This window comes from Triturus cristatus, chromosome 3_2, assembly GCF_964204655.1.
Source record: "Triturus cristatus chromosome 3_2, aTriCri1.1, whole genome shotgun sequence".
Taxonomy (NCBI): Eukaryota; Metazoa; Chordata; class Amphibia; order Caudata; family Salamandridae; genus Triturus; species Triturus cristatus.
Genome location: NC_140584.1, coordinates 274,084,380 through 274,156,468, shown reverse-complemented (window position 1 = coordinate 274,156,468; position 72,089 = coordinate 274,084,380).

Below are 72,089 nucleotides of genomic sequence, written 5' to 3'. Positions count from 1 at the left end.
CTCGGCCCACGTCACCATACGCAGCCCCGCAGGAAAAGCTCCATTGGCAATTGGAATTGCTCACCTGCTGAGCTGAACTGGTTTGCTCCCCTTTTCCCTGGAGCACACGCTGATCAAAATGGCTAAGTTATGGCGGGGGTAGTGGCACGAAAACAGCGGTCCAGGCCAAGCTGAATAAATTAGCATGGGACATGGCCCCTTGGACAAGCACGAAAGCGGGAGCGGCTGTAATGCAGAAGCAGCAGTCCGGAGAGGAGGCGAGAGAACCTACACTGCAAGACATTCTCACGACCATCATGACTGTCCGTACATCGTTGGAGTCACAAATCGACTCTGTGTCCACTGAAGTATACCTTATTCGGGCAGATATGCGTTCCATGAACACGCGACTGAAGGAAGTGGAAGTCAAAGCAAGCTCCTTGGTCGAAGACACCTCTGAGATGCAGCGCAGGATGAATGACCTTCAGGCCCACACGAATAAGCTAGATACGCAGCTGGATGATTATGAAGGGCGCTCTATTTGTAATAATGCCCGCATACTGGGGGTTCCGGAGAGGGCAGAAGGGCCGGCAGCAGACTTGTTCGCAGAGGAATTGGTCACCACTTACGTCAATGCAAGCGGACTCTCCAACTTCTTCTCCGTGGAAGGAGCGCACCAGGTGCCGGGCAGCAGGCCGAAGCCAGGAGCCCCTCCATGGCCCTTACTGGCTAGGATTTTTAATTTCAGAGACAGGGACATCACCCTTCAAACAGCTCGATCTGCTCCTTCACTGACCTTCCAGAACAGTCAAATTACCTTTTCCGGACTTCACCCGTAAAGTACAGCGACAGCGCCGCAGCTTCCTTGACATTAAAAAGGCACTTCGCAAGAAGGATCTGAAATACACCGTGCTCTTCACAGCCAAGCTGAGGGTGGAATCGAACGGGAAGGCTTGGTTCTTCGTGACCCCGAGGCGGCCTGGGACTGGTTGGACGGATGGCACACTGTAGGCCGAAAGGGCAACCGTGCCCGGGGAGTGAGGGGTGAGAGGGGCATGGACAAATCCGACGGAGGCACCCTGGCTGCCGAAAAGGAAGCGGCGGCGGGAGGGTCTGAATAACTGGTCTGTATGCTATTCTATTTGTGGGTTGGGAATCTATCTGCTAGCCCCTGGACTGAGTTGCGGTCCGGGCCCTCTCAGTGGCCGAACCACTACTGATCTTTGTTTCCCCAGACTCCCTCAAGATGGACACACTGTGTTTTGGATACTGAATGATGGCCTAATGCTTATTTATGACTAAATTGTATGTTTACCAGTTGCTCAAGTCTCTGGGACGGGTGCCCGGTTGGTCACACGCACCCATAAGTTTAAGGGGTGGGCGATAGGTACTCTGCAAGTTCAAGGGGCGGGAGGTTCAGACACTGCCATGCAAGGAGTAAGGGAGGGGGGCTCAGTTTAATGTTTTTGGGGCTTCTGCGAGGGCTGGGGGGTAGTTTTAATTGATATTGTTGTGTTTTTGTTTCATAGGTATGACATATATGATTTTCTCCATGATAGAGCAGTTACTGGTTACATGCTTTTGGTGTCCCTGTTAGTGAAGGGGAAATGGTCTACTGGCATGTCTCCTCTTGGGGGTGCTCGCAGATGACTCCCCCCACGACAGAGGGAACACACAATAAGGCATGATGGGCATGACGACTAGACACGGGCTCAAGCTGCTTTTGTGGAATGTCAATGGGCTGGAAGTTAAGATCAAGCGGGACATAGTGCTTCAATTTTTAAAAAGACACTCCCCAGATGTAGTCCTCCTACAAGAGACCCACTTGCTTGGTAATGCATGCAAGGCCTTGTCGAGATGGGGTTTCTAGCTAGTGGCGAACTCGGCCTTCGGCTCTGGCTCCTGGGGAGTGGGAATACTGGTCCGGGAATCATTCCCCATGACAATTGACTCGGTCCGCACTGATGTTCTAGGCAGATTCGTTGCTGCCTCTGGGACCTGGGAGAAGCACATACTCAATCCTCTTTCTGTTTACATACCGCCAGGACTGCACACCCAGTCCTTCACAGACCTTGGGGATCTCCTCTTAGACTTGCCAGATGGCAGAGTATTGATTGGGGGCGATTTCAACTCTATTGTCTCTGATTCTATCGACTAATGGCCCCAGAGGGCCTTGCCGCCCTCTCGCATGCGAATCCACAGCTTTCTGGGTGCAATGGGCCTGGTGGACGTCTGGAGGGGACTGCACCCGACCGAGCAGCAATGCACCTACTACTTGGGACCACCTTACAGTATGTCCCGTATGGACTATGTGCTGACGCTAGCACATCAACTCAACACCAACAAAGAAATACAGCACCTGGCCAGGGGAATCTCCGACCATTCACCCATCCTGTGTCGCCTGAAAGTGGGAGAGCCCAAGGTTGGCCGCACTGCCCTGATAAACTCCTGGTACCTCACGACTCCCCAAATAAGAGACAAGATCTTGAGTGAGTCAGACCTTTATTTTAAGGAGAACGAAGAGTCGGTAGACTCGATGATAATGCTTTGGGAGGCCTACAAGGTTGTTGTACAGGGGGTGGCTCTGGCCCAGATCGTGGGACAGCGTAGAGAGAAAGGTGCAGACATGATTCGCTTAGAGGGGGAAATTTTAGACTTAGAGAACGCACTTTGAATACAGGACTCGGCGGAGGTGCGACAGAAACTACGAATTAGGGTCAAGGAATTTACCGACCTGGCTACTGAGGCTGCCATGACGCACTATAGGGACACGCTCAGCAGAATCTACGATGTTGGCGATAAGGCTGGCAAATTACTGGCTTGGCTAGATCGCAGGGACAAGGTTCATCGCGTCGTGGTTGAGATAGAAACTGACTCCCATTCCCGCCTTACTGCACCCCAGGATATAGCGGATGCATTCGACGAATACTATCAGACACTTTATACATCTCACATGCCGCATACGGAGAAAGAGGCTTCCTCGCTTTTACGTGAAATTTCAATGCCGTCACTCACTGAAGAGGAGCATTCCAATCTCGACCTAGATATCACAGTTGCGGAGGTCAAAAAGGCCATCCAAGAATTACGCGGGGGGGAAAGCATCGCGCCCTAATGGCTTGCCCATCAAGCTATTCAAGCTCACAGAGGGCAAAACAGCACCCTACCTCACTGAAATGTTTCGCGAAAGCAAGAAGGGGGGTACCTGCCCGAGGACCAGAGACTCGCCAATCAGTTGGGTTCGGCTTCTCTATCAACAACCACTCGCCCAAGTAGTGGTCAACAACAGGAATTCTCCGGATTCACTCTCGGCAGGGGCACCAGACCGAGCTGCCCCTTGTCTCCGCTTCTCTTTGCCTTGGCCCTTGAGCCTCAGGTAACGTGGGTCCGCCAGGACCCTGTCATAAGGGGCTTTAAATGGACGTCTGGATGGGAGGACCGCATCTTGCATGCGGATGATAATTTGCTCTATCTGGCCTCCTTGGCTGCATCCCTCAACGTGGTCCTGGACATATTTCAGGTGTTTGGTAGGTTTGCAGGTTATTTCATAAATTGCCTCAATCAGTGCTTTATATCCTCTATGGCAAGTGGCCTTCACTCCCTCGGCCTCTCAATTGACGGAAGCCACTGATGGCTTCAAATACCTCTGGATCTGGGTCTCTAAAGATCTATCCAGATTCTACGACTGTAATCTTCTGCCGCCTCTAGTGCATCTCAAATCGGATGTCCTACACTGGAAATCACTTCAGTTGTCCCTTCTGGGGCGCGCTGCCCTATTCAAAATGATTTCCCTTCCCAGATTCTTGTATGTGCTACAAAATACTCCGTTCCCTGACATAAGGAAGTATTACTGGAAATCCCAACTTGCAGCCATCAACCAATGTATGTACAGGCCGCAGGGCGACCCGGCCTTTCAGAACGACAGATGGCTCCTCCCGGGTGGCAGCTTTGAGGGAGCTCTATATGTGCGGTCGTTGAAGCCTGCTCTGACTGGTCTGACTGGGCATGCTGCACATGTGTGGAAAGTGGCTACGAAAAGCTTGGGATGGGAGGAGAAACACACAGGCCATACCACTAAAGCACAGTGAGCAATTGGGCAAACTGATTCGCTCGAGGGGCTTCAATCGTTGGGACCTCATAGGTATATCCAAGGTGGGGGACTTGTGGAAGTCGGGTGAGGTGGTCTCTTTTTCCCGGCTGCAGCAAGAATACGAGCTGGCCCAGTCCAAATACTTCAGATATCTCCAAATTAGACACACCTTGCTTGCGGTTCTTCCTAAGGGTAGTACACTCCCCGAATCCTCCCATATCACTTATTTACAAAAAGCTGAATAACAACATGACAGATCCCCTGACACGCTTGAGGGCTAGATGGGACCATGATGTGATGGGATTGGATGACAAGAAGTGACTGGCGGCGGTGGCATTCCCTTGGGAGGTGGCCATCTCCTCCAGGCTCCGCCTGGTGCAGTTAAAGCTTCTCCATAGATCCTACCTGTCTGGGCCCCTGATGGTTAGTATGGGATATAGTTCAGATAGTGACTGTGTGCGGCAATGTGGGCAGAAGGGGACTTTTATTCATACAATCTGGGAGTGCGCATTAATCCAGAGATACTGGGAGGCGGTAGTGCGCCTGATGGAGGAAGTGTTGGGGCAACAGATTAATTACAATATTAAAATGGCCCTCCTGAATGTATGGGGCCCTACTGACAAACTCCAGGGAGTGAACATGGGTTACCTTGGGGCTGATGGTGGCCAAAAGAAACATTGCAAGATTGTGGAGAGCTCAGAACCCACTGAATACAGCAGATTGGGGCAAATATATGGACTGGTGTATGGTCACCGAAAAGTACATATACGAAGCCAGGGGGTGCCCGAATAAATGGACGCAAATATGGGGGCAATGGAATGTCCACAGGGGGGAGATATGTGAACCTCCAAGATCGAGAGAGGATATTATCAGTGGGACCTAACTATGTACAATTGGAAAATGTAATTTTAACTCGATACAACCATGCTTCAATGTTCCACTTGCAATGTAACACCTATTGCCAATCTGGGTGTAACTTGATTACCCATGTGTCATGCCTTGTTTTCAATAAAAAAGAGTTAATACATTTTTTTTAAAAAAGACTACCTTTCCTCCAATTAGGGATCTGTGACCTCCAGCAGGATAATTTGGGCTGCAGCTAAAGCCACTATCAGGGGCCAGTTAATGAGGGGTGCAGCTCTTGCTAATAAACAAAATGCTGCACGACAAAAAGAACTAGAGCATGATATTCAATCTTATACTTGTCTATACACAACAAATCCAGCTTTGCAGAATCACAAGTTACTTGAACAAGGCCGTATGGCATTAAATAGTCCTTTCACATCTAAAGCCGAATATGCTCTGCAGAAAATGAAAGGAAGACATTATGAACAAGGGGAAAAGGCAGGGAGACTGTTAGCTGCACAATTACGTCAAAGAGAAGCAGCTATGGCCATCCCTGCCATTAAAACAGCACAGGGTAATATGCTCACACTGCCCCAAGACATAGTGGATGAATTTGCCTCCTTTTACCAATCTCTTTACACTCCAGGTGCTCAAGTAGATTTGAATAAGATTTCCACTTTTCTTGCAAGAGTAGAACTCTCCTGTCTTTCTGATGAGGGTAGGGCTCTCCTTGAAGGTGAAATCAGTATAGAAGAGATATCCCGTGCAATAGCTAATCTACCTTACCACAAGGCTCCTGGGGAAGATGAATTTCCAGCTGAATTTTATCGCTGGACAGGGCATAATGTTACTGACACTTTGCATGACACATCCCAAGAAGCGGATAGAGTATCCTCATTAGGACCTCTTTCTAACAAAGCGCTTATTGCTGTACTGCCTAAACCTGGTAAAGATCCCTTGTTATGTAGTAGTTATCGCCCCATTTCGTTATTAAATTGTGACATCTGACAATTGGCAGTATTCTAGCGTCCCGTCTTCATAAGGTACTACCCTCTTTGATACATCAAACCCAAGTGGGATTTGTTCCAGGGCGATCTTCTCGGAATCATCTTCATATACCAGCCCATACTTTATCGTCTGCTAAGTCTCTCCCAAGCAATGCACTAGCATTTTCGTTAGACACAGAAAAAACGTTTGATCGAATTGAACGGGAATACCTTTTTAAGGTGATGGACCGTTTTGGATTAGGAGATCAATTTATTCATAAAGTGCATTTATTATATGATAACCCATTTGCTCAAGTAAATTGTGGTGGTTTTCTGTCTGAATCATTACCGATTCGCAGGGGTACACGTCAAGATTGCCCTCTTTCCCCACTCTGTTTTTTGGTCTCGCTGAGCCAGCACATGCGCTGCTCTGCGAGAAATTTAGTGAGTGGCCTTTGAAAGTGCTACCAGAGACTTTTGCTGGCTTCAAGCTTGAGTTCACTTGTGCGTGCACGCGCGCAGCCGCCATGTGGGTTTCTGTCAAGGCTCATTAAGCCTTGCGTGCCTCTCTCCACCTTGCTTTATTTACTTTTATCGCGCGTGTGTGCACACAACTCCCGGTCGCGGCCGAACTTCTTGCTCGCGATCACTTTCGCGCGCACTATTTGCTTGTTCTGGTTATATTTGCTTTGGTGTGGTATGACTATTTTTCCTTCTGTCACGTTTTTGCAATTATCAATTTAGTGATTATGCCTTGCTCAATTGGCCACTTTGAACCTTTTCTACTTTAATCGACGGTTCGCAGATATGACAATTGTAAATTTTGCCTGCCTCTAATATTATTGCATAAAAATATGTCAATACATCTATTTATAACGTTTACTAAGAAAAAGTGATGGATCCCTCTCCCCATTTGCATTTCATTTGAAAAAAAACGGTAGTAGGTTTTTATTGCTGTTGCTTTAATGAAGGTTTACATTACAATTTCTAGGTCGGTATTATATTTTCAAATCAATGAACAAAAAAAGTGGTCATTAATTAAATATCTAATGATTTCTTGAACTTTGGTAAACTGTTGATATTGCGTTGCTGTTTATAAACGAAAAAATCACAAGTTCCCTGAACTTTTGACACGATTAACCAAAATGAAATCACATTCTTATCTTTTCTTTTTCCAGAGACATGAAACGTCGAAATTCCCCAGAATTTCTCTTACAGTATGTTTTTTTAATTAAATCCTACGTTCCAGCAACCCTTAACTGCAACTCCCTTACAAATCAACAAGGGTTTTAGAGAGTAAATCTTGAGTCTGATAATTTGTGAAGCAGTGATTCATACATTCTTAAACGGAGCTTTAATATTAGTTCCATGCCGATTTGTGCTTCCCGCACTCAGCAGCTATCACCTTCACGGGGGAGGATTTTCATATTTCAAAGGCCATGAACTCTACACTGTCAGAGCTGAAGAAGCTGATCACATTAGCAGCAGTTTCACTGCACGGATTATGTTGTTTGCCTCTCAGCATGACGAATACTGTGCTAATTTCCATCAGTACATGGAGAAGGCCAAACACCTGCTGTGGGTTGGATGTCGGATACCTCTGGCCGGCCGCGGTACACGTTGTTTTGCCAGATCTGAGGGACACCCTTCTGGGAGACGTGAGAATGCCATCAGGGAGTGATTGAAGACGTGGGCCAGCGACGGGACGCTCAGGAGCGGCCAATGAGCGCCGGCCAGAGTCGGACAACCAGGCACCTGCAGTGGGGATGACACGCTTGAAAAGAGCGGCGAGGCTGATAAATGGCGCGGGGATTACAAGGATGTTTATCAGATACTTTCGTATTTGATCTTTCACTTAATAACAAATCAAATGAAACGTAGCTTTCCATGGGAGTCACTGATGGGACACTGTCCTTTCATCTGAGCTGGTTCTTTTTCACTTCACTTTTTAGGTCTCGCCTACGCAGCGCGCATGCACGCATAGGCAAAAGACCTTTAGCAATCGCTTCGGCTTTTCAGCCAAAAACATGCACGCATTCCATTGCCTTCAATGGCAACGCATGCACGTGTGGCGATTCCCTTGCGGGAGCAAGCTTGACACATATGTTTGTAAATTAACTTACAAACACGTGGTGCCCCTGGCTCGCTCCCGCAAGGGAAACACTTTGTGTGCTGTCGGGCGCACTCCCCTCAACCCTCCCCCTTCTAGCGCGAGGCTCATGCGCTTGTTTTTTTTTATCTGAGTTAACCTGTGTTTTTATTTAACCAGCAGCATTTACTTTTATATTTTTAAATAGTCTAATGTCACAAATGCGTTTAGCCACAGCAACTGCATGCAGTTAAAGCCAGTATTGTGGGTTTTGGGCATTTCTTGTGAATTGGAAGGTAAATGTGTCTTAGAACTTCCTAATTCAGGGGGTACAAAAACTGACGAGCGACCCGGGACATGTCAGTCAAAATGTTTCACAAGAAACAGGCGGTAACTGGCTTGATTGGCACACTAAAAGTGCACCTTCACCACTGAGAAAATTAAGCGTGCTGCATGTAGTTCATAAAATGTAAAAAACGAGGTGGTGGTGGCTTGGTGTTATGATTAGATAGTAGATACTAGTGAGAGACAGAGTGGGACTGGCCAAGGGCAATCTGGTGGTGCGAGGAGAGCTGGTCTGACAGGTCGGTGTGGCCCAGTTTTTTGTCTGTCTGTTTGTGGGCTTGTTTTATGGTCTAGTGGGCCAGGTTTCACTGTTGATTCTCCGAATCTTACAACAAACATTGCCTGCATGATGCCGTCACCCATGCCTTGTGAAGTACAAAGCACATTCTTTTTGGTTTACATTTCTTTATTGGCACCTCCAGTTGTACATAACATTAAGTGGAGAGACATATACATCCCATCCTGCATGCATTAAGAATTTCCTGGAAGCAGAATCTGCCATTGTATGAAGGGTGACGGGCACAGAGGGGAAATAGGACTGACAGTAAGCACCCTGTTCCATAGGAGTAGCCAATGTGTACATCATAAACAAAAGGCTAAACAATGATTGTTGAACCCTTCTGGCAGGCGCTGGCAGCTCAGTGGAGTGGCAGGAGTACACTGCCAACACTTACACAACGTGTCTTTACAAGTTCAAAACTGCCCTATTGTCAGATTTTCACGTGGGACGCTTTTATTTTGCTATCAGATTAGATATTAGGGGCACTTTATTTTAATACCCTGGCCTTTTTTTGCCTGATCCCGTCGGTCCCTGGTGAAAGATGTGGTGTTATGTCCAGAGCTGCCAACGTTGCAACTAGATAAACGAGTTCGAGTCTTGGCGTGGGTTCGACGCCCTATGATTCTGGGCAAATCATTTTAATCTTCCCGTGAGGCCTACAAAAAAAATATGTCCTTGTGTACTCATGTAACTGGTGCTGATGGAAAGCACTCCAATATCTTCGGGTAGAGTTTGTGCTAAATAAAAGTCCAACAACAAAAAAACAACTTTTTCCCACAGCTCACTTGCAAAACAGGGGCGATTGGTAAGTTGGGTCTCGGGCAATGGGCCTGTATCGGAGATGCAGCCTGCCCTAGGCTGCCTTTTTGGCCAGGGTGGTGGCCAATTTCGGCTGTCTCAGTGGGGGGTTGAGCGGCCTTTCCCGTGCAGATGGGCTTCTATTAGGGGGAGGGCTCACTGAGCTCGCCCATAAATGTATGCAGATTGAGCAGGGGGCCTGAGCAGAGTTGGACCCACTTCCAATCAGGTGTGGTTCACCATTGTGAACTAATCCGTGCACAAACAGTCCTGGCAACATATCCATTTTTAAAAAAGAATTTCTGAGAAACCATGTCTATTTTAGAAAACATCCCTCCCTCTTTCTTTTTTATAACATTGAAGAAGTGTTTTGTGAAATAGCGGAATCCACAAATGTGGCCCACTTAAAAAAAATATGTTAAGGGTGCCAGGCCCTATTTTTGATCAGAATCCAACCCTGCATGCAAAAGACCCCCACTTTTGAAAATGCTGCTGGCTGAGGCACCCACAGGGGGCCACTAGAGAGGTCAGCACTCTAGTGTTGCCTGGGCACCCCACACCCCCCACCCCCTTCAGGGGCAGGGACTCTGGTTGGAGTCTCCCCCCTCTCTAGCCTGGTTGCAGCAGACAAGGGGCGTCACTTCCTGGGCTCCCAGGACGTCTTGGGACGTGTGCCTCCTGGACTCCTGCCGAGGCTGTTGCATGGTGAGTCAACCCCCAACCCCACTATTGGGCTGTCCCCCAAGCTGGGTTGTTTAGCCCTGCCATCGCCGAGGCTCTTGTGCGCCTGAGGGCGAGATGGGGGTTGTGGTTGCTCCCGACACGCCCAGGCCATCATCCTGGGCACAGGCCACTCGTACGGGTCATGTGCCCCCAGGAGGCATGGGGCGAGTCAAGGCCAGGTGTCGGGCCAGGCTCCTGGGTCACCGGGGGCTTGAGAGCAGCGTAGGAGGCAAGAGCGGCTTAGGAGGCAGAAACACTTAGGGGGGGTTGGAGCGCTGTGGGCGCCGTTCAACACCCCTTCTCCGGTAGCTTGGCGTCGTTTTGTTGACTGCTTCCACGTGGCTCCCCAAGAGCTGTCGGTGGTTGCGGGAGTGTTGATCCACCCCCTCCCTACCTCTGGGGCACCTCACCTTCCTGTGGACCGAGTTCTGCCCGCATGGGCCTCCCTGTCTCGGGGGCCCATACCGGTGTACATCCTGTGGGTGGCCCTACACCATTTGCAGCCAGTCAATTGGCTCGACACGCTCCGGTCGTGCACCTGCCCCAGGCCACCCCCCCATCCTCTTGGGCAGGAGCGCTCACTGGCTGCAGAGTGGGGGGTGAGCAGCAGTACAATCGACATGCTCCGTCCTCTGTTGCAAACCGAAGGGGGCGGTTAGTGGGGCAGTGTAGTGGTCCTACGGCGCAGCCGCGGGTCTGTCTCCTGGACCGGCCATTATTTCTCCAGGGGCTTGGTAGACAGGGTTCTGTCCACGCAAGCGGGGGGAGGGCGGCGAGCACGTGGCTCCCCCTCCCCAGTGCGATGCTCCCATGCCCACTGGCACCTACCTTCACGGCTGCGGGTCGAGCTGGTTCCGTGGGTAGTAGCCAGAGGAAGTTATGGCCTCCCTCCTACCATCGGAGGGGAATTGAGGGTGCAATTAAGGGGCCTGATCACCACACCAGCTGTTGTCTTCGTGCCCGTCTGAGTCCACCGCGTGCGTGCGGGGGGCCCAAAGCGTAGTGCAGCCCTTTCCTGCTTGCCTCGGCTTGCAGGGCACTGGGCCGGGGACAGCGGGGGCATCCGGCCACGGGGGGAGAGCGCTGCGGCAGGCTCCCCTTTCCTCAAAGCCATGCTGCTGCATTGAAGGACGTAGGAAGCGGGCCACGGCTTAGTGGCATGCAAGTGGTAGTGGAACACCACCACACGCAACAGTCACCAGGAAGGGGGGGCTGCGAGTGCTCCTCTGCTTGCAGATTGGATGGGCAGAGTACCGCGTCCAGGGAAAGTAATTCACGGAGGGTGACCGATCAGTGCTAATCTTAATTGGCTGGTCCTAATGGGGGTGCCGCTATGCTGGGTGCTCATTCCACTGGGTTACTGTGTTTCTCTTCACAGGGAAAGTGAAACCGATGCTGTTGGGAGCACAGAGTTTTAAAGTTAATTGTTCCAATTTAAAACAAAGTAAAATGAGCTTCAGGTTACGGATTTCGGGGCGCAAAGCTCCTGCCCTGCACCCCGGGATGACCACGTGCTTCACGGTTCCGGGAGTGGTTGGATCCGTGCTTTGTCCCTTGGGGAGGTCTTGTGTGTTTCCCTTCACAATTGGCAGTGAAGCCTCCGCTGTTCGGAGGGTTACACGTTCGGGTGCACTAGGCTCCTGCACTGCACCCCGGGATGTCCACGTTTCACGGTTTTGGGATTGTTTGGATGCGTGTTTTTGTCCCTGATGGAGGCTTCGTGTGTTTCTCTTCACAGTTGAATGTGAAGCCACCGCTTCGGTCTTATCTCTTCACGTTCCCGGGTCCGAGGTGGTGCTCATTGCCTGGTGAGTTTGGGCCTCTAGGGCCGGTTGTCTGGTCTCTGAAGGGGGGAGCCACCTGGGGGGGCAACGGGCATGGCCTTGAGTGTTTTGCGCGCAGTTGCGGGCTGGTTGCGCTGCTGTGGACGCACAGCTGTTGCCACCTTGTTTGTCTCTGCTATTCAGCAGTCTTGTGGCACACCCGGCAGTCATTTAAGGCCACAGGGGATGCAGGCGCCTTCGGAAGGAGCCGTGGGAATTTGATCCCTGGATGGGGCGTTTGTTGCTCAAGGGGCAGCTGCTGCGCACGGAGCACTTGCAGCTCGCCACAGTAGAGTAGCGAGGGCTTTGCGGAGCAGTGATGAGTCCGAGTTGCGCGTTTGCGGCCTTCCTCAGCACTGGCTGCTAGGAGCTAGCCTTCAAGTTGGTCTCAGCCAGGTTTTGTCTCAACAGGCGCCTTGCTGGGGGGACCAGACAGCATTGGGCGCACGCTCTGCTGATCGTGTCTGGTGTCGTCAGAATCACACTCACAGGGCTGTGGTGTGAACAAAGGTTTTGGCACAAGCGCAGATACATGCATAGTTATCTCATTCTACTAACGAACATTTACATAGCGAACAGTCCTGCCGCACCCGTGATCTTGGGCAGGACGCAGTGTTTACAAGATGGTCGGGTCGTTAGGCGGCAGCATGTTGGGGGCTGCAGCTTGGACCGAACGCTGCCTCCGGTGTCGCGCAGGGCTTGTTTAATGCATCAGTGGGGTTTGGCTGCTGCATGCACCGAGGGTAGGCATCCGCTGGTCGAGGAGTTGAGAGGCGAGAGCCCCGGCCCAAGTGCAGTGCATGTCCCCCCTGCCCCTGGTGAGCTCATTTCTGACCACCGGCCGGCCTCTGGGACTTGTGCTGCGTGGTGATGGAGGGGATGGCGAGCTCTGCGGGGCTCCCTCTCCATGGCTGGATGCTGTGAGGCAGACCGGGGACTCGTCCCACATGTGTACAGACAAGTACCGTCCTTGTCTGTGCTTACAAAAATGTTTTGTACAACACCAGTTGCGTCCTCCTAGGCAAGGTGGTGTTATTGTTATCCCACGTCCTTGAAGAAATAAATGTTGACAGATGTATTTACTGCAGCCACTGTGGTGTTATTGTTACCCCACGAAATGGAGAAATAAATGTTGACAGATGTCTACACGGCAGCATCTGTCTCCTTTATACAGTGTAATGACATGCCCAAGCCCTTGCTGGAGTAGTTGCCTGCTCCGGAAAATGAGGCTGGGCAACGGGTCGAGGGACCTCTCAACCCAGGGCTCCCGTTGCCGTACCAGGATAGCCTCGTGCAGGCTGCGGCTGCTCCTCTGGGCGATAAGGGTCAGCTAGAGTGCTGGCTCTGCTAGGCAGGAGCCTCCTCCTGTGCACTGTGCCAGTGAGACCTCAATGTAATGCTCGTTATTATAAATACCAAAGGCATGCTCCTTCCTTTGGAGGCAGTACCATAGAAGCCCGTCTTTACCCGGGCCGTGAACATAGTCATTTACTATTGTTTTCTACAAATTAAGCACTCAATGTGTGAAATCTGCGAGTTCCTTGGGCACAACTGGGCCGCCGTCACGTCAGGATATCTGGGCGTGTCGCGTGTCTTTTCCTGCTCGGGCCTCAATTTACGTGGGCAGACATGGGCAATGCACCAGGTTGTATTTTGTGCGTATTTAAAGTGGGGTGTTTCAATTACCGTTTGCCTCAAATGCAATTTTAACGTGTGCAGTGTGTGAGAAGATATTAGATATCTTGCAGAGAAATTTGATGTTGGTTTCATGCAACATCCATGAAAAGTATCGTTTAGATCAAAACAGGACCTCTAAATGAGAGTGGGTGAGGTGTCACAGATATTATTTGCAGTAATATTAGGGAGCTGCTGCTGTGTTTCAAGGTTGAAAACACAAGTCACTTCCCCTGAATATTGAGGCAAACACAATTCGAACTTGGAGTGCTTGTGCAGTACCAGCAACCTGGCAAAAGAGGGTAATTGGATAGCAGCGCAAGATAATTACTCCTTAAGGTACACATAGGCCAGCATTCTTTGGCAGTGCGAAACACCTATCTTGCTCGCTTTGTCCTTGGCTCCAAGTAGTGGCAGATTAGGTGCCTACTAAGTTCCGATTGGAAATAACAGTACACTGCAGTTTGCACAAATGGTTTAATAGTAGGCATAGTGGAAGGAGCACTCAGTGCATTGTGCGGTGGATAATTTTATACGGCACAACCTACCATACAGTGGGGCTTCTCAGCAGTGTGGTAAGCGAGAGTTCAGCACGATTTTCCTGGGCCTGAAGGGTGGTGCAGGCAACTAATTTGACACAGCCAAAACAACAAGTTTTCATTAGCGCCGCATGTACAGTGGCATTGGGGCTTCAGGAGAGTAACTAGCCCTCTGCATCCTGAGTAGGTACTGTGCGACCCAACTTGATGGAAAGTGGATTTTACTGTGCATTAGCGAACATGAAGACAAATATACATCGCGGGGCTCTGCCCACACTAAAGTGGGTCAAGATCACACAAAGTAGGTGATGAGAGATTGCAGTGTCAGTCACACATGTCTATTTATACTGGGAAAGGAAGTAAGGTGGGCTTGATAACTCTGACTTCTACCTGCAGTGGCACATCGTGTCAGGAGTGATTGTAAAAGGTTTTGCACTTCAGCCAGGAAAGGTTAACACCTATCCACACCAAGCCGATTGTAAGGTCATCATGGGCCGCAGATACACAGCCCAGTATTCAGCCCCTGTGGTGGTCAGTTTCATGAAATAATAAATTCAACTGAACACGAGGCGTGGCCGTGGTTTACACCTGCAGAAGTTTGGGAGTGGAAGTCTCCACCTGGGGGGGGGGGGGCGGGGGGGGGTTGTCTGAATTTGATGACTAGTTCACAGCAACTGCACGCGGGAGAGGTCAATTACCTGTGCATAGTCCACCAAGATATACAGTGCCATATTAAGCGGAATTCGCACAGTAAGGTGGGCGCAAACCCAGTTGTTACACATTAAATGTTAAATGTTTTATAATAAATGCTTTGGGGCACCTACAGCAGTGAGGAATGCTTCCTGAGTGCCTAGGACTTGAGGGTTAGTCAGGGCCAACTTGTCGGTTGAGCGACTTGTGCAGACAAAGGCTTATTACACTTTTTGCACAGTCACACCAGTTTGGAATTGATGCATTGCCTTATGATCCCTGGGCATATAGGAAGGCCAGACAAGCAGCCAGGGGGTTAAAGAACAGAGGCACTCTGCTCTTAGCAAATTATATGCAGGCTGCATCACCTCCCCTAGGAAGCAAGCTTTGCTTGGGTGCTAGGTGGGACCCATACAGGACATCAAGTAATAATTGAGCAGTGCTACCTGCCGGAGAAGATAATTTTATTGGGGAGCAATTGTGCGCTGCAGCTGGACGATCCTTGCTTGAGATAGATAATAGCTTTAGGTCACTGATAGTACTCACATACTGGTCCAGTGGCTACCGAGCCATCATAGCCCAGGTTGGTGGGTCAACCCTGTTAAATCCTAGGGTGGACTAAGAGGGTTTGGGACTGGTGCTTAGGAAACCCTGACGGAGCATGGGAGATGCCGGCTGTAGGCCCAGCACTCCACCAGTCTGCCCCACCCGTGGTATTAAGAGTTTTTGTTGCAGTTAGGCTCAACTGCCCCGCCAGCTATATTAGCCACGCTGGTTGGGGACGCTGTCAGCCAACGTAGTGTCAGACTGATTTGCATATGGCCATGCCTGAACTGGGGTGGTGGAGTTAGCTGAAGACTGATGGTGGATTAAATCCAGATCAGTTGACTGGGGGTGAGTGTTTGATTTGCTCAAACGCTCCGTCCAACATCCCCTTTGGTATCGCTCAGTCCCATTTAGAGGTACGCCCGGGTGGAAGTGGTGTGCTCCTTCTGGTTCCCATGACCTAGGCGGTGTGTGGCATCTCCCACATCAAATGTTAGGCACCATACTACAGACAGTGCACCCTGTGTCTAATCAGACAGATTCTCTAAGTGGGTATGCCTAGGGGGGCTTCCCCAGAGGGAGCAGAGCGAGCGAAATACCCATAAGGAATGAGAGATGGAGGGCAAGTGCTGGAGGGCAGCCTTGCTCATTGTCTCATACGCATAGTTATGGACATTCATGTGTGCCTTGATTTAGCAAGTGAAGGGACTGTGCCAAGGTTAAGTATAACCTTCTCGCCCTAATAGCCTAAGTAGGCAAGCGGGGGTATGAGGGGTAGTCTAACAAGTGAGCTTCTGTCCCAGAGATGGGAGACACGTGTTCAGACGTACAAGGTGCTTGAAGGACGGCAGCTAGTGTGATCATAAATAGGTGGGGCATTGTGAGCCAGGGTGTCTGAAACTGTCATGGGGTGAATACTTCACAGGCCACAAGGGCTTTTTGTTTCATCAGACACTAGCTGATCCAAGCTAACATCACGGGCCTACTGCTTAAATCAGACTGATTCTCTAGCTTGTATGCCTAGGGGGTTCCACCGCAGTAGGAACTGAACGGACAAAATTTCCATAAGGAATAAGGGATACATGGCGAGGGCAGTAGGGCCCCTTGCCCATTGTCACACACTTCTAGCTATGAACTCTCCTGCGCGTCATGATTTAGCAAGCATAGGGACAATTCAAAGGTTAAGTATAATCCTCTTCGCCATAATAGCCAAAGTAGGCAGGTGGGTGGGGGAGTGGTCACCTAGCAAGTGGGCTGCTATCCCATAGATGGGGTACGCAGGTGTTCAGGCACACACGGTGCTAGAAGGACGGAAGCTAGGTGAGATCAGCAAATAGATGGGGCAATGTGAGCCTTGGTGTCTGCATTCGCCCTGCCCAGAGTTGGCTCGGACTGAGGCATGTGATGCAGTGGAACTTTCCCGCATGGGGGTGAATAGTTCTTGGCACAACTTCTCAGGCCAAAAGGGCCTTTTGTTTCATCAGACACTAGCTGACCCAGGCTAGCGTCAAGGGCTTTGGGATATAGATAGGGTCACCTATAACCAGTAGGGATGGTTCTCTTTCATCTATTTGCAGGAGGCTCTAGGCAGGAGAGGTTGCGGGTAAGACTATAGCTATTTTGGTGGGGAGCGCTGGTGGCGACGGTGGCAGTCTCCAGAGCTGTGGCGAAGTTACAGGGCGATCTGGAAGCAGGCTGGTACCAAGGGTACCTCTGCGTGGCACCATAGGGGGTGCCAGAGCCAAAGCAGAGGAGCCTCATAGGAGGGTCCTTGAAACTGTGTCGGCGCCCCGCTAGTCCTTTGGGCGGTTGTGGGCCTGAACAACCGGGGGGTTTGCTATGCGACGCTCCACCCTGAAAGGGGCGTAAGTAAGAAGGTACCAACAGTCACGTGATCTGGGAAGAGGATCACTAGTAAGGGCAGCACAGGCGGGGTTCGCCCCAGTGCTGCCTGGCTCATCAGGTGGGCAGGTGGCCCAGTTGGTTGCCTGCCCTTGGATCGCCCGTAAGATAACCCACCTATTACATAACGGTGTATGTAGTAAAACCTGCAGCAACTTTACCCAAACAAAACATTGTGTTGTGTGTTTATTAATGGGAAATGTATATTATGTTGGAGGGGTGGAAAAGGATGCCAATGACGATACTATGCTGCTGGCTGAGGCACCCACAGTTAGCCACTAGAGAGGTCAGCACTCTAGTCTCGCCTGGGCACCCCCCACCACCTTCAGGGGCAGGGACTCTGGTTGGAGTCCCCCCCCCTCTCTAGCCTGGTTGCAGGCAGCGCACTTCCAGGACTTGGGGGAGGGTATATATCCCTCCCCCACAATTTTGGTGACCTCTTTTGATCGTTGCACACGCCGTTTCCCTCCCTCCCTACCGCTTACTCGGCATGGTGGTGGCAGGAGGGGGGCAGAGAATATTGTAATGTTTTCCTTTATTCATTCGAGTTACAGGGCGATCTGGAAGCAGGCCGGTACTAAGGGCACCTCTGCGTGGCACCATAGGGCCTGTCATTTAATATTACACACAACGATGGCCAATGTATACGTGCGTTCCTAAAGTTAATATGTCTTTATTGCGTGCGAGTCAAAGTGCGAATTAAGGAATGTGGTCTCTAGTGCAGAACAGTTCAAAGGTCAGAGCCTGCCCACGAGGTCACTGAAAACACAGTGGTAGGGGTCTGTATGGCACTTTCACAAAGTCTTGGCTTATTAGCAAGCAGCAAGTTGCATGCTAGGGTGTGTGAGCCAATTCAGAGAACGTTAAGAAGGGAATATCAAGCTCCAGATTGTAACATGCAGGTTGCTCATACGTCAGGATGGTGCCGGTGTCGCGCATTACATGGTTTCACTTGACACTCATGCTTAAAGGACACCTGGGTTTACAAGGAATAATGTATCCCCACTAACAATATACCAGATTCGCAGGTCATGGTGCATATCTGTAGTTTTGTAAAGAGGGCAGACAACTCTAAAGTGGCTTCCCCCTTCCGATTATTTATGCCTGGCGGTATTTTGTGCTTTATTAATTTTGCATACCTGTATAATCCAAAATTTGAAAGCTTTCCATGTGATTACACGAGTGTGGGAGGTAATTTCAGCCATTTTTCTTTTTAGGCAACAACACTGTCCTACATGTCTCAACTCACCCTTGCAGTAAATTCATCCTGCAAACAAGTTAAATGCCATCCAAAGGCTTTAACGGGTTCACAGATACTGAAAACCTCTTACCCGACAAAATAGTTCCAATTGCCAGTGATTTCAATATATTTACCCTCCAAAACCCAAACCACTTTCTTACACTCTCCCTGGAGGGAGAAAAGACTTAGAGGTGTATGAATCTGCATGCTCGGAGTATTGAAAGATTTAAAAAGTGAAGCTAGAAGCTCCAGAATGCAAAGGGATGAAGATAAAAAGCCAGGACTGTGGGCTGCTGACACGTTGCATGGGATCACTTGCAGTCATAACGTGTGCTAGGTGTGCATCAGACTTGTGGCAGTCAGTAAAGAGGTCTTAGACCAGGATAAACTTTCTAGCACAGAATACTGTGTATGTGTAATATGTTTCCAGTGTGTGGGCTGCCTTCTGATTTAGAACTCCTGCCAAAGTATGAACATACTGTATCAATTACTGACACAGGAAGTGAAGGTGGTTATATGTGCTGAAGTCTGGGAGTTTTGAGCTGCAGTGCTTAAACACAGAAAGGAAACAAAGCAATGAATATGTCAACTACATTACCCCGAAAGGTACAAAAAAACATAGCATTCTTGATGGCTGATTATTAGCGCAGGCTATTAACAATATTTTATATCATGATTAGCACTGCATCTTTTTACCGCCGTTTGGCTCCGTGATGTCTGAAGTCTTCAGCCAGTGCTGCCTTCTTTCTTGACAGTACATTGCAAGCTGTGACTTTCAAGCTCACCCTGGCAATGTCAGAAGCAAAACAGCTAATCATAGAAAGCAGTGTGGGGTAAGCAAAAAGTGAAGGAGTGGCTTAACTTTTGCACAAACGATATGGATCACTTGGTAGCTATGCATGGGGGTCTTCTTTGGGTGGCTCCACCAAAGTTACATAGACTTTGGAAGGACAAGCACGTAGAAATAGATCATCCAATGTTCTACTTCCCAGAATGTTGTGGACACTGCAGAATCAGCCTCTCCAGTATAACAAAGGACATTTCATGACGATGAAATCATAGGGTCAACCTTGGGTATCCAATAAAAATTGCCTGTAGTCTTCATGTCCCTGGCTCCAAAAAACCTGCACAATCACAGAGTTTTGAAGTGTAATCGTGATATAAAAATAAGCTATCTTTTCTATAAAAAGTTCAGGTCGGTTTTATCAAACAGCCTAATGTACCATAGCTCACAGAGTCAAGACATATGCTGCCAAAGGCCAACGTAACTTGGAGATCATGGTTTGAATCTCTGCAGGATCTGTTTTTCATTCTACAAAGGTTTATAACAGGAATGCTACTGGGTTGGTATAATATTAACCCCTGCAACCTTCTGTTCTATTATGCTGTGAGAACATGGCTTGTAGCAATTTCTAAGCAGGGACAGGACTATTTTTTGTTTTGCAGTTTTATACAACAGGAACTTGACTCAAAGTAATTGGAGACCTACACATGAGCACCAGTTACATTACGCAAAATCACATTCTCGCCTTTGGGACCTTATAAATGTTTAGTTATGCAGCACAATATCCTTGGTGCAACAACATCAACTGCTGCATGGCTAAACACTTATAAGGTCCCAAAGGCGAGACCTATTGGCTATGCCAATGCTTGTTCTCTTAGCCATGGAACCCTTAGCGGCCACAATTCATGAATCAGATGACATTACAGTTGTACAACTCCCAATAGGAAATTCTAAACCTTATCTACACGCAGATGATATTCTCCTTACTCTTACCAATCTTCCCCGTTCCATACCGCGCCTTCTCCAAATTATTAATGATTTTTTCAGGTTATAAAATCAATTGGGATAAGAGTGAAGCATTGCCCATTTCAGATGGTTAGGCAAATGCAGCTATTCATGGATTTCCCTTTCATTGGCAATCTTCACACCTTAAATATTTAGGAGTATTAGTGAACAAAGGTTTGGAAGGTATGGTTTATGGATAACCTAAACCCTTTGAGCTCTCATATGCAGCGTGATTTTGAAAAAAGGAAAATACTAGGGTTGTCTCTTTGGGGTAGGGTCCAGGCTGTTAACATGGTTACTCTTCCATGTTTCATGTATATTCTGGGTATGCTCCCTCTTCAGATCCCCTTATCCACGCTTAGGCTAATAGACTCTAAGATTAACATTTTCATATGGGGCTCAGCTAAACCTCGCCTTGCTGTGGCAAAACTAAACGCCCATCAATCGTATGGAGGAATTAGTGTCCCGTCGATAGAACATTATGCCCTTGCATTGCTTCTGTCACAAGTATCTTATTTTATATCAGGAATCACTGATGTTCCACAATGGGTTCACATAGAAAGACACCTTTTATCCACAGATTCAGGCCTTTTGCTTCTATACGGGAGCGGGACTAGTCGTCTTGATCCCAGAAATCCGATTTTATCAGCTATGCATAAATCTTGGCAACTAGCGCATCGGTTACTTGGTTCAAACCCTCGGATCCATAACAAGGCACCCTAATGGAAAAATACAGGTATACATATTAATGGCCGTACATTCTCCAGGCCTTTATGGGAAGAAGCAGGTATTCACTCTCTAGATCCACTTCTTCACAATGGCCACTTTATATAATTTACACAATTAAAAGAGGAATTTAACATACCCACACAGCAGTCTTCAAAATATCTTCAACTTCAACAGTTTTTGAAAAAACAATTAGGATCACCACCCTGGATATTACAACACTTACCAATATTATTATATCTAAACGCATGGGGAAAACATAAAGGAGTGACATCTGGTCTTTGCAAAACTATCACACTACATCTCTTTTCACAACCCCTTTCTCAAAACTTTCAATTTAAATGGCAGAACAGCTTATTAACTTCATACTCAGATGATGAATTGGAACAGATATTGGAAACTCTATACAAAGGAACTCGCGAAGCATGACTTAAATTCTGTTCATTTAAAAATTCTTCATGATTGGCATTGGTCACCTGCAAAATTACACAAAGCTGGTCACCTTTCACATACTAATTGTTGGAGATGCTCCGATCCTGGCTGTGATACAACTCATGTAATATGCAATTGCCCAAACATACAATCTTTCTGAAATTATGTAGGCATGGTTTTGCACTCCAATATGCCTTTATCCCTTCCACTTACACCTGCCTACATCCTCCTACATGATCTGCGAAACTCCCCAAAACTGTCAAAACCTCAACCTCGTCTTTTTCATACCGCATTGGCTACAGCTAAAATATGTATACTACACCATTGGAAATCATCATCCCCACCTACACAGAATGGTTAGTCGCCATGATACAAAAAGCCTCACATGAACGAGTGATCTATAATTTACTTGATCAAACTGACATATTTCTTCAGATCACCCTTCCTAAAATCGAATGATGATGATAGTAACAATATTTCTACCACTACCACTACAACAAATTAGAGGAAACAACTGTGTATCCCTATACCTTTTCTCTCTCTTTTATCCTTCCTTGTCTATAAGTATCCTGGACCATTCTCCACATCACCACATCTTCCACATCTTTCACGCTTTCACATTATCCTATTATACTTTACATTATTCTCATTTTCTTCTCATGTACACTATTCTAACTTGTTCCATTATATCTAATGTATTTATTTAATAATGCTTATGTAACGATTTTATAATTAGTTCATCTTTTTATGATAATACGCTTTGTCAAGATTATTAAGATGATCCAATGTATTACTCCTTGATTGTTATTATATCTATTTGATTATTAATATAAAATGTATGAATTTCCTTTTTAATATTTGTATTTCTTTCAAATATGTCTACTCTTATTTCCCTTATATCTCACTTCCCCCTCCCTCTCTATTTGTTTTCTTTCTTTTTCATCATACCTTTCCATTATCTCAATATTTAAAATTTTAGTCAGTTATGCAATTTTACCTATATTAAACATATGTTTATTTGTATATTTCTCTTATATTTATTTCTATTTCTTTATTACCAAATGTCATATATTTATTGCTGTTATTTATCCTTATAGTATCATTCATATATTTATCCAAAATCTGCTGATATTTATTACTGTTCTTCTGATGTATTTCTTTTTCTTCTTTTACAAAACGTAATAAACAATTTCAACACATACACTTGGAAATAAAGTTGAAATATATAAAGATTGGTTTTGCTGTTTGCACAGGTGGAGACCAACAGAAAATATTCTATTGCTGCTATTTCTCTACCCACTTGGTCTTTGTCTAAATAGTATGGAGACTAATACATCTAATCGTAGATGTAGGTACATAATAGGTGCAATAGTAATAACTATGGTGTTGTGCCAAATAATTCTGTTTGTAGGATTATATTCAGATTCCACTAGCGCTGAAGAAGAGAAGCATACCCCTGAGCAGAAATCATCACATGAAGTAAATGGAGGTTTATAGTCATTAAGAGAGCAGCGTTTACTCGTAGAGTTATCTAGAGGAGATTACACATTAAACGCTTATACCAGGTTGCTTTATGATATGTTGATGCAAGGGAAGCCAGAGATTGCTATGTTTGCATGCAGTTTCCTGCTTCAGTAGCTGAAGGCATTACTTATCATCACATACCCCTGGCATATGGTGTCCCTTGTAGCTTACTGCTGAGTCTTTCCAATGTACAGGGTATTTTCCAATACTACTATTCTAACTATGATTTAGTTCTTTCAGAAGTTCCTTTATTCAAACACTTGAATAGGCATTCATATGCTCAGATTATGAGATTGCTAGTAGATAATTTGCTCCGATTAAAACGTTAGATACTGCTTATGTGCATAGACACAATTTAATGTGGGTTCTTACAGACATTGAAAAAAAGTTCTTAAACCAAGTAGAGGATAGGCATAGAGAAGTGAAGAGAAATGCAACTACAGAGACATTTTCCTGTTTGGCCACAAGAAGAAAAGGATCAACAGGCAGCAGGGAACACTGGAGCATTGAGATTAGATTGGCAACACCAAGGAAAGGTGTGGATATAGAATGATAAAACTGAAAATGATTCTATCATTATAGGGAAGGGTGAATGTGATCATACCTTTGAGATCAGAGGATCTTGGATATTATTTTTAAATTATGGTGATCCTGTGATTCCTGTAGTCTACTTTACTTGTGGCAATAATGCTTATTTCAAGCAGCCTAACAAATGGCATGGCACATTATCAAGGAGAAGTATTTCCAAAGATCTATCACGTAGAAAATTTTGATCATCAAGTTTGGGAAGAAAAATGTAGGTCCAAATGAGGCTCTAGTGCTGGAGAAATTGTGTGATATACTTTTGGTCCTATAATTCCAAATGCAGGGATGAAACTGAATGACATTACGATTAGAAAGTTATCTACTGTAGTTGACAGGCTATCCACTGATACTGCTGGAGCTCTATTGCTTCTAAATACAGAAATGGTTGCTGTTAGGGCTATGATTTTGCAGAATCGGCTTGCTTTAGATATTCTGCTCACAAAAGAAGGCGGAGTCTGCCGGATGTTGAAAGTTCAACAATGGTATACTTATATCCCAGATAAAAGTAGGAATTTATAGTAATATATAAAGAATATTACTGACATACAAATGGAATTGAGTGTATTGGCAACTGTAGGTGTTTGGGATTCAGTGGAAACTGAATTTAGTGCTATAGGCAGACAGTTTGCTAACTTGGGAAGTAGTATATTTGGTTCCATCTTGAAGCCTCTGTTGATCATTGGTTTTTGTGAAGTGGTTGTGATACTGAAAGTGGAGGTGTACAGTGGATATAAGGCAAAGAAAGGAATCGCCCGGAAATGAAGTTATAGAGATGGAGAAGAAGTAGAGTGATTTTTACAATTAATTGAAATGTTTGGAGGAATTCAGACAGAAGGCAATTCCCACAACAAGGATTTAGATTGGCTCACCTGATAAGAACAAAGGATAAGATTAATAGATTATGTGATGGCTTGATACGCCATCAGAAGAGGGATTGGAGCAGCGTAATTTTGATTCCACCCTAAGATACTGTAGGAGTTCATCATAATCATATGTAATCAGCACTCAAATATGTGAGATTAATGTTTCTAAGAAAAGGGGGATTTTGCTTATTTACAGTACCCCACGTGAAAATTGATGAGATTTATAATTGTGTGCATAGAAACGTGAAATAAAAGTATTTGTAACATTTACATAATAATATTTTTAGAACTTCTCATTTAGACATGTCTCATTGTGAAGATAATATAACAGAATGTGTTTGTGTATGCTAATGTTTAAACATTTATACATGTAACAAGGAATTATATTCATGTTGGTGTATTTAAAACAACATTTTCGTAATCCTTTGCAATTTATTCATGCATTAAGAAGTTGCATTTGCTATATATCTAGAAATGTGCACATATTTGTAACCCTGTGCATTACTAAATTGACATGATTTTTGGGCCTTGAGAGTTGTTTCAGTACAAGCTCACATTTAGAGTCTAACATGTAATTCATATGTAACATTCAAAGTAGAGTGTATTTATTTGCTTGCAATTTTGGTTCCACTGCAGGTGCTGACAAAGCCTTATTAAGTAGAAAAGAAGGGTTTTTGTGTGGTTAGATAGCAAGGAATGAGAAGATGGATCCTGGCAAGGAGAAACACAGTATCGCAAAGAAGCTAATTCTCATGGAGGAGGAGAAGAATAGCCAAGGAAGAATGAAGCAGCAATTTATCGATGTAGGAAAGGCGGTGCCAGTAACCAATTTGTGCTGGAACTGTGGAAGTAACTGGAGGAGCACGTGGTTCACCTTGAGTGAAACTAATGTATTATGCTGTAAAGTAGTGAAGGACAGAGAGACATCTTAAGACTTCATGAGGTACAGACCTCTGTTTCGGCTTTGAGTGGCTTCATGCTACTTGGCCCTTGGTTGGGGTTTCTTCTACTGAAGACTATGACAGCTGATTCAATGCTTCTTAGGTTAGGGTTGTCCCCTTTTAAGTCACTGTAGGGAGAGATAGCTCGCTCATACTTAACTTTGAGAATCATTTAATGCAATTTAAATTTAATGCTTAATTCTTTTTCCTAATTACTTGAATTGTCATTATAGAAATAATTATTTGCTTTTTATGATATAGGGTAAATCTCTTTAGGAGATTTAGACTCATTTTGTTCATTCTGTATTTCTATATGATAATGCTGAGGTTGATTTATATCGACCTGTGTCTAAATTTGTAATTAAATCTTACTAATATCAGATTGAGTTGTTAAGTGGAATATTGTGTGCCCCAATTGGTTGCACTGTACTGCTGTGACTGTTTCATCCCTCTCACTTTTCAAGCTGCCAAAAGACCATCTGGTTGAGTAGCGATGTTTAAATGGGCCCTACCTTTCTCAGCTGTGAGTTTTTGAACCACCATTGGGACATCTTTTACATATCCTAGTAAGTGATTAATGACATTTCTGGCCCCAAGACTCAGGCATATCAAATATTGCATGAAGCTTCTCAGTCCAGAAGCCAGTCACTCGAGAAAAAAGCCATGCCAGATTTTGGAATTCAGCCTGCTGGGCTCTGCATTGGGCACAGTTCAAATTGTCTCTAAGTTCTAGTTCATGTAGTGGTTCAGGAATGTCATCTATTCTGTGTAGGACTCTTATATGTATCAGCCTATGTTTGTGACTGGGTAGGAGGACACCTTTTGTGTTGCAGTCCCTTCTTCCCATTCAAAACAAATGCTAGCACTTCCTTGACACCTTTGCACAGCTCGCGTTCACAGTGTGCAGGGCTGCTTGAAGGGCATCTAGTACAGGCTGCTCACGGGCCATCCAACTCAGGTCACTCAATAGATGTCTAGTGGGGAGACTTGAACTGCAAGCATCTCATTCCACTCTAGGGATGTTCTGCGCGGGCCACTCGAAGGACAACCAGCAGGGGCAGCTGCAGGTACACGTAGCTTGACACGTTTGAGGAGCATCAATTTTGTGGCACTCAAGGGACATCTAGTGCAGACGGCTCAAGGCACATCCACAAGGGTTTTTTCAAGAGCCATCCATCGTGTGCCACTCAAGGGATATCTAGTTCAGGTCGATCAAGGTTTCTTAGCTATGCGTGGAGAGGAATGTATTGCTGGCCCTCTCTTTCATGCTACAAGTTAGGGAACGCTGTGACTCATGTATCCACAGTAATTTGCGGCTGCAACTGGCTTCTATGTTAAACTCATATTTCTCTTTTTGAGCTTGTTTTAAATTGTTCTTTCTTGACAACCACTTGCGTCGTCCCCAGCCCCCCCGGATTTTTAGAGAAACCGTAAAATCTTCCATGTCCCTGTGGACCGGTCTGATTGACCTCTCCCATCCTATAGGCACCCTCAGTACAGAGACGTTTTGAGGCATGGGCAAGTGGTTCTGGCCCAGGGCCCCAACCTTTCAGGTGGCCCCCTGACAGAGACAGCTCTGTTTCTGCATAGAGACTTGCCCTGATGGCCTATGCCGTTTTCCTTTAATTTATTTGTAATGTGGGTGATGTGTGAGGGTCTATTAAAGACATTTTGTAGGTAAAGGTTTTGTTTATTTTCATGCAACATCCATAAAAAAAAATTCTTTTAGATCACAATAGGACTTCACATATGGAGGGTGTCACAGACATTGGTGCCGATCACGATCCGGTAAAAAATGTCCCCGTACGACTCGTATCTGGTCTTTTTACCGTACGAATCGTACAAGTGCCGTACGAACTGGCAATCACGATTCGCATGGTAAAAAGTCCATACGAACCGCACTGGGAATATTTCCCCACACGTCCTCGGGTCGGAAAATGTGTCCGACACGTCCTCGTACGATTCACCGTACAAACGTGAAAGGTGAACTCCGACCGGGGAATCACGATCCATCCCGGGCGTCCGAATGTACAACCGTATGGTGAAAAGACCGTCCGCACCGAACTCCCATAACAACCATGGAGACGTCCAAACAGGTGCCCGGTACGTGCCGTACCCCCCCCAGCCCCCGTAGGTACGTGCCGACCCCCCCTGTGTGTACACCCGTGTACGGTGCGTACCCCCCGTGTACGTTCGAGTCGGACCCCCCCGTGTACGCTCGAGTCGAACCCCCCCGTGTACGCTCGAGTCGAACCCCCCCGTGTACGCTCGAGTCGAACCCCCCCGTGTACGCTCGAGTCGCTGGGGGTACGCACCGTACATACACGGGTGGGGGTACGACTCGAGCGTACACGGGGGGGTCCGACTCGAGCGTACACGGGGGGTTCGACTCGAGCGTACACAGGGGGGTACGCACCGTACATACACGGGTGGGGGTACGACTCGAGCGTACACGGGGGGGTTCGACTCGAGCGTACACGGGGGGTTCGACTCGAGCGTACACGGGGGGGTACGCACCGTACATACACGGGTGGGGGTACGACTCGAGCGTACACGGGGGGGTCCGACTCGAGCGTACACAGGGGGGTTCGACTCGAGCGTACACGGGGGGGTACGCACCGTACATACACGGGTGGGGGTACGACTCGAGCGTACACGGGGGGGTTCGACTCGAGCGTACACGGGGGGGTTCGACTCGAGCGTACACGGGGGGGTACGCACCGTACATACACGGGTGGGGGTACGACTCGAGCGTACACGGGGGGGTCCGACTCGAGCGTACACGGGGGGGTTCGACTCGAGCGTACACGGGGGGGTACGCACCGTACATACACGGGTGGGGGTACGACTCGAGCGTACACGGGGGGGTTCGACTCGAGCGTACACGGGGGGTACGCACCGTACACGGGTGTACACACAGGGGGGGTCGGCGCGTACCTACGGGGGCTGGGGGGGGTCGGCGCGTACCTACGGGGGCTGGGGGGGGGTCGGCGCGTACCTACGGGGGCTGGGGGGGGTCGGCGCGTACCTACGGGGGCTGGGGGGGGGTCGGCGCGTACCTACGGGGGCTGGGGGGGGGTCGGCGCGTACCGGGCCACCTACTCTGGTCGATTCGCGCCGCACTTCGCTTTTGCGGCACTTTTTGGGTGCCGTGAAAATATTGCCGTCCGGACTGCTGTCGGTTCGAATCGTAATTCCTGGTTCGTGAAACGCTGCCTGAAAGCGTCCCGACGTCACGTCGCAGCATTCCCGGATCACATTCGTATGTATATTTTCGTCGGTCGGTGTTTTTTACGATTCGTACGGAAATGGTGTTTCCGTGCGAATCGTAATTCCATGTTTGTAAAGTTTTCCAACCGGGTACGAGTCGGACGGGGAATTCGCTCCGACCGACGGTTCGTACGCGGTTTTTAACGGATCGTAATCGGCACCATTATGTGCAGTAATATTAGAGGGCTACTGCTGAGTTACAATATTGAAAACACACTTCACTACCCCTGAATATCAACTATAAACACATTTAGAATTTGGACAATTGCCCCTGTGCACTGTGAGTGACTTGGCCAAAGAGGCCATGAAAGAGCTGAAAATGGATCATAAGTTCAAACCTGCTCTGAACTGGGTCCCCCAAAATAGGTTTTGCCAATGGCTTCAAAAATTCTTAAAATGTCCCCTTCTAGGCAGTGTACTTGTGCTGTCATCTTCTAATATACCCCACTGACAAAGAGTGGCTCTCCCGGTGCTCTGCCACGCATTTTTCCAGCTGCGATAATGTCTGTCCTTTTATTATTCATAAATTGAGGGTAAATGGAGTGTGCGCGCAGAAAAACATTTTCACCCTGGCTGGAGAAAATAACCAATGCAATTTAGCAGGTGGGAAGCATAATTTTAAAGGCCATAACAGAAAGCCATCAATTAAGTGCAAAAAAAATAAAAATAGTGAAAGAAGACAGGGAGCATAAAAATAACTCTGTCACAGCAAAGCACAGGATGTACATTTGAAAGGACTTCCAAGGGGAGCCTAGCTGACTCCCGCAGGACTTGTCTTTCGTGTCTAACATAATTAGGACCTAAGGGGCAGATTTACAAGCCCTTTGCGCCTCATTTGCGCCGCCGTTGCGTCACTTCTGTGACGCAATGGCGGCGTAAACCTTGCGCCATGTTGCACCCTATTTACAACGTGACGCATCTAGGGAGATGCGTCACGTTGTAAAGCCCTGCACCATATGAAACCTGCGTCAGGTTTCATGTGAGCGTTACGGCGCACGGTGGGCGTTCCCTCGCAGGTACGCCTCCTAAACGTGTTGCAGTGAAATCTACAAGAGTTCACTGAGTCACTTTTACGGCCATGCTGCGTCAAAACCCTGCGCCTCCTTGAAGCTGACGCAAGGAGTGACGGAGCATGTTAGGCATAGGGCACCCCAAAGCCTTGCTGGAGCCGCGTTGCGCATGCGACGCGACTCCAGCAATGCGCCGCCTTTACGACGGGGGATGCGATACACATCTACCCATCTGTGCGCCACGGCACGCCGCATTGTAAATGTGGCGCATCAGTGGAGGCGCACGGGTGGTTTTGCCTGTCGCAAGAGTTCTGGCGTATTCCTGCTGATTTGCAGAGATGCGCCAGACCTTGTAAATATGCCCCGATTTATTTACAAGCTGATTGCCCCGCCAGTCCCTCACTTTTTCCCATGTCAAAAGTGACGCACTGGAAGTGCAAGGGGCTTGTAATTAGGCCCCTTAGTTTTATATCATTAAATCACAATATTGGTCTTAATTTGAATCAAAGGGACATTTCTCTATGTAACGGTATCCTCCATGGGGCAGATTTACAAGCCCCTTGCGTCACTTTTGCACCGTCGTTGCGTCACTTTTGTGACACAGCGGCAGCGTAAAAGTTGCGGCCCATTTACAAGTTCATGACGCATCACTTGTGAAGCCCTGCGCCACATTAAACCTGCGTCAGGTTTAATGTATGCAGGGTGGGCGTTCCGTCGCAGGAAGTCCCGTAAAAGTGACGCAGTGAAATCTGCACGATTTCACTGAGTCACTTTTACGTCCATGCTGCGTCAAAACCCTGCGCCTGCTTCAAGCAGGCGTGAGGAGTGACGCAGCATGTTAGGCATAGGGCGCCCCTGAGCATTGCTGGAGTTGCGTCGTGCTTGTGACACGACTCCAGCAATGCGTGACTTTTCCGTCAACAGATGCGTCAGAATTTCTGACACATCTGTCAATCCTTGCGCCATGGTGCGCCGTATTGTAAATACGGTGCATCCATAGTGACGCAAGGGTTTTGCATGTTGGCGCAGGGAAAGTGACGCATCTCTACAGATGCGTCACTTTCTTGTAAATCTGCCCCCTAGTATTTTGGATCATACGCTTCAATACTTATGAAAGCGTCTTTTGGGCCCTCGTAAGAAACCAACACACTGCAAAGTAATGTTATTTTACAGAGCTCAAAGCACCTCTCAGAATTAAATTAAACATTAAACTGCACAAAATACATACCCATGTGAGAAGGTGGGGAGAATATCTATGCTTTGCTGGTAGTGATATTTCTGTGATAACCACATTATCTGTTTATATAGTAGCGATTTTGCCAAGTGCTTTTCTTTACAAATAAAAGGGAAATGCAAGGCTTTGAGTAGAACGGTGCCCCCGTTTCTTCAATCTCCTTTTGATCGCTCTTTTCTTTGCTGAAGCCCAGTCATTGTTTTGAGCCTCCTCTCTGGTTGTCCTGTATATTTAACTTAACTCAAATGGGGAGCTGCCGGAAAGAGATTTTGAACTCTACTCCAGAACACCAAGGAGGCCAGTGTGCACTGAGTGGCACAGTGAGCGGTATTCTTGTAGGGTCGCTTGTGTAGAGTCCACTGTCGGTCTTCCCTTTAGGTATGCCCCTAGAGGGCTTTAATAAGTGTTCGCATGACCCACTCTACATCCCTGTTGGTTTGAGGCAACCTGGGGTGATGTGGCAGTGAGAGAGTCTGATGTCCTTCAAGAAAGTCTGAAAGGCATGCCCTGGAATTGGTGGGCCATTATCTGTTAGAATTTGTGATGATAGCTGAAATATAAAGAAGATCTTTTCCATCTTGGTCTTGACTTGCTGGGGTCTCCACAATTTCTAGACGGGAAACTGCGAATGAGTCTATGAGGACTAGGGTTTGCCAGCTGTTAGGGTAACTCCCAAAATCAGGACTGAGGTGCGTCCACAGGGATTTACTCAGGGCTTCAGTGATAACTGGAGCAGGCCATTCTGCATCGATGGTTAGTTGGCAGGTTTGACATCTGCGGATCCTTTCTTCCACTCATTGATTCATCGCCAGGAACCGGAGTATTTTCACAAGTGAGCTTTGGTCTTAGCCCTGCCTTGATGTCCTTGAAAGGCTTGGACTACCATACTTTGGTGCAGTGGACTACAAGACGTCATCCTCACAAGATGAGGCCCTCTCCTGTTGCACTGTGTTTGCATCTGGTGCTCCATACTTTTTCCATGGTTTCTCTTGTTCAAGTGTACTGGTGCTTGAATAGTTTAAAATAGTTCAACCCTTGACTTACAACAGCTGTCTCCAACTACGCGCCTTGTTCTTTTTCAGGCCACCTGGGTCTTTGCCACCTTTTTTGAATGTAGCATAAATCAAAACTGAATTTTAACACAACTTACTATGTTTATACAATAATGAGAGTTTAGATGAATTTTAAAAGATCTGTTTATTCTTTTTAGTTTAGTGGTTTGAGTTTTAATCTCTTTATTCAAGTTCAGATTAGTTAAATCATTTACAGAAATACTAAGAAAATAAAGGTTAGGAATCAACAGGAAATTATTACAGCATGTTCCATAAAGGAAATTTACCTGGAACCCTACTTTTCTCTAAGAGATCCTAACCTATCAGTACCCATGAAGAGTCCTTTACAAAAGAGCGAGAATTGTAAGGAGCCTAGTATTTAGAATTTAGTTGAACTTCTCATGAAGAGTAGTTCTGGAAAACTCATCAAAGTCTTCTCACAATCAGGAGCTTGTCACAGCAATAGCTATAATCTTAAAGAGAGTTTAGAAAACACCGTCAGCAGTAGTTCACAGGATAAGGCAAAAGGATAGTCACAGAGCAATTGGTCTGGACCCGTCTGATCAGCCTAAAGCTCTCAGCGCGTGTCTCAGGAAAGGGTGGTGGACGAGATTCTGGAGTTCCCTAACTTGGAATATGTATATAAAACACAAAAATGTTTGTATCAAATCTCTTCAGTGCTATGCTATCTTAAACCAATGGTGAAAGGATTGTCCGATGGTCTGTTGCATCCTCCTTCATTTCAACGATAACATAACATTATCTTCCAGCAGCATACTAAGTTGCAATTGCCTAAGTGATAATCCTTGGGGCACTCCGCAGTGGATCTCTGTGGGTTCTGAGAGGAAGGGTGGCAGTCTGATTCTTTGGGTCCTGTCGGTGAGGAAGGAGCGTTGCTATTCGAGGGTGGATCCCCCGTATGCCGGTGTCGTGGAGTCTGGAGTCATGCATGCTGATGCCAGCTTCTTTCATGAACTAGTCCACGTCCTCAGTCACGGAGCCCACTGGCAAACTGAACAAATCATTGTACATATTTTTAGATTGGGATCTTTTTAGATTAAATCACAGAACAAGGAGGTTGAAGGCTGTGAGGGATCTGCGGTTACATACGTTAGTTTTCACATCGAGTCCCCACAAGAACCCTGCGGCCTACTCTATTAACTATTTAGAAAACCACTGCATGACAATGAACTAGTCTAAGGCAGAAACATTCTTGTTGCAGCTTCTACGGATTTGCATTATGACCTTCGCATTTCTCTGCATATAGATATTGTTTTAGTTGGTTATTCATCTTTAAGAACAAATGACAGCTAAAGTCTGTCCAAAAGCGATGAGTACATGTAGCTTAGGAAGGAAAAAAAAGATTTATCTGAACAAGCACCGTCTACAAGGAAGACATGTTTTCTATGGCTAACATGAATTATTTATTTAATACTGCACCGTGCCACATTCTGCTAAAACATGCATTTATTTAAAAAAGTTAAAATAAAGGAAAAGCAGAGAATAGAGAATGGATTGGTCCTAGCTTAACTTGACAATGAAATAATGATAGAAATGGATGCTTACTACAAAACAAATCAGGGTAAACATTTTACACATTAATTTGCTGGTTTAGAGCAAGGCACAGTTTCATTTTTCTGTTTCTTTAAGAATTCTCATGTTAATGATTTACAAGTTTACTGCATTATTTAAGCTACATTTTCTAGCCTTATCAGTTACCTCCATCTGATCGTTTTTAAAACCGTCACACTAATTGATTTTTCATGTGAGTTTGATTTCAGAAAGCACTTTCATCATCAGTTGAATTTTATCTTTTTCGTTTTATTCCTCTAAATTTCACTTGTTTCATGTAATCATCATTCACAAATATAAATCCTTCTTCTATAACTTTCTTTTCATTCTTTCTTGTCTTTTGTGTGAAATGTATCTACCGTTCATAGACAGCACATAAAGAAATATTAAGCTCAGCCCTTTAATGATTATTGGTATTAGTATAGCCTTCAAAATTCCCTTCCCTGCTGTTAAAAACCAGTTCCCAATAATTTGCACTCATTTTCTGAAATTTTCAAAGCTACTTGGGGCAGATTTACCACTTTTTTCACGCAGTTCAGCTGCTGCAAATGCTGCACTGCGCTGCATGAAATGGAGAGAGGAGGAGAGTGTCACATTTATAGAATAGGGCGTTCTCCTCCCCTTTCCCTAGCGCCAGTGCTCAAATCAGCTGCCATGCACTACGGAGACACCTTTGCCCCATGGTGCAAGGGTGTGTCCGTGAGTCTAGCATTGGTTTTGTTCTGGAATGGTACCCTTCCAGTACAAAATACTATGCATAGACTGACTTAAACCATTGTCCCTCTTTATATGTGTGCTTTACAGTGCAGCACAAGTACAAAGTCGGCATTTCTCCTTCCTTGCGCCTACTTCCAAAGGGCGCAGTTTTCTGACGCTAAACTCGGTCTACATCATTTAGTAAATTGGGTTTAGCGTCAGAAACCTTGGGTGGTTGCATGGGAATGCCCATGCTTCACTCATGGTACGATCCCTTGGCACCAAGTAATGCAAAGCAGTGCTATTCAGTGCTTTGCGTTGCTTTCACGTTATTAACTTGTTTAGCGCTGGAAAATAAATCAGAAAAACAATATTTTGCGCAGATTTGCTTCACTTTTGTGATGCAAACACAGCATAAAAATCTCATTAAATGTCCCGCATGGTATTTCCAATTTATGCACCTTCAGGTTAAGACCTGAAATGTTCTTGGCATAACCCACTATTTCTTTACTCTCGTCGGGCATTTACGTATAGCAATGGGCTAATTTAAGCATCTTCCTGACTCTGCCTTTCTTGGCGAGTAAGACGTCTATTATAGCATTTAGTTCAGTGTTAATTATAAGTAAAGCTCCAGATGTGCTCTTTGCCATTTTATCAACAACAGTGGCTTACTTTCTAATCTTTATGTCATTTAAAACGATGCCTACTGGTGGAATTATTGCCCCAAATATGTCTCCGGTTAATTCTGCTCTGGTTTCTGCATTTCACTTTTGTCTATGTGAGGATGTCATTATTAGTACATCTAAGCTGTTCACTGGGAAACGTCTTTTAAGACAAAGCCAGAATCACGCTGTGCATTCACAGCACCGTCACCAAACAAATGCATCTTTAGACGCAATCATTCTGAATGCAAGTCGTTACAGCGACTTGCTTTAGGGAGGGGGCGCAATGGTGGAGTGGTGTTGGAATTAAAGTCCAACACCTTCCCTACTGTTGCACAGACTGGAGCTGGAATAGTAAATTAAACCATTCCAATATCCAGCACCCCCCTAAAGCAAGTCGTTAAAATGATTTACTTGCAGAACAAATGCGTGCTAAAGAAGTGTACCTAAGGCTTGCGTGAAAAACGCATGTGGAATTCCGTCATACATACCTTTAAACATGATACATTTTAGGAATTAGTTTACCTAGATAACAAATGCCCTCCCAATTAGTTAATAATGAGATATAAGCATTTAAACCTCAAATAAAGTAAACTCCAGGAATTGCATTCACATCCCCCTGTACTATTTGCCATGGTCCCCCTATTAATTCAAATTGGTGTTCAAAACTACTCATTCCTACATGTCTAGGTCATTTAGGTGTCCTGCTTTTGTGAACACAAATGTTTCCCTTGTGTTGGCTTTCTAGTCTCAGCTTTGGTAGATCATCTTTTTTCGAAATTCATTCTCCTCCTTCTTTCATGCATTCTCTAAGACATCCGTACAATTATCACTAGCTCGAGTTATGTTAGTGTATCATTCTTCTAAAGCCATTATGTATGCCTTTTCCAGTGGTCACATTAAACAGGCTGAGCTATTTTGAATAGCCTGTACACTATGTATTGACCTATGCTGGAAGAAATAATACCAGGCAGAATCCATTTATTTTATTTTGCGGGTGTAAATTCATGCTTTCTATTAAAGGAACTTGAGAAAGTATGATATCATCGTTAGCGTAAAAATATTCAAAATGTCATCTTCTATAGACTAAGGAAAGCAGGATGCTACATGAAACAACATAAGTCAAAAGCATATGATAATAAGTTATTTCTTCTGAAACTGATGTGCACAGACATAGAGTTCTTAGCATCCATCGCATTAGTGTATTCTTGGAACTAATCTAATATATACATTTCTGGAGAAATCATCTTCTTTTAGGTCACAAAGGCATCTGTAAACTGGTCTTCTAGACCAAAGTTGATATGGGGTTTAGTGAGATTCCATTTGTTATTTTCAGTCTCTCTATATATAAAACCCTATTAGTACTGTGGAAATCATTATTATTGTTTTTTTGTAAAAGATTTCTTTATTATTTCCAAAAACATAGTCAATATTCATCGACAGGCATTTATCACACATGTAATATTATAGATCCCTTATCTTAATGCACTAGAAAAAAAATACTTCTGTTACAAGTTCTCCCTCTGGAGTTTCAGTTCTTGATCTCAAAATATACTGACCGACAACTTAATACTCCACCCCAACTCCCCCCTCCCCCCATTACCGGTTCCTACCAGATCGACATCCTAAATCTATATCTGTATTGGTCCTAGGTGCCCCCTCCTCCTGCTTCCTGACTATGAGTAGCAATCATGCTGTGGTGTTCCCCATCCTGCGATTCACGCTGAGAGTGCAGGACAGGCCCTTCTATCTCCTGTACCATCCCCACCCACGCCATTAGTACCTTCGGGTGTTTATCATCTTTCCTAGTTTCCTCATATGTTCCTCCTCAGCCAGTGCCCATTCTTTTAAATCTTTTCTCCGTTTATCCAACTGCGGACACTGCGGTGTCAGCCAGTGGATTGCTATGCTCCTCGTAGCTATCATAAGCCCCAGAAACAGGAATCGTCTACTCATTTTACATTTGGGATTCTTGGGAACCAAACCGAGGATACAGATTCTTATCTCCAAGGTTATCTTCCACCCCATTACTCTATCCAGTTGTTGCAGAACGTCAGCTCAGTAAGTTTGTAATATATGGCAATGCCATACCATATGTACGAAGTCTGCCTGTATATGTTGACATCGGCGGCATTTCGGGTCTCTAGCCACATTAAAGGCATGTAGCCGCCGAGGCAAGAGATAGGTCATGTGAACTATATTGTAGTGTATTTGTTTACATCTACTACATACTGACACTTTTCGGACACTTTCATGGATTCTTTCCCAGTCTTTTGCCGCTAGCATGTGAGTAGTGACCTCTCACCATTTCTCTTCCACCTTCAGGGGCCTAACCTTTTTATCTTCCCTAAATGCCCTGTACGAGTGAGTGACCAACCTTTGGCCACCGTCATTGCAATCATGATGACCAATGTGCATGTGTGCGCTGGGGCTTCTGGGAATGTCGGCCAAAGTTGTCAGGCCATAGCTGCTATGTTAGCATATTGTAGGAATTGCCCCGCCCCCAGTTCAAACGTGTCTACTGCTTCCTGGTAGGTGATAAACCTATTCTCTGGGTATAGGTCTGCCAACATCAGGCACCCCCCCCTCTTTCCATTTTTCAGTCAACAATACTCGTTTTATTTGAGCGAACTGTGGCATGGTCCAAATATCTGCCTCTGGTGCAGAGGGCCAACCTTACAAAGTCACTTGGTCGTCCTATCCCATATTCTAGCCATTAGCGCAATCAGTGGAGGGTACCTTCCCTGCCGTGTCCTGTCTGTCCAAAGAAGTGCTCCTAGCTGCCAGCGAGTAGGGACAGCTCCCTAGAGGGATCCATATCTAACCATGCTATAGTGTGCTGTAACTGTGACGCCAGGTAATATAGCTCTAAGTCTGGGATTTCCGAGCCTCTCTTGTTCCACTGTCACTTCATCACCTCTAGGCTAAACCTACATTGTTTCCCATTCTGGAGCAGTTCCATGAGAAGTACATCTAGTTCTTTGAAAACTCTATGCGGGATTTCACAAAAGGACCCTTGCATGGTGGAAAGGCATCTGGGCAATTTTAGTGTATTCCATATACTCCCTTGTAGCCCCTTAAGTATCCTACCCATGTTGTGTTCATAGAAAGTGTCTTTCTCTCTGGCTACCTGTATCCCCAGATAACGCACCATTTCCAGTTCCCATGGAAGCTCTAACCCAGGGAGCTGGGACTCTTCCCTCCCCACCATCGTCCCTATCGGATAGAATTGTGATTTTAATTTATTAATATGCAGGCTTGAGTCCCCAGCAAAGTTCTCTAAAGCATGAAGCAACATTGGGACCGATTGGGCCAGGCGGCGCAAGTAGTCCAATGTGTCATCCGCATACAATGACACTATATGTTCCGTTTGGCCTAGCAGTATACCATGCCCCTGCAACTCAGCCCGAAGGTGGCATGCTAGTGGTTCCATTGCAAGGACAAATAATAAGGGGATGTCAGGAATGTAGCGGTTCAAGCAACAGAAATGAGGCTTACTGGAAGACGAGTATATATCCTCACTGGAGAAGATTCCCCCCAGCCACTAAACCAGCATTAAGACCTTGTTTGAATTCCAGTTGCACATCTCCAGGATTAAATGTAGGAACCATCCAATCCATTTTATGGAAGAGGAGTAAGCGGTCTAGTTTTCCCAGGCGCGAGACGGCTGGACACCAAATGGCGCATGCGCAACGTTTGAACACTGCACTTCAACTGTCATTTGAGAGGCGCTGGTCGCGTCTCTCCTCAGCGCAGCTGTCAATGCTGGAATTTCTGCTCCTGATAGAATTTGATAGTGTCTCTTCAACTCTTGGAAGAGCGTTACTAATTACTTGGTTTGAAGTCCTAGTTTTGGTTAATCGCGGGTAAAGACTCTGTCAATTCTGAACCCCTTTTGGTAAATATAGACTCGAGCTTGAGTGAAGAAAATTAGTCTTTTCCTCAAGGCATTAGCCTGAGATAAAACTCTTATAGCAGTTAGGGATTGGAATGCCTTGAAGCCAGAGTCTACTTAAATTCTGCATGAGAATAAAGGTAGTGTTCTTTGGTTTCTTTTTAAAAAGCCATCGACCTGTGAGAAGCCTTTATTCCTGGTAAGGAAAATTTCATTCTAATCTACAGAAGGACAGTTCACAGGATATCGCTACAGCTTAATCAAATCTGAAGTACAGAGACTGAGTTAATTATTCAAGAAGAGCAATAATATTTGTTCAGTACATTATTGACAAAATTGAATAGCATGCTACTACTACTATTGAAATTTTCTACAAGAGGACAAACCGAATATTACAAGAGAGAAGCTTAAGCCTTGAGATGTTTGGGTAAAGAGTTTAATAGATTGTGAGGAAAAAAAAAGAATATATATATATATATATATATTTATTCACTGAAAAAACAATAGGTTTTAGGGGTGTTATAGTTGGCTGGACATTTCACTCGAACAAAACCATTGAAATTCCTCCGATATAGTTAGTTGTACTAACTACATCTCGCGCGCCCGCAATCCACTGCTGATGATGTCACATATTACATCATTCATGACGTGGTCAGTGACATCACTGATGACATCTCAAATGACATCACTGATGACATCACTGATGACATCATCCAGTGAATGTGGTTTGGTTCGTTATTTAAATATGTATGATATTTATATATATATATAGTAGGCCTGGGCGAAGCACTACGCTACGCTCGCGTAGTTTGCGAAGTTCGCGCTACTTCGCACTACGCGAACTGCACGTAGCACAGTGCGAACACGCGTAGCGTAGTGTTGCGTAGTGCTGCGGTCATTTTTTGCTTGCTCGCGGTCCTCAACGTCAAGTTGGCGACCGCGAGCAAGCAAAATGACATCCCGGCGAGACTTTTTCCTTGTTCGCGATCGCGAGCATGGAAAATAAACCTCCCGGCGAGATTCCCAACGCGAGGAGGTCAGGTTTCTCATTGCGAGAGGTCGCGTATGCTCGCGACCGCTCGCGATGAGAAACTACCAGTTCGCGTTGAGAAAGCTGCCGCTCGAGTAAAAATCTACTCGAGCAGCAGAAAACTACAGCTCGCACTGTGCAAGATGCCATTTTCAATGATTGCACAGTGCCGGTTGCTTGTCTGCACTGTGCAATCATTGAAAACAACATCTTGCACAGTGCGAACATGTTACTATGCAGTTCGCGAAGTGCTACGCGTAGCTCGCGTAGCCCGAACTTCACTTTGCGTAGCTTCGCGAAGTGCTACTTCGCGAACTACGCCCACCCTTAATATATAGCAATTTGCATTGAAGAATGGGTGGATATATAAATATAAATATCTGGATGAAGGATTTAGTAGCAGTGTGATTGACTGTTTACTTGACTAATTTATAGAGTCTCACTAAATATATTGGATAGTGACAAAACTGTGTGAATATGTGTATCACTTTGTCAGTTGTTGTGTAAACTGCTGCACCAGTTAGTTACTAGCTACGTGAAAGTCTATATTATTTATTGATTAGGTAACTGAGTATTTGTATGGAAGAGTGAATGTCTGTGTGGTTCGGTGGGGGGTGTGTGACTGCCCAAGGATGTGTGAATAGTTGATTCAGTAGGTATCTGAAGTTAAAACTACATGTTATAACAGTTGTTTGGGTGAGTGAATATCTTTATGGGTGTGGCGATGAGCCAATATATGTCTCAATGGTACATGTCCAACAAACTAGGAAAAAAAAGCCAGTTTATGTGTCAGTTGTTGTATATAAATAAGTATACATAAGACTCAGTGATTGTATGAGTGACTGTATGGATAACTGTATAGTTGTAATAGTGTTTTTATAATACACTAAGTATGAGTTATTATCTATATGAATAGATGAAGTGGTGTTTTTATAAGTGTATAGCTAAGTAAAAGTAAGTATGATCCATTGTTTGCATAAGTGAGTAGGATGACTTCATAAGTGATTAGGATGTGTGCTGGTGTGTAATGTCGATATAGGTGTATAAGTATATTTGATAGTGTTCTATTGATCATTGATAGCATGTATGAGTGAATCTATAGGTAAGTGATTAGATGTGTGTATAGATCTAGGAATCACTGAGTGGGTGTTTAGAAACTTGTATTGGTGAGTCAATGGTTTTAAATCTGGCACTCTCTATTTTACAGTGAGTGATGAAAGGTTATACTAGTGTATGATGAGGTGTATCTGATTGTCACGTGGATGATGTCATCAGTGATGTCATTTGAGATGTCATCAGTGATGTCATTGACCATGTCATGAATGATGTAATATGTGACATCATCAGTGGTGGATTGCGGGCGCGCGAGATGTAGTTAGTACAACTAACTATATCGGAGGAATTTCAATGGTTTTGTTCGAGTGAATTGTCCAGCTAACTATAACACCCCTAAAACCTATTGTTTTTTCAGTGAATTTCTAAGATTTTTTAAATGCTAATTCCTAACTATATCAGGCCTGAAACCTATGGTTTTTTCAGTGAATTTCAAAGGTTTTGTAAATGACAATTTTTTATGTATTATTTGTTATACTGATTTTTTTTATACTGATTTACTACATTGTTTAAACTGTTTATTTTTAGATATTTTATTTTATTTACATTATACATTACAATACAAAATATACTTTCTCAGAATGAATTACTTTAGTTTAAATACTTTGCTAAATAGGCAATAGACTTTTAAGTACAGTAGTTACAGTTGTTGCAATGGGCAACACAATTTCAAACACAAAGCAACATTGAGCTCAATGTGAATTTCTAGCCAAATGCAATTAGTTACTTTATGGATTACTTTTCTAACCACAGGACTGGATGCTATATTCAGTCCTTGGACATCTCCTGTAAACAGTTGAGTAAAAGCGTTTTGGTTACAGTAGTGATTTTTAAGGATTATTATTGTATTTTAAAAGTTGACACTTAAAACATTTTTCACATAGAATCACCAATGTTATCCTATTGCAGAAAATTCACTTAGCAGGTAAGTAGTGTTATCGTTACTTTTTCTTACTCAGTGGTGGATCCTGGTTCCAGCACATGTGAATCTCCTGTAAACAGTTGAAAGAATGTGTTTGAGTCATACAGATGATTTTTCAGGAATATTTTTAGTTTGTGAAAATAGACACTTAGAAACTTTTCTACTTAAAAGCACACAATGGATTCCTATGGAAGGAAATACAAGTTACTGTTAAGTATGCTTAGAATTACTTTTCAGGGTTAGTGCTGGTCTAAAAGATGCAGCCCTGGGTTCTCTCCTGATAACAGGTGAGTAATTCAGAATTCGTAGCTCGGCTGATTTTAGAGGAATATTTGTACATTTCAAAAATGGACACTTTGAAACTTTTCTGCTGAAAACCACACAATGGATTCCTATGGAAGGAAATACAAGTTACTGGTAAGTACGCTTAAAATTATTTTTCAGGGTCAGTGCTGGGCTAAAAGATGCAGCACTGGGTTCTCTCCTGAGAACAGTTGAGTAAATCGGAATTCGTAGTTCGGCTGATTTTAGAGGAATACTTGTACGTTTCAAAAATGGACACAGAGAAACTTTTCTGCTGAAAACCACACAATGGATTCCTATGGAAGGAAATACAAGTTACTGGTAAGTATGCTTAGAATTACTTTTCAGGGTCAGTGCTGGTCTAAAAGATGCAGCCCTGGGTTCTCTCCTGATAACAGGTGAGTAAATCGGAATTCGTAGTTCGGCTGATTTTAGAGGAATATTTGTACAATGGTAAAGGAAGGGTGCGGGGCCTGAGGTGACGTGTGCAAACACGCCCTGTGGCGCGTTTTAAGTGGGGGAATTAATTCCTCTTCAATCCTGAGGTCCCCTGGGGGCCAACTAGCCCACCAGGTACCTCCAGTATGCGTCAGGGAGCTGCGTTGCTGAGCGGTGTTCAGAGGCCACGCCCCTTTTTACAACACTCTGCAACGCAGCTCCGTGGTGCTTTCTGGAGGTACCTGGTGGGCTAGTTGGCCCCTAGGGGACCTCTCGATTGAAGAGGAATGAATTCCCCAACATAAAATGCGACACAGGGCGTGTTTGCACAGTATCACCTCAGGCCCCGCCCCCTACCTTCACCACTGTGCAAACGCGCCCCGTGACGCGTTTTAAGTTGGGGGATTAAGTCCCCTTGAATCCTGAGGTCCCCTAGCGGCCAACTAGGCCACCAGGAACCTCCAGTAAGCACCACAGAGCTGCGTTGCAGAGAGGTGTAAAAAGGGGTGTGGCCTCATTACACCTCTCTGAAACGCAGCCCCCTGGCGCATACTGGAGGTTCCTGGTGGGCTTGTTGGCCCCCCGGGACCCCCAGTATTCAAGGGGAATTAGTTCCCCCTCTGCAAACGCGCCAGGGGGCGCGTTTGCAGAGTGGTGTAAGGAGGGGGCGTGGCCTCCGGCCCTATCCGGTCTTTTCTTTTTTTCTTTTTTTTTTAGAAGGGGGGCTGTGTAGCCCCCCTTCTTTTTCCATTTTTTTGGCCCTGGGGACCCCATCCCCCAAGGCCTGACCCCAATTATTGATTATATAAAAAAAAAAATCGGGAAGGGAGCAACGTGGCCCCCCTCCCGAGGCCATAATTTGCCCCGGGGACTTCATCCCCCTGGGCATGGCCTTTTTTTAATTATTGTTTTTATGGAGGGGGGCTGCGTAGCCCCCCTCCTCTTGCCACTTTAAGGACCCGTGGACCCCATCCTCCGGGGCCGGATATTGTTTATTTATTTATTTATTTTTTTAATTGAGGAGGGGGGCCGCGTGGGCCCCCTCCCAGGCCACCTATGGCCCCGGGGACCCCATCCGCCAGGGCCTGGCCTCTGTTGGGGGCCGTGGGGGGGGTCCCCAATCCCCCCACGGTCCCAGGCGGCTCCCCGCGTCCTGCGGGAGCCGGCATTGCTTTTCCACATGGGGAGCAACTAACATGCTGCTCCCCATGTGGAAAAGCAATCAGCTTTGCTTCATTGAAGCGAGAGCAGGTTTCCCTGCTCTTGCTTCAATGAAGCAAAGCAGTTTGCAATGACAGGGTGGGAGTCGCGAGGCTCCCGCCCTGTCATTGCAAACTACAGTGTCCCGGGGGTGGGCACCCCGGGACACTGCAGCAGCCGTCCCTGGGGGGTGGCGGTCCCCAGGGCCTATTCAAGACTCCAGGAGGGGGGCCACGTGGCCCCCCTCCCACACGGACAAGTTGCCCCGGGGGTGGCGGTCCCCGGGGCTGGGGGGGCCTGAGAGCCCCCATCCCAAATAATTTAAAGCCCCGGGGGTGGCGGTCTCACCCATTTTCTATAAGCCCCGGGGGGTGGTGGTCCCTGGGTCTGCGTGGGGGCCGTGAGCCCCCCGCATATAGTACTTCTGAGCCCCGGGGGTGGCGGTCCCCATGGCAGTGTGGGGGGATTACCAAAGAAGCGCGGGGGCCCCGCACTTCTTTTTTTAAATAATTTCGGCCAAAATTCACACTGCATGCGCGAATCTCGCCGTTTAAAAAAAAAAATGCTTTATTTGGCCCTGGGGGTCCTTGTGGGACCCCCTGAGCAGGCCTAGAGGGTCAGGGTGTTTCTACCCTACTCCTTGTCAGGTTTTTCGCGTTTGTTTAATAGGTTTCTTGTGCCTCGGTTCTACCGAGGTACAAGATGGCTGCCAACACTTCCTGATCTGGAGTGTTGACAGCCAATTAGAATACAGCTCGTGCACGGCAGGGTGCGCGCTGGGTGCGGGGAGGGTGCGGGGATCTTCCGAGGCCATAAATATATCTATCTTTTTAACTCTAATTTTCTCAGGAACTACTGAACGGATTTACACCATTTAAGCAAAAGGCACGAGTCTGAACTGAGGACTACCTCTTTGCCAAATTTGGTGTAATTCCGTTCAGCAGTTCGGGCTGTAGCTGCGTCAACAGGTCCTATGGGAAAATGCATGGGGAAAACGCGTTTTGGGACCCCCCTTTTTTCTCAGCCCCCGCTTGACGAATATCCGTGAAATTTTCAGGATAGGAGCGGACCGGAGCTGGCCAAAAGTTTGGAAAGTTTTGCGAAGATTCATCAATCAGCGCCAACGTTATTCCAAATAGAATGTTGCGGATTTCCTATGGAAAATAGGTCCTAACTATATCTACCTACTGGCGACCGCCAATAGGTAATAAATACATATATATATATATATACTCCGCTCTGTTTTTCCACCCTTACATACATAAATATATATATATATATATTAAGAGTCACATTCCCATTAATCCAAGTATTCAGGAACACAGGTACAGACCGCAGCGTGCTGTTGATAGAATCAGTGCAATTTTATTTTGTGAGGATCGGCATGACGCGTTTCGGCCGTGTTGCCACGACCTTGATCACATGATATATATATATACACATATGGTAGTTATTGTTGGGACCAAGTTTCCATAGGAAGAACATTTTTTGTTTTGCTTATAACTTTGGCTTCGTTTGATGAATCTTCATGAAATATTCCAAACAAATTCTTTGTTCATATCAGCTCCTATGTTGAAAGTTGGGGGGTGATTTGTCAAGGAGGGGGCCGAGAAAAAAGGGGGATCCCAAAACGTGTTTTCTCCATGCAATTGCCATAGGAAACTTTAGAAAAGGTCACAGGTTGAACGGGTGATCGGAATTACCCCAAATTTGGCAGGGAGAAGGGTCTTGGTCTAGAAAGAACACTTTTGTTAATTTGGTGTAAATCCATTCAGAAGTTTTGGAAAAATATAGAAATGTACAGATATCGATATTTGGGAATTCTGCCATCTGATTGGCTGAGGCGTTACGAGCATGAGCTTGCTGCTTATTGGCTGCGAGCGGTTGCAACTAGGAAGTGTTTGCAGCCATTTTGTGATTCTGTTGAAGCGAGTAAGGGGAAAAAAGGGCGAAAAAAGTAGGAAAGAGGAGGGTAGGAGCACTGTAACCTCTGTGGGGTGTTTAGGTTGTGCTATACAAGGGTTGCAAAGTGAACTACTCATCCTTACCGGTCTGAAAGTGCTGGGCTACGGAAATTAAGTTAGGTATTGCCTAGAGTCTGATGCTGCTAAGGTGAGCTGTTGCGGGACTCGAGGATTAAAGCGTGAACCCAAACTGTGTGTCTTATGATGTGAAGTCATGTGCCCTGGCCGCTGCACCACACCTGTAGAAGTATTGTCAGTTAGAGTATCTACCAAAAAGTGCTTTGCCAAAGGTAGGTAACTTGTCCTTCTGATGAACACTTCTAACCGCAGATTCCTCACCTTGTTAATAAATGCCAAAGAAGTACCGCCAAAGGTGGTGGGTTTGTGGAATGGATCGAACTAATGAATCCTACACGTTCCAGAGGGCAAAATACCATTCTCCATGGACCTGGCTGTCGAGGCAGTAGTGCGTTGTGAACGTGTGCAATGTTGCCCACGTAGCTGCCTGATAGATATCCAGGACAGACACTCTATGTACCAAAGCAGTGGTAGCAGCCTTGGACCTGAAGAGTAAGCAAGGAACTGAGAAGGAGTAAGGCAGTTAGAATGACTGAGACATATGGAGACAGGGAGAGAAACATGGTTGAAAAAATAGTAATGGAGGCAGTAAACCTAGGGGAGTAGTAGAGAAGGAGTGAGGGAGTTACGAAAGAGCAGTAAAGGAAGAAGAGAGAGGGAAGGGGAATGAGAAAAGCAGAGTGAGGAGAAGTGAAGAAAAGGGAGCATGAAAGTGAAGGGGTGAGAAATACAGATATTTTAAACTTACCTGACCAACAAAATAACTTAATTAGAAATAAATGGGTTTTTTTAATTACAAGAAAAATGGATTCAATTTCCTAAATTTTCTTTCTAGATCTGAAAATAAAGAAAACAAGTAGTAATATTTAACAATACATTTTAGAATACAGTACAAATATTTTCATATTTAACAAAGTAATTTTTTGCCCTTTTTTTGCTGTTTTCAGAATATATTGAATTTCACTGAAAATAGTGATATCAATTGCATTCATCACTTAACAGCGGGCAAAAAAATAAACAATCTGAAAGATTGTTTAAAAAAGCCCTGAATCTATCCTCAGTAAAACATACCTTGATAGAAATGTAACATATATATTAAAAAGATCTTCTAAGAACAATAACTATTTGCAATAAATAACGTCTGTAAATCTTGTTGCTTAAGCACATACACCCAAATAATATCTGTCAAAGAAGTCCACAATAGAAACATTTACCTTTCCATGAGGCCAAATGGTAATTTTTAAATCCTTTTTAGGTGAAATATCCAATGGTAATCCTATAAAATCGAAATAATGGTTTCTTCAGATGCTGCAATTTGTATCTAAAATTTTGGTTTTAGAAAAATAAAGTAGGAATTTGGTAATTCTGCAGGCAAACGTTGCTTGAAAGTCAATTGAGAATCATTACACAGTGTCCAGCCTTTTTCACATTTTAGATAAACTGTGTAATGACCAGAAGTTATAGAAGGTCCATCATGGAAAATTATTGCAACTGCAACAAAAGTCTTTCCTGATATTGATAATTGATTTCCTACAAACTTCTTTATTAAAGTGTCCAATTTTGTTCCATCAGCTCTACAACGTTGCATCATTAAAATTATATACTGTCCATATTTCTTTAAAAATAACGTTGATAACATTTCTGATTTACATTGAGAACATTCCATGTTGTGATTTGCATCTTTAACTAATTTACTAAAAGTCACTGATTTACTCTCTGGTAATGTTAAATGTATGAACCTTTCAGAATCAATATTAGTGCTGCATGTGTTCATACAGTTTTCACGACAATGTTCCCATTTATAAGAGAGACCAAACATATTTTCTATTTCTACCCTTCATCTTCCAGTACCATAAGCATATACATTAAGAATTCCTGTGCATCTTGCTGGACATTTTGTGTAAACTGTGTACATCCAGAACATACATCTAAAAGATTTCTAACATCAGAAGCACTTTCTATTTTAGTTTTATCATTACTCAACTTCTCATAAAGGAAACTCAGCAGAGAACAAAATCTTTTTTCATGATTTAGTATTATCTGCTCTTGCAAACTTTCAAGATAAAATACAACATTCAGCACTACATTAGCGTAGCAGTTGACACCAGAGCTATTTTCAAAATGACAACCAACAACCTCTTCAACATTGTCCTTTTTCTTTTTGCTTGCAATCACATCACTCTCCTTTTGTTTTCTCTTCTGTACATCCTCATTACAGATATTCTCAAATCTCCTTTTCCGACAAACAACACGTTTTTCAAACACAGGATACTGACCTAAATGACGAGCATAGTTTCTTCTTAATCTATTATACTCCTTTACACAATTTGCATCAGCACTAACTTTTGAGTCATCAAAGTCTATCATGAATAAACCAGATAATTTTTTCACTCGTGACAAAGCAACATATGCCATACCTTCTTTAAACACACTAGATCTAATGTTTATATAAGCACTATCTACAGTTAATCCTTGAGATTTGTGAATAGTTACAGCATATGCTAGAGAAAACGGAAACTGCTTCCTACATACATATAAGTCTTTCACAATCAAAAAACGAACTGAACAACAACTAATGTCTTTAACTCTTCAATCTGATCAAATTTTATTTTTAAAAATTCAATTCCATTTTTTTTCTGGTAACTAACAAAACCCACAACTTTACCCATAGCTCCATTCACTAAACCTTTTTCTACATTCAAATTACGTCTTAAAATTACTCGACAGTTCATACATACATAAAGATTCTTTTCTAAACCAGCTGTTTTCGATATGTTTTTCTCTAGTCAATCCAATTTAGTTTTCAATTTGCCTGTCAATATAATAGTTATTCCTTCATGCTGTATTTTATCCACGGCTTCCATTTTCATAATCTCTTCATTTTCCAATTTCAAAAGAGATGTATGTAAGATCACCTGTGGTAAGGGTTAATTGGAGTTTTGAACATGTAGGAACTACCTCACCCATTGCAGGAGTGGAAGGAAAATCTACCCTGTTGTTTTCAAATGTGTTACCATTTGCCTCTCATCTGTGAGATAGTGATTTGTGCTGAATGCTAACCATCACAGTTCAAGAAAACAAGCTGCCCCTTTCCTACGAGTGCAAGTCTCACAGAACAAGAGCAACACCAATTAAATCTCTGACAACAATTCCTGTGTGCACACAGACTCATGGTGTGATTCTAGGCAGAAAATGATATTTGATTGGCAATTTCAAAGCACATTTACTACTGTGGTAGAGCAAGTGATAATTACTGTAAAAGCCTGACACATTTTCCTTATAGTTTAGAGAGGCAGAAAATAGCACATGTCCTAACAGCTACTTGAGACCACGAGCATGTTGAACCTGGGTGAGTGATTAGACTGGAGCAAAGGAAATGAGCCTTGGTGATGTTGAATGTGTTAGCCGTTACACACTGCTATCTGAAATACCACACAGTGCTGAATAGTAAGCATGGGAGTGCAGGAGAAGCAGCTGGCTGTGTGCTAAGAGTGTGTTTCTGGAGACTGTGTATTGTCAAGTGGAAGAGAGATCTGCATGGACGCTTGCACAACTGCATGAAGACTGCAGAGATGTATGTAAGATCACCTGTGGTAAGGGTTAATTGGGCTTATGAACATGTAGGAACTACCTCACCCATTGCAGGAGTGGAAGGAAAATCTACCCTGTTGTTTTCAAATGTGTTAGCATTTGCCTCTCATCTGTGAGATGGTGATGTGTGCTGTATGCTAACCATCACAGTTCAAGAAAACAAGCTGCCCCTTTCCTACGAGTGCAAGTCTTACAGAACAAGAGCAACACCAATTAAATCTCTGACAACAATTCCTGTGTGCACACAGACTCATGGTGTGATTCTAGGCAGAAAACGATATTTGATTGGCAATTTCAAAGCACATTTACTACTGTGGTAGAGCAAGTGATAATTACAGTAACAGCCTGACACATTTTCCTTATACTTTAGAGAGGCAGAAAAGAGCACATGTCCTAACAGCTACTTGAGACCATGAGCATGTGGAACCTGGGTGAGTGATTAGACTAGAGCAAAGGAAATGAGCCTTGGTGATGTTGAATGTGTTAGCGTTACACACTGCTATCTGAAATACCACACAGTGCTGAATAGTAAGCATGGGAGTGCAGGAGAAGCAGCTGCCTGTGTGCTAAGAGTGTGTTTCTGGAGACTGTGTATTGTCAGGTGCAAGAGAGATCTGCATGGACGCTTGCACAACTGCATGAAGACTGCACAGATGTATGTAAGATCACCTGTGGTAAGGGTTAATTGGAGTTTTGAACATGTAGGAACTACCTCACCCATTGCAGGAGTGGAAGGAAAATCTACCCTGTTGTTTTCAAATGTGTTAGCATTTGCCTCTCATCTGTGAGATGGTGATGTGTGCTGTATGCTAACCATCTCAGTTCAAGAAAACAAGCTGCCCCTTTCCTACGAGTGCAAGTCTTACAGAACAAGAGCAACACGAATTAAATCTCTGACAACAATTCCTGTGTGCACACAGACTCATGGTGTGATTCTAGGCAGAAAACGATATTTGATTGGCAATTTCAAAGCACATTTACTACTGTGGTAGAGCAAGTGATAATTACTGTAACAGCCTGACACATTTTCCTTATAGTTTAGAGAGGCAGAAAAGAGCACATGTCCTAACAGCTACTTGAGACCATGAGCATGTGGAACCTGGGTGAGGGATTAGACTAGAGCAAAGGAAATGAGCCTTGGTGATGTTGAATGTGTTAGCCGTTACACACTGCTATCTGAAATACCACACAGTGCTGAATAGTAAGCATGGGAGTGCAGGAGAAGCAGCTGGCTGTGTGCTAAGAGTGTGTTTCTGGAGACTGTGTATTGTCAGGTGCAAGAGAGATCTGCATGGACGCTTGCACAACTGCATGAAGACTGCAGAGATGTATGTAAGATAACCTGTGGTAAGGGTTAATTGGGCTTATGAACATGTAGGAACTACCTCACCCATTGCAGGAGTGGAAGGAAAATCTACCCTGTTGTTTTCAAATGTGTTAGCATTTGCCTCTCATCTGTGAGATGGTGATCTGTGCTGTATGCTAACCATCACAGTTCAAGAAAACAAGCTGCCCCTTTCCTACGAGTGCAAGTCTCACAGAACAAGAGCAACACCAATTAAATCTCTGACAACAATTCCTGTGTGCACACAGACTCATGGTGTGATTCTAGGCAGAAAACGATATTTGATTGGCAATTTCAAAGCACATTTACTACTGTGGTAGAGCAAGTGATAATTACTGTAACAGCCTGACACATTTTCCTTATAGTTTAGAGAGGCAGAAAAGAGCACATGTCCTAACAGCTAGTTGAGACCATGAGCATGTGGAACCTGGGTGAGTGATTAGACTAAAGCAAAGGAAATGAGCCTTGGTGATGTTGAATGTGTTAGCGTTACACACTGTTATCTGAAATACCACACAGTGCTGAATAGTAAGCATGGGAGTGCAGGAGAAGCAGCTGGCTGTGTGCTAAGAGTGTGTTTCTGGAGACTGTGTATTGTCAGGTGCAAGAGAGATCTGCATGGACGCTTGCACAACTGCATGAAGACTGCAGATATGTATGTAAGATCACCTGTGGTAAGGGTTAATTGGAGTTTTGAACATGTAGGAACTACCTCACTGCCGCCGTGGGACCTTAGGGGTATTTCATGGTCCACCTGAGAAGGCCTAGGGGGTCAGGGAGTCTCCACCCTGCCCCCTTCTCACGTTCTCCACTTGTGTTTTTAGCTCTCTTCTGCCTCTAAAACTCAAAATGGCGGCTGGGGGGTGCGCGCACCGTGCGCGCACCTCGCGATTTTATGAAAAAAAGAAAATGTTTTTTTCACCCTTCGGGGTCCTTCAGGGACCCCCTGACAAAGGCTAGGGGGTCAGGAACTCTCTACCCTGCCCCCTTTTCACGTTCTCCACCTTTCTTTTTCACTGCCACACACAAAATGGCGTCTGACACTTCCTGATTTCGACCGATTCGAATGTTGACTGACATCTAACCACCAATCAGAATTACGCTTGCGCACATTTGGTGCGCGCACCGTGCGCCCATATAGATATTTATGTACTTTTAACTGCAATTTTCTCAGGAACTACTGAACAGATTGACACCATATATGCAAAAGGCACATGCCTGACCTGAGAACTACCTCTTTGCCAAATTTCAAGTAATTCTGTTCAGCCGTTCGGGCTGTACCTTCGACTAAAGGTCCTATGGGAAAATGCATGGGGAAAACGCGTTTTGGGACCCCCCTTTTTTCTCAGGCCCCGCTTGACAAATCACCCCGAGACTTTCAGGGTAGGAGCTGAGCGGAGTGCCCCATTAGCTTTGAAAATTTCACGAAGATAAGTCAACCGGCGCCAAAGTTATTCAAAATAGAATTTTCAGATTTCCTCTGGGAACTCGGTCCTAACTATAACTATCTACTGGCGACCGCTAGTAGATAATATATATATATATATATATATTATACTAAAGGTGCCCAAAGCTTCGGAAATGCACACAATAACAGATGAACTTCACAAAGTTCATTTAATTGCAATGCACCAGCATTTTGACATTCAGAAATAAGTTGCTTTATCGAAGCCTGGGAATACCATGTTCCACAATGCAAAGCATTTGTACTCACCTGAGCAGTCCAATCAAGAGGCAGGACATTATTTAAATGCACGGAGATTCAAGGCTGACTGTTTTGCTGTTTGTCAATCCTTGATCAAGGGCAATGAAGCCTGAAATGCTTAAGGATAAAGCAACCTATTTCTGAATGTCAAAATGCTGGTGCATTGCAATTAAATGAACTTTGTGAAGTTTGTCTGTTATCGTGTGCATTTCCGAAGCTTTGGGCACCTATGGTATTATATATATATATATATATATATATATATATATATATATATATATATATATATATATATATGATTAAACAAATGCCCAAGGAGCTCAGGGAATCACTCGACAGCTCGCCCCACCATCCGGTGCTGGAATTCAGCTTGCATGTGTATCCCGCCTGTTTTCATAATGCCTGACACGTTTCACGGCATCTCGCCGCTTCCTCAGAGGCATTTAGCAAAGAATTGGCGCAGACAATGCTTCTGATGTTTTCAAATGCATGACATGTTTTTATTGGTTCAAATGAAATCCGCCAAGTGTGATGGGACATTGAGTCCTGGAAGCAAATTAAATAATTTGCTAAGTCGATTTCATGCGCCAAAAAGTACTGATTATGCTCACATAATGACAACATAACTACACGACGGTCCGGTCGTGAGGAGGAGCACCATCTCCGTGATGTAAGGAGAGGCTGTGTCATGGAACTGCTCCGTGAATTTTCAGCACTGCAAATCTCATGTAATTAGACTCACCGTGATGCTCCGAGACCCACTAAGGGAAATGAAACTTTTAAAATGCACAATTTGTCAACAGCGTCCACTAAGGATTAAACTATGCTCGCCACTGGACTGCACTTCCCAGCATGCTGTAATACGAGGCACTAAGCGGAAACCCACTGACGGTAATTTACTAATTAAGCATGCGGCAATGAAAATAAAAGAGAGCCTGGCTGTCGAATCTTGTGAAGCAAAGCCTATGATTAAGATGCTCTGGCATCGAAACGCGTCAGGCAGCAGAATGAACTTGTGGGTGCCATGGAGAGCCAATAATGAAGACCGGATGGCCGATTTGCAGTCGTGTGCCTTCCTAAAGCTGCAGGGCAATTTGTTTGACAACATAACTACACGACGGTCCGGTCGTGAGGAGGACCACCATCTCCGTGATGTAAGGAGAGGCTGTGTCATGGAACTGCTCCGTGAATTTCCAGCACTGCAAATCTCATGTAATTAGACTCACCGTGATGCCCCGAGACCCACTAAGGGAAATGAAACTTTTAAAATGCACAATTTGTCAACAGCATCCACTAAGGATTAAACTATGCTCGCAACTGGACTGCACTTCCCAGCATGCTGTAATACGAGGCACTAAGCGGAAACCCACTGAGGGTAATTTACTAATTAAGCATGCGGCAATGAAAATAAAAGAGAGCCTGGCTGTCGAATCTTGTGAAGCAAAGCCTATGATTAAGATGCTCTGGCATAGAAACGCGTCAGGCAACAGAATGAACTTGTGGGTGCCATGGAGAGCCAATAATGAAGACCGGATGGCCGATTTGCAGTCGTGTGCCTTCCTAAAGCTGCAGGGCAATTTGTTTGACAACATAACTACACGACGGTCCGGTCGTGAGGAGGACCACCATCTCCGTGATGTAAGGAGAGGCTGTGTCATGGAACTGCTCCGTGAATTTCCAGCACTGCAAATCTCATGTAATTAGACTCACCGTGATGCCCCGAGACCCACTAAGGGAAATGAAACTTTTAAAATGCACAATTTGTCAACAGCATCCACTAAGGATTAAACTATGCTCGCCACTGGACTGCACTTCCCAGCATGCTGTAATACGAGGCACTAAGCGGAAACCCACTGAGGGTAATTTACTAATTAAGCATGCGGCAATGAAAATAAAAGAGAGCCTGGCTGTCGAATCTTGTGAAGCAAAGCCTATGATTAAGATGCTCTGGCATTGAAACGCGTCAGGCAGCAGAATGAACTTGTGGGTGCCATGGAGAGCCAATAATGAAGACCGGATGGGCGATTTGCAGTCGTGTGCCTTCCTAAAGCTGCAGGGCAATTTGTTTGACAATATATATATATATATATATATATATATATATATATTCCTCCAAGCCGGTTTCTTGTATCAGCTTGTGTGGCGCTCAAAAAGCGGTGTGTGGCTCCCGCGGTTGAAACCAAAACTGCTACTCATTTGCTGCAAATATCCTGGTTCCCCAAGAAAGGTGGGCCGCACTCATCACAGGTCATGTTTGAGTTATTTATTTTCTATTTTCGTCAAGCATCAAGTAATTTTCTTGGCATCACAGACGGTGTATTCCTACGCGTTTCGGCATTACAAATGCCTTGTTCAGGGTATACATTTCATGCTCAAAATTGAGTTTTTAACACTTTTTTTTTTAAAAAGACCTTGATTACATCATTTCCTTTTCCCATGTGTGTATATGTGTCCCATAGCCTCTTGGGACTTGTAGTTGCAACTAGTTTATAAACAACTTAGCTTGTGAAAACGTGGAAAACAAACTCAAAATTGTTACAAATGTGGCCCTTTGTTGATTCTAATATCTATTCTTAGTCGGGAGAATTATGTATACATTTGTGAGATTTATTAACACTTGACACTTATTTAAAGAAAAATGATTTCTTTAAGAGAACAATATTTCAATAAATAAAATAACTTTTGGAACCTTCACTTTTTTTAAATCAGTCTTAGTTATTATTTCGATCTTCAGTATCCAAGTTCTCTGGTGATCTCAAATTTGAGCATATGTCAATTTTTTTCGTGTTATTCTTAATTTCATCGTATGTGTTTCTTTGTCCACAATTAACCTGGCAATTATTTACAAATGTACATATAGCTCCTCCGATTGATTCAGACCAAATGGCATCATACTTTTCATGTTAATGATGTGTCGTGACTCTTTCTGTCGGAGGATTTTCTCCCTATTTCCTCCTCTCTTGTTATATGGCACTGTTTCAATTCCATAAAATTTGAGACTTGTCCAGTCACTTTTATGACTTGTCTCCATGTGCTTTGCCACCGCGTTGCTCCTGTCTTTATTTGTTGTCGCTCGTACATGCTCCAAAATTCTTTTTTTCAGGTCGCATGTGGTACTGCCCACATATTTCAGAGCGCAAGGGCATTCTATCACATAGATTGTATATTTGCTTTTGCATGTGATTAGTTCTTGAATCTTCCATCTTTTTTGATTAGCCATCGTTAACTCAGTCATTGGTTTTGCAATTTTGCAGACTTTACAATTGAAACATTTTACAAAACCTTTAGTTTGCAGCCACGATTCTTTCTGTTCTTTACCTTTAAAATGGCTGTGTATCAAACAGTCCTTTAAATTTTTGGCTCTGCGATAGGTTATAATGGGGTAATTCCCCACTATTTTGCTGATGGAATTATCCAATTGTAAAACTTTCCAATTTTTTCGAAGGATTGCAGTTATTGCTTTAGAATCTTGGGAATAATCTGTGATTAATCTTATTTTCTTTGAATCATTGTTTTGTTCTGTGTTCTCTTTAGATGTAAGGCAGTCTTCTCTAGATTTGGTGTTGGCTCGCTTCCAGCATCTATTCACTATGCTGGTGTTATATTTTCTGCTTTGAAATCTTCCTTTGGTGATCTTACTGTGTTTTAGCCATTCAGAATTTTCACTGCAAATCCTCCGAATTTGAAGGAATTCTCCATATGTTATGCTTGCTATCAGTGAGGGTTGATGGAAACTATTAGCTAGTAAAGTTGCGTTGGTGGCTGTACTTTTTCAGTGGAGTGTTGTTTGAATTTTACCATCTTTGATATATATGTCTGTATCCAAGAATACTACCTTTTGATTGCTCAATTCAAAGGTGAATTTTAAAGTACTTACACTTTCATTCAAGATATTAAAATATTCCTGGAACTCCACATGTGTACCATTCCAGACAATTAGTAAATCATCTATGAATCTTGACCAACTTATAATTTTTCTTGTGAATTTTTTGTGTTGTGAATTCCATGCTATTTCTTGTTCCCACCACCCCATTAGAAGGCAAGCGTAATTTGGTCTAAAAAACCCATGGCAGTACCGTTTTTTTGGCAAAAGATCTCTTCTCCAAAAAGGAAAATGTTTTTTGTGAGGCAGAATTGCATCATTTCTGCGAGCATTGTGTTATGATCTTTTAGATGAATACTCCTTTCTCTCAGAAAGTTATTATTTGCCGCCAATCCTTGATTATTTTCTATAGTTGTGTACAATGAGATGACATCCATTGTTATCAATTGATATGTCTCCTTCCACTCTATTTTCTGCAATGTTTTCAACATATGACTGGCATCTTTGATGTAATAATTGAGTATTTCTACAAATGGTTTCAAAAAGTAATCGATATAGTTCGCTAAAGGTTCAAGTAATGAGCCTCTTGCAGATAAATTTGGTCGTCCCGGTGGATTTTCAGCACATTTGTGTAGTTTGGGGAGAAAGTAGATTGTAGACATCACTGGGTGATCTACCGTTAGATATTTTCTTTCCTCCTCATCAATTAGTTTTTTTGCATTGCAATTAAATGAACTTTGTGAAGTTCGTCTGTTATCGTGTGCATTTCCGAAGCTTTGGGCACCTTTGGTATTATATATATATATATATATCTTATCTACTGGCGGTCGCCAGTAGATAGTTTTAGTTAGGACCGTGTTTCCATAGGAAATCTCAAAATTCTATTTTGAATAACTTTGGCGCCGGTTGACGAATCCTCGTGAAATTTTCAAAACGAATGGGGCGCTCCACTCAGGTCCTACCCTGAAAGTCTCGGGGTGATTCGTCAAGCGGGGGCTGAGAAAAAAGGGGGGGTCCCAAAACACGTTTTCCCCATGTATTTTCCCATAGGAACTTTAGTCGAAGGTACAGCCCGAACGGCTGAACAGAATTACTTGAAATTTGGCAAAGAGGTAGTCCTCAGGTCAGGGATGTGCCTTTTGCATATATGGAGTCAATCTGTTCAGTAGTTCCTGAGAAAATTGCAGTTAAAGTACATAAATATCTATAGCCGCGCACGGTGCGCGCACGGTGCGCGCACCATAACGTGCGCAAGCGTAATTCTGATTGGTGGTTACATGTCAGTCAACGTTCGAATCGGTCGAAATCAGGAAGTGTCGGCCGCCATTTTGTTTGTTTTGAGTGCGAGAGTGAAAAAGGAAGGTGGCGAACGTGAAAAGGGGGCAGGGTAGAGAGTTCCTGACCCCCTAGCCTTTGTCAGGGGGTCCCTGAAGGACCCCGAAGGCAGAAAAACCATTAAAAAAAACAACAAATTTAATACGTAGTTTATTGTAAAATAAATATATAAAAAATATAATAGTAAATACATAACTTAGCATTTAAAAAAACGTACAAATTCACTGAAAAAACCATAGGTTTCACACACGTTATAGTTAGGAATTAGCATTTAAAAAACCTTGCAAATTCACTTAAAAAACCATAGGTTTCACACATGTTATAGTTAGCTGGACATTTCACTCGTACAAAACTATTGAAATTCCCCCGGTATAGTCAGTTCAAATAACTATAACTCGCACGACCGCCACTCTATCAAAAGGATGATGTCATCAGTGATGTCATCAGTGATGTCACTGACCATGTCATGAGTGATGTAATATGTAACGTCATCAGCAGTGGATTGCGGGCGCGCGAGTTATAGTTATCTGAACTAACTATAACGGGGGAATTTCAATGGTTTTCTACGAGTGAAATGTCCAGCTAACTATAACATGTGTGAAACCTATGGTTTTCTAAGTGAATAAATATATATATAATTCACTTAAAAAACCATAGGTTTCACACATGTTATAGTTAGCTGGGCATTTTCCTCGTAAAAAAACAATGAAATTCCCCTGTTATAGTTAGTGCAGGCAACTATAACTCACGCGACCGTAATCCGCTGATGATGACGTCAGATATTACATCACTGTATTTACATATTTATATAGCCATGTCTTCTTTTTTTTTTAGCTATACATATATATTTTTTTTTTTTTTCAGAAAGACACATATGTCATCAGTGATGTAATATCTGACGTCATCATCAGCGGATTACGGTCGCGTGAGTTATAGTTGCCTGCACTAACTATAACAGGGGAATTTCATTGGTTTTTTACGAGGAAAATGCCCAGCTAACTATAACATGTGTGAAACCTATGGTTTTTTAAGTGAATTTGCAAGGTTTTTTAAATGCTAATTCCTAACTATAACGTGTGTGAAACCTATGTTTTTTTCAGTGAATTTGTACGGTTTTTTAAATGCTAAGTTACTTTACGCCGTTCGTGCCGTGCACGCACGGTGGGCACGCGGTGCGCTTTGCGCACCGCGCGCCCACTTCACGCAGTTAGTGCCGTGCACGCACGGTGCACTTTGCGCACCGTGCACGCACGGTGGGCACGCGGTGCGCTACGCGCACTGCGCGCCCACGTTACGCATTATAGGCCATGTACGCAAGGTGCGCTGCGCGCACCGTCTGCACACGGAGGACACATGATGCGCATTGTTTTTAAGGGTTTTGGCATAAATTGGTGTAGCTTTGATATGCCATGCAGGCAAGCTGCGCGACGTGCTGCTTGCTCACACGGGGTGACTGATATTGCTATTTTTTTTTTTATATTTATAGCGTGCGCGCACGCTGCGCGAACTATGTGGATATTTTTTTAATTTCAATAGTGCGCGCACCCTACGTGCACTCGGCGTTTTTTCAAAAAAAATTTAAATGTTTTAATTACTCGTGGGGGACCGCATGGGACCTGTTGACCCCTGCTAGGGGGTCAGGAACTGTCCAGCCTGCCCCCTTTACATGTTTTTCTCCTTTCAGTTTCACCCCCCTCTCAATGCGAGAGACAAAATGGCGGCCGACACTTCCTGGTTTCGACCGATTCGAATGTTTACTAAGATGTAACAACCAATCAGAAGTGCGCTCGCGGACTGCCGAGTGCGCGCACCCAGCGCGCACGCTGCACGCGTATAGATATATATATTGATTTAAATGCTATTTTCTCAGAAAATACTAAACAGATTTACACCAAACCTGCACAAGGCACCAAACGGACCTTATGGCTACCTCTCTGCCAAATTTCACGTAATTCTGTTCAGCCGTTCGGGCTGTAGCTGCGACTAAAGTCCCTATGGAAAAATGCATGGGGAAAACGTGTTTTGGGACCCCCCTTTTTCTCGACCCCCGCTTGACGAATCACCCCGAGACTTTCAGGGTAGGAGCGGAGCGGAGCGCCCCATTAGTTTTGAAAATTTCGCGAAGATTCGTCAAACGGCGCCACAGTTATTCAAAATAGAATTTTCAGATTTCCTATGGAAACACGGTCCTAACTATAACTATCTACTGGCGACCGCCAGTATATATATATATATATATATATATATATATATATATATATATATATATAAACAGTCCTTTCCGCTCTCCTCTCAGCGGAAATGTAGGCACGGACCTCTCGCCTCCAATCTCAAAATTAATAGTCCCACAACACGAAAGTGGGTGAAGCAAAAGATTTATTACCCAGTTTAAAGAGAAGAAATAATCGGACCAGTGTTTTGCTCCACGCAGGGAGCTTGATCACATGATGCGTCTCCGTGTGATGAGCTCATAAATAGAGAGACACTGAGCACCAAAAGATAGCAATGAAAGACAGACTGCGAGTTTGACGTTGCATATAATCAAATCCTGATGGCCATGATAAAAGAAATAGATGTCATGTGCAAAATACGCAAATACTAGCAGCAGGGCTCAACATAGTACTACAAACAGACAACAGTTGACAAAAATGTATAAATATATAAATATATAAAAATACATAAAATTCAATAGGAAGGTGACATGAAAGGTGGTATTAAAATTTGTACATAGTGCATATGATCCACCTAGAAAGTAACCTAAAATGCCTATTTTATCAAAAAAGAGCTGTCTAAAATAAAGAGGACCAGTGTCCAGTGAATGAGAACCCAAAAAGTATGTCACAAAACTAAATGCGTAAAGTACAAAACATAAATAAAATATAAAATGATCAAAATAGCAGCATATATAAATAAAATTAGTGAAAAAAGGACAAAATTTCTAAATATGCTAAAAGCCATATAAAAAATGTTTTTCATTTTATAAAAAATCAGTGACCAAGGAAATACTAGAAATCCATACAGAAATGCAGTCTGATGGTTAAAAAACTATAGATTAAAGTGCCTAAAAAACATTGTGCAAAAGTGCTAAATCCTATCCAGCAATAAAGTTAATAGAAGAAAAGTCAGTATAATAAAAGACTTAAAAAAGGGGCCTAAAAACTAGATGCAAGAACAGGACTAGAAAAGATAGCTGAAATACAAAAACAGTTCATAGTACAGCAGACAATGATAAAACACTGCAAATAAATAGGAACAACAAGAGGGTGAAAACAGTCATAGGAAATTGTGTAGATCTTCATTAATATTCAGACCATTAGGAGCTCTTGTATCTAAGGCTAGAATAAAATGTGATTCTCGCTGTCTTAGTAATTTATCACGGTTGCCACCCCGTCCGGGGTTGGCAACTGACCCTATGACAGTATACTCCAAGTCTTTTAATTTGTTATCATGAATTGCTTTGAAGTGTCTAGCAACTGGATAGTTGGGGTCAGAATTTACAATTGCCCTAATATGCTGCAATACCCGTTTGTGTACAGGAAGTTTGGTGCTCCCTATATACTCTAGATTACACGTGCATTTGAGTTTGTAGATTGCATATTCAGTGCGACACGTTAAATGTCCTTGAATGGCTGTCTCTTTACTGTTGAATGCCGTTTTATAGTCTGTACTATTGGTGGCAAAAGTACAAGCCCGGCAGGAGTTACATTTGAAAAAGCCAGTCATATTAAGCCAGGTGCCTCTGGTATTAGCCAAAGGCATAGTTCTCACAAGGGCATCCCTCATAGAGGGAGCCTTCCTAAAAGTGATAGACGGTAAATTAGGAAGAATGGGGCCCAAAATGTTGTCCGTTAAAACAATAGGCCATTCAGAATAAATGATTTTACGAATAGCATTTTCTTGAGAGCTGAAGGTGGTTATTAGGCGAATAGACTATATATCTGATTTAGGAGTTAACGTCATATTTTTACTACTAGGTTGTAAGAGAGTAGCCCTGGATACAGAATTAGCTTTGTTAAGGGCATGAATTAAAAGATGTTCTTTATAACACCTGTCCAAAAATCTTGTGAATACTGCCTTCTGACATTCAGTTGAGACAATATCAGAGCTACAAATACGTCGAATACGTATAAATTCGCCATAAGGTATGCTGTTGATAAGATGGCGTGGGTGTGCACTGTCTGCATGTAAAATCGAGTTCCCTGAAGTGGTTTTCCTATGCAGTTTAGTACAGAGTGTATTGCTGTCTATGTATACCAGAACATCAAGAAACTCAACAGTGAGGTTATCAATGGAAGCAGTGAACTTTAGGTTCAAATCATTGAGATTAATCTCATCAACAAATCTGATAGCATCATCCTTCGAACCATTCCAAATTAGAAATATATCATCAATATAACGCCAGTAATGGACCTCATGGCTCCACCAATGCTGGTGGGTGGTTCTGAGGACATGTTTCTCCCACCAACCCACATGCAAACATGAGTAGCTGGGGGAGAAACATGCCCCCATCGCCACACCACGCACTTGATGGTAAATCACATTCTGGAACAGAAAAAAATTCGTGGATAAGCATAGTTCAATCATTTCTAAGATCATACTGTTGTGGTCTTTCATATTGATGTCCCTGTTATCCAACAAATGTTTAGTAGCAATTATTCCATGACAATGCTTGATGCTTGTATAGAGGGATTCAATGTCCATAACTACCAGCAGGTAGTTAGAGCACCATGAAATGTCCTTGATCTTATTCAGGAAATCGGTAGTATCTCTAATGTAGGATGGCAATGAAGTCATGTGTGGCTGCAGAAAAAAATCAACATATTTCGATAGATTCTCATTCATGCTACCCTGAGCAGAGATAATGGAACGACCAGGTACTGGAATTACTTTTTTGTGTACCTTTGGTAAAAAATATAGAATAGGAGTAACTGGATGTGCAATGTTTAGAAAGTTCATTTCATCTTTAGTTAACAATCCGGTTCTCTTCCAAAGGTAGATTTTTTTACGTGTTTTGTCCTCTGCAGATCTCATTTCAAATTTCGTTGTTTGTCTATAACAGGAAATATCAGATAGATGACGGTCAGCTTCTGCCAGATACTCATTCCGAGACCACAGTACTGTGTTGCCTCCTTTGTCTGATTTCCTGATAATGAGGTTAGGATTATTCTGCAATTTCAAAATTAAAGTGTGATATTGTTTGTTGCGATAGTCTCTCTGTCGTGATGCAAAAGGAACTGTTCTATTCAAAGCTTTAAGTTCAGTAATCACTCGGTCACTGAAAACATCGACTGCATCTTTCGGCATCAAAGGAAGAAAAGTGGAGGTAGGACGGAAGGGGCTAAGAGCTGTCGCATTGGAACAGATGTATTGACTGGCCGAAGATGGATCCCCATCTTCAGTCACATGTGTCAGATCAAAAAGTAGCTGCAAATTGGGAATGTTTTTAACCTGTAAAGAGCCTTCAGTGTTAGTTGTGCTGGTTACATTAACAAGATTCTTAACATGCGATGTGTTGAGTTGAAAATATTTAATCAATTTAATTTTCCTTATAAACTTGAACACATCAATCCTAGATTGATTATAGGAGAAACGGTGCTTGGGACAGAAGGAGAGGCCAAGAGATAGTAGTTGTATTTCCGCTGTTGACAATAAAGTATCAGTTAAGTTGATAACTGTATTTTGTGTCTCATTTATTGCTTTTTCCAAACCTTTCTCGCATTCCCTCTTGATGTACTTTTGGTGGTGCCTGAGCCTCCTCTCCCTCCTGCGTTTGTTTGCTGATCCCCTTGCACATATTGAGGTTTGCGGGGGCGCAAGGCATACCTCCAGTCCTCGCTCACAAAATTTAGTTCCTCCACTAGAGAAAAACTCGGAGCAGCAGATGTTGAAGGTAAGGATATGCCCAATCGACCGTCATCAGAATCAGTATTAGAAGTGAGGGACACTATATCTGAATCACCTTCATTGGCTTGAACCTCATTATTCACAGGAACTTGTTTGCCACGTGTAGTGCCCCCAGACAGTGCTTGTCTTTTATAATTGTCGTACTTGCGTGCAAATGTAAAAATTCTACCAGTAGCATAGTCATTCTGGTCGCGCGCAAATTTGAAAATCTTTCTTTCTTTGATGACATCCTCACGTTTCTTCAATCGGACATCGATGTCGTGTTTCCCTTTACTGATCATGTCACTTTGCCCAGTAGCATCAAGTAGTCCACTTATACGTTCTATTTCAACCAGGAGAGCATTACGGTCCATTTCTGCATACTTAATTAGAATATTAATCATATTCATCGAAGCCTGTAGGTTATTCTCTGCCCATTCTTGTAGCATATGTGGATTCGGATTTTCAAAAGTAGGGGCAATGAGAACACGTAGCCCCCTGGGAACACGATTGGCATCTCTATATTTCTCCAGTGACTTTTTCTCCCACCATTTAGATAGTTCGTTTTTCAATAATTTTTCTAGAGTCTTAAGTAGTGTCTTAGCATCGTTATTGGCTGTGTCATTCTTGGAACTTCTATGTTCCTCTATTGCTGTAGGTACATTCAGGAAGAGGGCATCCGCCGCTGATTCCCTATCACGGATGGCATCACTGGAAAACATATTTATGATACTTCAATGGGTATTGCTTCAAATATAAAGAAATGCTGGAAGTAAATCTGTAACCCGTTGAATTCCCAATTGAGAAAACCACACCAGAACCGAGGAACTCCTTACCCGAAATGAAGAATGCAGCTCTGCCGGTCCTCTGACCGAACGGACTCCGCAACCTCACGTCGTTGGGAGAAACAACGCGTTCCGTGGTAATCACTGCAAGGGTTAATCCGGGGGGCACAGCAACGGCAAGTCTCTTCTGAGCAGAAACAAGGAATGCGCCGAAACGCAGATGGCTGTGTAGACGCTGTGCCTCACACAACAGAAGGGTCCGAGAAACCGGAAACAGCCTGCTCCGGTAAAGTTAGAGATAGAAATAGTCCTTTCCGCTCTCCTCTCAGCGGAAATGTAGGCACGGACCTCTCGCCTCCAATCTCAAAATTAATAGTCCCACAACATGAAAGTGGGTAAAGCAAAAGATTTATTACCCAGTTTAAAGCGAAGAAATAATCGGACCAGTGTCCTCCATGACGCGTTTCGCTCCACGCAGGGAGCTTGATCACATGATGCGTCTCCGTGTGATGAGCTCATAAATAGAGAGACAATGAGCACCAAAAGATAGCAATGAAAGACAGACTGCGAGTTTGACAACGTTGCATATAATCAAATCCTGATGGCCACGATAAAAGAAATAGATGTCATGTGCAAAATACGCAAATACTAGCAGCAGGGCTCAACATAGTACTACAAACAGACAACAGTTGACAAAAATGTATAAATATATAAATATATAAAAATACATAAAATTCAATAGGAAGGTGACATGAAAGGTGGTATTCAAATTCGTATATATATATAGATATCTCACCACACTCCGTTTATGCTTCTCCTTGGTTGAAAAAAAATGGATGACGAACCCAGTTTTAGTGCAATTTCAGATGTTTATTTTCAGTGAGCCACCATTGCTGCCATGACGCTTTTGGGCCAAACTCGGCCTTGATCACATGATGCGCATTCAGAGCCAAAGTGAAATATTTAAAGTGGTAATACCCAGCACACGTGGTGCAGCATGGTAATGGGCATAAACGAAATACTTTACTACATGGTTTGTACACAGTTTGTTTGTAAAATACATAGAAGTTGTGTTTGTAAAAATATTTCTGCCACAGCATAGCGTTCAATAGGATATATTCTTTCTCAATGACACCATCAGCTAACTTCTGTGATATCATTATTGGATCAACAGGGTGCAAACAAGATTATACATGGTTAAATCTATTCATCTAAACCCTAAATATCCAGGATGTCCTGCTGAGATGTAAATTTATTTATCATTGCTGTCGAATAATATACTGCAAAGCAAATCCACATGACTACTAATGCTGCAAATCTTATTTAAAGTGCCTATATATAAAGTGCAAAGTGCCAAACAAAGTGCTAATACATATAAAATCGAAACATTATGCATTCTATATAAAAGACCTCATAAAAATCCTTCATATAAATACCCAATAAATAGATACAAATATGTTAGTGAATTAAAATGTTCTACTAAAAGCGTAATGCCAGACGCAGAGTGCTGAGTAGAATAATCTAAGGAGAAAACAGTTGAAAACAAATTTCATAGAGATGAGAAAACTGTTGTTATCATTATTTACATTATTCTTCAGTCGGGAAAATACGTGGTTCAATCTGATCCCAGCTTAATTATAACCAGTTATAAAAATCCTCGCTCGAGTTATGTCCATGAGGATTTTTTGTATCAAGGATGTATCCAGGTTCAAGGCGTCGAAGTTTGGTCTCCCGATCGCCTCCCCTTCTGGATAGTGGTATGAAGTCAATAAAAAAATAGCTAAAATCCTGGCGGCTGTTTGCATGCATTTCTTTAAAGTGCCATCCAAAAGGGTATGTGGGGTCACTGTTGGTAATTGCCCTAATGTGCTGCAGTATGCATTTGTGGGCTTGCAACTTGGTGCTGCCCACATACTGCAGTCTACAAGGGCAAGTCAACACGTAGACCACATACTCTGTATAACATGTGAGAAATGTTGTTATCTTAATAGGATCCTTAGTAAATGGGGAAATATAATATGCTGTATTTACCCCATATTTACAGGCCTGACAACTGTTACATTTAAAGAATCCTTTCCGGACAGTTAGCCAATTTTTCAAGCTTTTTACCTCTGGGCTGCTTTTGACTATTGAGTCCCTCATGGATTTAGATTTTCTGAAAGTGATACTCGGTTTCATAGGTAGAGAATTTCCAATAATAGGGTCACTACGTACAATAGACCAATTTTTGTTGATAATTCTACATAGGGTATTTTGCTGCTTGCAATGCGTGAGGATCAGTCTAGTTTCTGCCTTCGGACTGTCCTGACTATTAGAGATGCTCAATGCCCTGTTGTTAAGTAAATCCATCCTCTCTCGATTTTTGGCTTTGGAAACGGCATATTCAATAGTCTCAATTTTATACCCTCTTTGTATGAATCTTTTCTTGCTAAGTCTTTGCGCAGCTTTCAGATCCTGGTCATTGCTGCATGTATGTCGTATCCTCAGCATCTCACCATATGGTATACTATGGATGAGATGCTGAGGATGATGGCTGGTGGCATGCAGCAGACTATTGCCTGCCGTGGGTTTACGGAAGAGTTTAGTTTCAATTATTTCATCTTTAATGTGTATTTCCACATCCAGGAAACATACAGATTGGTCACTAATTGCAGCTGTGACGTGCAAGTTTATATTGTTTTTGTTTAGACTTTGCACAAATTCATGAGCTGATTCTGTTTTTCCACGCCATATCACAAATAAGTCATCGATATAGTGTAGCCAGATTTTTACCCGAGTATCAATGACCATTTTCAACTCTCGTTTCAAAATTACTTCTTCCCACTAGCCCATATGTAAGTAGGAGTGGCTAGGGGAAAAACAAGCCCCCATAGCTATTCCTCTTATATGCTGCAGGACCTGGTCCAGGAATAAAAAATAGTTGTTATTTAAGCAGTACGTGATCATAGCAATAAGCATTTTATTATGTTGAACCAGATGTAAGGGTCTGCTGTCTAAATAGTGTTGTGTAGCTCTAATGCCGTCTTTGTGGTGTATGCTTGTATATAAAGACGTAACATCTAAACACATTAACAAGCAGTCAGGTTCCCATACAATCTCTTCCAATTGTCTTAGGAAGTCCCCAGTATCTTGCACAAAGGATGGAAGATGTTTTACAAAGTCTTATAAAAAGAAATCAATGTATTTTGTAGTATTTTCCAAAAAGCCCCCTATTGCTGAAATTATAGGTCTACCAGGTGGGGTAGTGGCATTTTTGTGTAGTTTAGGGATGAATACATGATAGGCATTACAGGGTGTTCATTCTTTAAAAACCTGTATTCATCCATGCTGATAAGTCCAGTACTTCTCCAAGCACTGAGCTTGCAGAAGTATTCAATCCAAGATGCTCATACAGTTTGGATGTTATTTCTCTTATAGCAATTTGCATCATCCCATTGTTGTGTAGCCTCCTTCATGTATTCATCCCTTGACCATATAACAATATTTCCACCCTTGTCAGAGTTCCTAATTACAATTTGATCATTCTTTTGTAATTTTTCCATTAGTCGATTGTATGCCCTTTGTTGGTAAGCCTGTCTTTGTACTCTTCTAGAGGTTTGTATTTTTAGTTTCTTTATCTCTGTTGTGACCAGTTCATTGAATATGTCCAATGAGTCTCTGAGAATTATAGGTTTAGAAAGTAGATTTTGGCTTACACTTAGTTCGAACTGTGCCAAATGTGTTGAGACTGTTGTTTTCATCTCTGTCGTTCACATTGCTATTTTCACATTCCAAATCCTGTAAATTATCCAAAAGCTCTGCATCTGCAGCTGTTACGTTGCCACTCCAATTCATCTGATATGTGTTGTTGTTACCACTATGTTTGGGTTTGCTCGAGTGGTATTTTTTTAGTTTAAGTTTGCGTACGAACTTGTAGATATCCACCCGAGTTTGGGCGTAGTCTAAATTGTTTTGGGGGCAGAATGACAATCCTAGTTCCAACAGTTTAATCTCTGCTGCATTCAGACTCATTGTAGACAGATTGACAACAGATTGATTATTGTCTATACCATTTATTGTTACTTGCGATTCCATCATTTATTGTATTATGTTTTTTTGGTGTTGTTGTTGACCCCACTTGTTGCATTGGCGCCTTTCTCTTCGCTTGCGGTTGAGTCTTTGTTTGGTTGTTTTGTTAGTTTGCGAGGGCGCAGGGTGTCTTTGCGATCCTGCCTGAGGCAGTTTACCTCTTCCGCTAGCGTGAACTTGAGAAATCCCAAATTAGACCCTGATCTTAATTGTTCGGTTTCAGAGTCACTTCCCATGTTTGAGCTTAAATCAGAAACTGATGTTGATGATGCCGCAGCTTGTTGTTCACTTGCTTGTTGGTCGTCATGAGCAATACATTTTTTAGCTGTTTTAATAGAATCAAATTTCCTGGCAAACGTGAATATTTGTCCCTGTTCATAATCTTGCTTGTCCCTCTGGAACTTATATGTTTTTCGTTTTTTAATCACTTCTTCATCTTTTGCCAGTCTAATTAACATTTCTTCACACTATTTTGTTATTTGTGGTGTTATTGCAAGCTTGTTTATTTCACTTTCCAAATCGTCAATCTGTTTTTGTAATTTCACTCGGTCACTCTCTGCATACTTGACAAGTATGATCACCAATCTTCTAGAAGATTCCAGGTTACATTCTGCCCACTCACTTAACATCTGAGGATCTGGGTTCTCATAGCTTGGGGCAATCATTATGTGCAGCCCTCTTGGAATCTGCCCAACCTGTAAGTATCTTTACAGAGATCTGTGTTCCCACCACTTAGCTTGCTTAATACGCATTGTTTTCTCAAGTTTTTAAAATAACTCCTTAGTGTTTGTGTGCCCTTCTAAAGTCTGGCGACTATGAGCCTTTACTTGTTGTGGTGTACTCGGGGCATCGTCAAACATCACTTCAGCCGCTGCCTCACGGCTCATAAGCGTGCCCGCAGTCATGACGGCAACACTGAATTTGTATAGACCCTGGTATAGCTTCCCGCGTTCTATGCAAGCACACTTGCAAAGTTGCCATGCCCTCTCGATGCACACCTCCTCGACCGGAAAATTCCCTCTCGCTTCCTACCTTGTGTCTTGCTGACGGTCTACGCGTCCTTCGACCCATATCCCGCTGTTGTACAATCGGCGGAAAACGCTTTTGAATATCCGGGGGCTGGTTGCGACATTCTTGTTCAGAGATTCCACAGGTATTTCCGGCAAAAGCCAGAAGCAGCTTCTTGTCGCTCTGCCCGTATCGAGGAGGGGGTCGCCAGTACAGAGGAAGCTTTCTCAGTATAGATATCGCCACACTCTGCTTATGCTTCTCCTTGGTTGAAATAAAACGGACGACAAACCTCGGCCTTGATCACATGACACGCATTCAGAGCCAAAGTGAAATATTTAAAGTGGTAATACACAGCACACGTGGTGCAGCATGGTAATGGGCATAAACGAAATACTTTACCACATGGTTTGTGTACAGTTTGTTTGTGCAATATACCAGAAATAAATAGTAAGTAAAATACATAAATATCCAATTATATCAATGCAAAGACAACAATAAATGTAAAATACATAGAAGTTGTGTTTGTATAAATATTTCTGCCACAGCATAGCATTCAATAAGATATATTCTTTCTCAGTGTCACCATCTGCTAACTTCTGTGATATCATGATTGGATCAACAGAGTGCAAACAATATTATACATATTATATATATTACCTACTGGCGGTCGCCAGTAGGTAGTTATAGTTAGGACCCTGTTTCCATAGGAAATCCGCAACATTCTATTTGGAATAACTTTGGCGCCGGTCGACGAATCCTCGCGAAATTTTCAAAATAGGTGGGGCGCTACGCTCCGCTCCTACCCTGAAAGTCTCGGGGGGATTCGTCAAGCGGGGGCTGAGAAAAAAGGGGGGTCCCAAAACACGTTTTTCACATGCATTTTTCCGTAGGACCTTTAGACACAGCTACAGTCCGAACGGCTGAACAGAGTTACTTGAAATTTGGCAGAGAGGTAGTCCTCAGGTCAAGGAAGTGCCTTTTGTAGGTCTGGTGTAAATCTGTTCAGTAGTTCCTGAGAAAATAGCATTTAAATCAATATATATATCTGTGGCAGCTTACGGTGCGCTTACCATGCGCTTACGGTAAGCTTACCGTACGCGTACGGTGCCGTGCGCGAGCGCGAATCTGATTGGCTGTTAGATCTTAGTAAACATTCGAATCGGTCAAAACCAGGAAGCGGCGGCCGCCATTTTCTCTCTCGCACTCTGAGGGGGGGTTGAAAAACAAAGGCCAAAAACATGTAAAGGGGCTGTTTAGACAGCTCCTAAGCGCCTAGCCATGATGAAGGAGTCCCCAAAGATCCCCCAAGGCCAAAAAGGCAATTTTATTTTTTTTGAAAATTTCGCCGATAACGCTTACCGTACGCGTACGGTAAAAATTAAAAAATTCAGTGAAAAAACCATAGGTTTCACACATGTTATAGTTAGCTGGACATTTTACTGATAAAAAACCATTAAAATTCCCCCGTTATAGTTAGTGCAGGCAACTATAACTCACGCGACCGCAATCCTCTGCTGATGACATATGTGTCTTTATGAAAAAAAAATATTTGTAATATATGTATAGCTAAAATTTAATGGAAGAAGACATGGGCAAATAAGTGTCTAAATACAGTATTAGCATCAGCAGAGGATTGCGGTCGCGTGAGTTATAGTTGCCTGCACTAACTATAACGGGGGAATTTAAATGGTTTTTTATCAGTAAAATGTCCAGCTAACTATAACATGTGTGAAACCTATGGTTTTTTCACTGATATATATATGCGTCACACTCCACCTATGCCTCGCCAATTATGCCAAGTGAAGCACGGACCCAGTTGCAGCAGTTTTCAAAATTTTATTCCGCTCCTGCAGAAACCTCAGCAGCCATTACACGTTTCGACACTCACGGTGTCTTGATCCCATGACGTGCACAACATGGGTGAGGTACTTTTTAAACCATTTTTTTACCCGTTTTTTCAAATGCTTAAAGTGACAAGTGCATTAAATGTGCAAGGTTTGCAATGAACATGAATAACAGACTTTAAAGGCTGGATAACAATAATGTTGGAAGCCACTGCTGTCTAACAATTTAACAATTAATCATGTTATAAATACCCAATCAAAGTTAGTTAAAATCACTCCTTTAAAATAACGAATAAAAATAACCTCCTTATCGTCTATATGGTGATAGGTAAGCATGCTCAATAAAAATTACCAGGAAGCAATTTCAAAATAAAATCTCAATTGGCAAACAGATACAATACCTATTGCAAAGTACAATTTGATCAAAAATGTGCATCACTGTCCTGTGAAACATCTTGGTTTAAATACCCGTTGATCATCCTAATAAATAAAATTTAGTATTGGTAAGAAAATTATATTCTGGATTCACTAATGCTAAAAGCTTAGGTTGTACTAATAGATTTAATTAATTCTATTGCGAACACAAAAATCTTTAAAGTGTCTATATATATATGAATTTTAGTCTCATTAAAGTAATTTTGTAGGGGTTAAATAAGGGTACTTGTTTAGTATTTCTCCCCCTGCAGGAACTACACACCCAGTCCAAATAGTGGTAGAAAAGAAGTACACACTATCTCGTCTACAAGGCAGTCTCTCTTTATCCACTTTCCCGTCCCCCCCCCTGTAGCTCAGAGATTACGTATATAATACTGTGAGCTCGGGCACTGGTGGGGAAGCGTTCGGTACATCTTCA